At 36.7% G+C, this 72,089-nt stretch overlaps 8 non-coding genes across 8 annotated transcripts; all 8 read left to right on the top strand.

The window, feature by feature from the left end:
* The first annotated feature begins 5,258 nt into the window (after positions 1–5,258).
* Positions 5,259–5,362, top strand: LOC122295236. Its single transcript, XR_006237899.1, has one exon. It is a non-coding gene; the product is annotated as a small nucleolar RNA R71 (small nucleolar RNA).
* An 8,798-nt stretch (positions 5,363–14,160) lies between these two features.
* On the top strand, positions 14,161–14,264 carry LOC122295235. The gene has a single exon (XR_006237898.1). It is a non-coding gene; the product is annotated as a small nucleolar RNA R71 (small nucleolar RNA).
* An 8,808-nt stretch (positions 14,265–23,072) lies between these two features.
* LOC122295234 lies at positions 23,073–23,176 on the top strand. Its single transcript, XR_006237897.1, has one exon. It is a non-coding gene; the product is annotated as a small nucleolar RNA R71 (small nucleolar RNA).
* Positions 23,177–31,974: 8,798 nt separating this feature from the next.
* On the top strand, positions 31,975–32,078 carry LOC122295233. Its single transcript, XR_006237896.1, has one exon. It is a non-coding gene; the product is annotated as a small nucleolar RNA R71 (small nucleolar RNA).
* Positions 32,079–40,877: 8,799 nt separating this feature from the next.
* On the top strand, positions 40,878–40,981 carry LOC122295232. The gene has a single exon (XR_006237895.1). It is a non-coding gene; the product is annotated as a small nucleolar RNA R71 (small nucleolar RNA).
* Positions 40,982–49,782: 8,801 nt separating this feature from the next.
* LOC122295230 lies at positions 49,783–49,886 on the top strand. Its single transcript, XR_006237893.1, has one exon. It is a non-coding gene; the product is annotated as a small nucleolar RNA R71 (small nucleolar RNA).
* An 8,801-nt stretch (positions 49,887–58,687) lies between these two features.
* Positions 58,688–58,791, top strand: LOC122295257. The gene has a single exon (XR_006237919.1). It is a non-coding gene; the product is annotated as a small nucleolar RNA R71 (small nucleolar RNA).
* An 8,799-nt stretch (positions 58,792–67,590) lies between these two features.
* On the top strand, positions 67,591–67,694 carry LOC122295229. The gene has a single exon (XR_006237892.1). It is a non-coding gene; the product is annotated as a small nucleolar RNA R71 (small nucleolar RNA).
* Positions 67,695–72,089: the final 4,395 nt, after the last annotated feature.

The following is a 72,089-nucleotide window of genomic DNA, read 5'->3' as shown; positions in this document are numbered from 1 at the left end:
AGGCCTTCCTGGTAAGTGTTGTGTGTGTTTTAGCAAAACTTTTAACATCTTTCCCTTGGTTTAACAACTAAATAAAATGGATAAGTCCCTCTTTTGACATATACTCATATTTGCACTACATTCCACATCTTTCATGACCTCAACAAATCTTTTTTTTTTATTTATTATTTTTTTTAACACATTTTTAAGAGAATTTTAACACAATTTTAACCGAAAACCCTCCCCCAACTAAATGTGACATTGTCCTCAATGTTCAGCAATTGAATATTCGATGATGTATGCTATACAGACATGAATTGGAGCAAGATAAACACTGCAGAACATATATTGAGACGAAAATGATTAAATAGAGAGAAAAGAATTCACCTGAGATACTCGAGTGCACACAAGGAGTAGATTTCTGTCAAAGTTAAAAACACAAAAGAAAACAAAAAAAGGAAAAACAAAACAAACACATACGGTATATACAATGAGGAATCAGAAATTAATTCTGATACGCAGGATCCTCCAGAGTAGTGGACTCAACCTCTGGAGTAAAATCATCCAAAAATGGTTTCAACCTTTGTCTATTAACCTTAAAAACATTACCATTCTCTGAATTTTCTATCTCAATGGCCCCAAAAGGATAAACAGTTTTTTACAACAAAGGGACTAATCCATCGGGATCGAAGTTTGCCAGGAAACAAATGGAGCCTTGAATTATACAACAAAACTTTTTGTGAAGGCTCAAAAGATTTTCGAAAAATATTTTTGTCATGAAAAATTTTCATTCTCTCCTAGGCAATACGAGAATTTTCGCAAGCTTCATTCCTGATTTCCTCTAACTCATTAAGCTGAAACTTACGAAGAGAGCAAGCTTTATCCAAATCAAAATTAAATTTCTTGATTGCCCAATAAGCTTTGTGTTCCAATTCCACAGGTAAGTGACATGCCTTTCCAAAAATGAGTCGATATGGGGACATACCAATCAGGATTTTAAAAGCAGTACGGTATGCCCAAAGTGCGTCGGTTAGTCGTAAAGACCAATCTTTGCAGCTTGGGTTAACCGTCTTTCCAAAAAATTTTTGATCTCCCGATTAGATACCTCAACTTGGCCACTTGTCTGTGGATGATAAGGGGTAGCAACCTTATGGATAATACCATATTTTCGCATTAAGGCCTCGAAAGGCTTATTATAAAAATGCTTACCCCCATCACTGATAATGGCTCGAGGTGTTCCAAACCTTGATAAAATATTTTCTTTCAGAAATTTCAGTACCACTTTGTGGTCATTGTTTTTGCATGGAATAGCCTCAATCCATTTGGACACATAATCCACAGCTACCAAAATGTAGAGATTGCGCAAAAAGAAACTGGGAAGGGTCCCATGAAATCAATGCCCCAACAATCAAATATTTCAACAACCAACATTGGATTTAATGGCATCATATTCCGGCTGGTAATCCCTCCCAATTTTGACAGCGCTCACTAGTTTTACAAAATTCATGGGTGTCTTTGAAAATGGTAGGCCAATAGAAGCCACATTGCAAAATTTTAAAAGCAGTTTTCTTTCCAGAAAAGTGGCCACCACATGCTCCAGAGTGACAAAAAGATATCACACTTTGAAATTCGTTATTGGGAACACATCGTCTAATTATCTGATCTGGGCAATATTTAAATAGATATGATCATCCCAAAAGAATTTTCTTACCTCCACAAAAAATTTCCTCTTATCTTGTTGAGTCCAAATGTGAGGAATTTCACCTGTAGCAAGAAAATTAGCAATGTCAGCATACCATGGCACTTGAGATATACCAAAGAGTTGCTCATCTGGAAATGTGTCTTTAATAGGAACTGTCTCTACGGAATCTGAAAGAACAAGTCTAGACAGATGATCAGCAACAACATTCTCAACTCTTTTTTTATCTTTGATTATCAAATCAAATTCTTGCAACAAAAGGATCCATCTAAGTAACCTGGGCTTTGCATCTTTTTTCACTAAAAGGTACTTTAACGCAGCATGATCAGTAAAGATAACAATTTGAGATCCAATCAAATAAGAGCGAAATTTGTCAAGTGCAAAAATTACTGCAAGTAACTCTTTTTCAGTTGTTGAATAATTCATTTGAGCACTGTTTAAAGTTCTACTTGCATAATAAATAACACAAGGCTTTTTGTCCCTACGTTGGCCCAACACAGCTCTAACAGCATAATCACTAGCATCACACATAATCTCAAATGGTAAATTCCAATCAGGTAATTGCATAATTGGGGCTGAAATCAACATACCTTTTAGCTTTGTAAAAGCTAACTCACAATCATCAGTCCACACAAAAGAATTTTCCTTTGACAATAAATTGCACAAAGGTCTAGAAATTGTGCTGAAGCCTTTAATGAACCTCCTGTAAAAACCTGCATGACCTAGAAAAGATCTGATATCCCTGATGTTCTTTGGGATGGGCAATTTAGAAATTAATTCAATTTTGGCCTTGTCCACTTCAAAACCTTGAGAAGAAACAATGTGACCAAGAACAATCCCTTGAGTGACCATAAAATGACACTTCTCCCAGTTTAAAATCAAATTCTTTTCTTTGCATCTAATCAGCACTTTTTCCAAATGAGTCAAACATTCATCAAATGAATCACCAAAAATAGAAAAATCATCCATGAATATTTCAACGAAACGCTCTACCATGTCACTGAATATGCTCATCATGCATCGTTGAAATGTAGCAGGAGCATTACAAAGTCCGAATGGCATCCTTCGATATGCAAAGGTACCAAATGGACATGTAAAAGTGGTCTTTTCTTGGTCTTCAGGAGCAATCTCAATTTGGTTATATCCAGAATAACCATCAAGGAAGCAATAGAACTTATGGCCCGCTACACGTTCAATGATTTGATCCATGAATGGTAGGGGAAAATGATCCTTTCTGGTGACAGAATTCAGTTTTCTGTAATCAATGCACATACGCCAACCAGTAGTAACTCTAGTTGGGATCAATTCATTGTTAGCATTCTTAACTACAGTCACACCAAATTTCTTGGGTACCACCTGCGTGGGACTAACCCATTTATTGTCAGAAATAGGGTAAATGATCCCTACATCCAGAAGTTTTAACACCTCTGCTTTGACAACTTCTTTCATGTTGGGGTTTAGTCTACGCTGTATTTCTCTAGAGGGTTTAGAATTGTCCTCTAGATAAATCCTGTGGGTACAAATCAAAGGACTGATACCTTTGAAATCAGCTATGGTCCATCCTATTGCCTCTTTGTGTTCAATGAGAACACCAATTAATTTTTTCTCCTGAATTTCATCCAGTCTTGATGAAATGACCACTGGTAATGTCTCTGCTTGGCCTAAAAATGCATATTTGAGATCAGCAGGTAGAGGTTTCAAGTCGAGTTTTGGTGTTTGCACACTTGAGGAGAGAGACACGACATCATGAGGTGGTAATTCCTCAAAACGTGTTCTCCATTTATCAATGTCCATTATAGGAGTAGATTCTAGCAAAAAATTCATAGATGCAAGCACAGAATCATCATCAAAGTTTATACCATGAACCAAACAAGCCTCAAGAGGGTCAGAGAAACTTGACAAATCAAATTTATTTTGAACAAGAGTTTGGATCAGATTCACTTCCTGCACATCATCATCATCACCAGGTTGTTTGCAAATATTGAAAATATTCAACTCCAAAGTCATGTTGCCAAAAGAAATTACCATCACACCACTCCTACAATTTATTAAAGCATTTGAGGTCGCAAGAAATGGCCTTCCCAAAATTATAGGAATTTGAGTGCAAACATCAAATACAGGTTCCGTGTCCAAAACAATGAAATCCACTGGAAAATAAAATTTTCCTACTTGAACTAGCACATCCTCAACTATCCCTCTCGGTATTTTAATTGAACGGTCAGCAAGTTGGAGTGCTACCTTGGTGGGTTTAAGCTCACCAAGACCCAACTGCTCATATACCGAGTAGGGTAGGAGGTTAACACTAGCTCTGAGGTCAAGTAAAGCTTTTTCAATTTTAAAATTTCCAATCACGCAGGAAATTGTTGGACAACCCGGGTCTTTGTACTTTGGTGGAGAATTGTTCTGGAGGATGGCGCTTACCTGCTCAGTGAGAAAAGCCTTCTTCTGCACCTTCATCGTACGCTTTACTGTGCACAAATCTTTTAAAAATTTAGCATACGAAGGAATCTGTTTGATTGCATCTAACAAAGGAATGTTGATTTTTACTTGTTTAAAAATTTCAAGAATATCCGCATTTTGAACCAACTTGTGAGAATGTTGCAATCTTTGGGGAAATGGTGTAGGTATTGGGGCTTTCACAGGCACATCTAATTCAACCTTCTCAAGTTCACCATCACTCTTGGAATTTAAAGAGTTGTTGGTCTCATCAACTTTCGTTGTTGAAATACTCTTATCAATTATTTTTCCACTGCGTAGAGTGGTGATGGACTTGGCATGTTCAAATTTTGAATCAGAGGGATTTGAATTTCTTACCTCAAATTTACCTTTTGGATTTGGTTGAGGTTGAGCAGGAAACTTATCCTTTTCTTGAGCATGTCATGCAGAGGTCAAGTAGCTGATAGAACTTCTCATCTCAGTAATGGCCTGCATTGTCTGAGTGTTGATATTGGCTTGCCCCTGCATAAAAGTCTGTAATGTCTCCTCAAGGGTTTTCTTATGTGGAGGCACATAAGGAGTAGAAGAAGATGGCCCTTGAGGATTTTGATTTATATTTGACTCATTCCTCCAACTAAAATTGGGATGATTTCTCCATCCAGGATTATATGTTTCCGAATATGGGGAAGAAAATGGTCTCCGATAAGAATTCATGACATTTGCTTGTTCGTGCAACACCTCTTTAAAAGCAGGGATTGTTGGACAATCCTGAGTTAGGTGTCCACTAATCTCACAAATGCCACAATTTTCTTCTTCTTTTTCACTGGCCTTAACCGGATTTACCTTCCTAAGTTCCATGGCTTCAACTTTTCTTGTCAGACTTGCTATCCTAGCATTCACATCATCATTTCCTTTAAGAACATACATACCTTCTTGAGACATGGCACTGAGTTTCGGCTTATTTGACCGATCAGAACAATCTGTGTTATCCCAAGATTGGGCATTTTCAGCTAACTGGTCAAAATAGTCCCAAGCGTCATCAGGATCTTTATTTAGAAAATCACCATTACACATCATTTCTACAAACTGACGCATTTGAGATGTTAAACCTTCATAGAAGAAACTAATGGTGCGCCAAGTTTCATAGCCATGATGTGGGCAAGTTAGCAACAATTCTTTAAAACGTTCCCAACACTGAAAAAATGTTTCATTTTCCTTTTGAGAAAAATTCATAATATTTCTGCGAAGAGTGTTGGTCCTATGAGTAGGAAAAAACTTTTTTAGAAATTCTCTTTGCATTTCTTGCCATGTGCCAATAGATCTTGGTCTCAAGGAGTTCAACCAATTCTTAGCTTTTTCTTTCAAAGAGAATGGAAACAACTTTAATCTAACAACATCATCATTGATAGTTTGGTTTTGTAAAGTTGCACAAACTTCTTCAAATTCTTTTAGATGCAAATAAGGACTTTCTGAATCCAAGCCATGAAACTTGGGAAGTAATTGGATTACTCCCGGTTTTAAATCAAAATTTCCCATATTCGTAGGAAAAATCATACAAGATGGAGTACTTGTCCTTGTAGGCTGCAAATATTCACGCAAAGTTCTCATTTGCAGATTATTTTGTGCCTTTTCATTTTCTAGTTCGTCATGAACACTACCATTGTCAGCCATGGTATTAGATTGAGAATTTTTAGAATCACCTGACAAAGTATCAACCAATTCACTTAAAATGATTTCCTCTCTTCTCAATCTACCCGTTTGATCACGTTGCCACGAGATCATTCATCATAGAGGATTGATCATAGAAAAAATAAAATGCAAAACAAGCAATAAAGTAAAAAAAATTATCACAAAAAAAATTATCACACGTTGCAATCCCCGGCAACGGCGCCAAAAACTTGTTGCGACTAAACTTTGACTCGAATTAATGAATCAAGAATCTCGTGCAGTTTTACCTGCAAGTATACAGGTGTTGTAGTATCTTACAGGATCGAATCCACAGGGATTGACTTTTGTGATAAAGAAAATAAATTCAGACAATGAAACAAAATTACGAAAAGAAACGTGCAATCAAATGAAGATTGATAAAATGAATCAAACTAAAATGATAAAATGAATGGAAAAAGACTAAGGTTTCGAGGATCTGTCTAATAATTTATGATATTGTTTCCTATCAATTTACCTCAATTAAACTAGAATAATGATTCTGTTTAATTGGTAGATTTAGCATTTAAGATCGAGAAAAACAGACGCTTATGATTGAGCGTGAACGATTGATGATTAAAACATTTACAAATCTATTTGAATACCATAGGGATTCCTCAAGCATTCACTGTATTCGGAAATCACAATGAATCAAGACGAGTATATAGATAATCAAATTATCCAAATAAAATCTTTCAATCAATCAAGCTCGCAAAATAGATTTTACGTGGATTCGGAAACAATATGTAAATCATTAAACTTCACCTCTAACCTTAGTATGAAAATTTAGCCAACCATACTCATGAAATGAGCCACGGAAATCAAATGAATATTTTCATAATAAAACTAAAATAATCCAGCTGCCAACCAATCAAGAAGTAAAAATTGAATACCGTAAAAACGTAAAACGTGAAATAAGATAGAGTAAAATCCAAACCAGCCGACCCAAGTTCTCCAGGTCTGGAAACAAAGAGAACGAAGAAGCCACTAAGAAAAATAAAAGAATGAAAACTTAGAGGGAGATTCAGTCCTGTCCGTCCTAAAGAAACTAAACAAAAAAAAAACAAGTAAAAATGAAAACCAGCCAACTAAGTTCTGGAAAAAAAAAATGCTAAGAACGAAAAGCAACCAAAAAAAAATAAAATGAGAGAAGTCCAAACGAGAGAGCTGGAAAGAGAGCTTCCGCCCGTCTACTCCCCTGGAAAAGCAACCGACTGCTTTCTTTCCTTTCACAACTCTTAAACCAATCGGCACTTTCCTTCTCTACTCAAACCGACCCCACACATCTCTTCTCACCCTCACTATAATCATGCACTGACCGACTGCTTTCTTTCACTTTCAGCACAACATCTCCTCTCTACTTCAGACCGACCCCACACATCTCTTCTTCCACTCACACGTTGCACATACAAGAATAGAGCTAGAAAACAAATAAAATTCTGGCCGACACTTCTGCACCGATCTCTTCAATTTCCCTCACATCCTCACACCTACTTCCACCTCAATGTCTCTCTATCTCTCTTCCACCGATTCCCCCTCCCTCTACACGTCCAGCATCATATATATATATATAGCTGCTGATAGTCGTCCACTCCTCCAATCACAATAATTTATTCCATCAATCACCACCGAATTCCCACTCTTCACTCCCCTTTAATCACAGCACCTCACTTTCTTCACACATCAAACTCTCCAGCTCTTGCTGCCAAACCGAAAGCAAGCAGAAAAATGAAAGATAAAAGTCAAGAAAAACAGCTGCTTGCCCCCTTGCTTTTCTTCCAAACTGCTGTCCGGCTTTTCTGCATTGGTGTGCTGTCTGTTTTTTTCTGTTCTGCATGTGCATGTGCTGGTTTGTAGGTCCACGTTTTCTGCATCTGTTTTCTGCATCTGTTTTTCTGCATCTTGGTCCGAATAGTATGTTGTTGGCATGTGATTCTTTTCCAGCGTGATTGTCTGCTGCTTTGAAGGATTTTTCTGCTGCTGTACATGTGCTGCTGCAAGTGTGAGTTGTTGTCCATGTGATGTGCTGCATGGTTGAATTTTCTGCTTTCTGTTCTGCATGTGTACCGATTTGTTTGAGTGCTGTTGTGGGTCCAGCTGTGTGCATGTGATGTCCGAGTGAGTTTGTTTGCTTTTAGCATGTGTGAGTTTGTGTTGCATGCATGTGAGGTGCTTGTCTTGTTTCATGTGAAACAATTGCATTATAAATCTTTTTAAGCACCAAAATACTAGAATTTATCAATTGAATCAAGTAATGTGATCTATTGCATAATTAAGTACTTAAATCATTTTTATTAAACAATTTGTTCGCTTAAGTAACTTAATCATGCAATTTTAGCGTTTCATCACACCCCCCAACTAGCTTATTGCTAGACTCTAGCAAACAAAGCGAATGAATTCATGCAAAGGTGAGATTACCAACTACAATTTCAGAAAATCCAAAAAAAAAATCACATGCTATGAAATAGACTTGTTGAGTTTAAGAACACTGGAGATAGATTAATATGAATTTTGTATCAACTAAGAGATTTATACACAACTTAGATAATCAACCAAGGGAATTACATGTAACAAAGCTTGCTTTCTTTCAAGTGCATGGGAATGGGGTTAGAATTCCAAGATCGACAACCAAGAGACATTAACAATTTCAATCACAACAACCAATCTGAGAAAACCACATGGTCTTACTCTAATTCAAAACCATTGTAGTGGCGGCTTTCACGCTATTACACTTTGAAAGGCACCTTTTTTTTTTTTGTAAGGACCCCGGTAATAGGCAGCCTTTTCCACTACACAAACATAATTTTTGTTTTTTTTTTTATGTTTTTAGATTTCCTAGTGGGGGAATCGGACCTATGAATGTGCGCCTACCCACACTTTCACAAGTCAGCCCTTACCACTAGTCTACCTAAAGGATTTTTTTTTTATTTTTTTATTTTTATTTTTTATTTTTTTGGATCCCTGGCTTGTCCCTTTTTCTCATTTAATTCATTTCAGATTTCTTCCTAAGCCATTAGGATATGGTTCATTAGAGTCTCAAACAATTGAAGTGTAAATCAACCAACAATGACTCAATGTAGTCTTTCTAGGCCTTCCTGGTAAGTGTTGTGTGTGTTTTAGCAAAACTTTTAACATCTTTCCCTTGGTTTAACAACTAAATAAAATGGATAAGTCCCTCTTTTGACATATACTCATATTTGCACTACATTCCACATGTTTCATGACCTCAACAAGTCTTTTTTTTTATTTATTATTTTTTTAACACATTTTTAAGAGAATTTTAACACAATTTTAACCGAAAACCCTCCCCCAACTAAATGTGACATTGTCCTCAATGTTCAGCAATTGAATATTCGATGATGTATGCTATACAGACATGAATTGGAGCAAGATAAACACTGCAGAACATATATTGAGACGAAAATGATTAAACAGAGAGAAAAGAATTCACCTGAGATACTCGAGTGCACACAAGGAGTAGATTTCTGTCAAAGTTAAAAACACAAAAGAAAACAAAAAAAGGAAAAACAAAACAAACACATACGGTATATACAATGAGGAATCAGAAATTAATTCTGATACGCAGGATCCTCCAGAGTAGTGGACTCAACCTCTGGAGTAAAATCATCCAAAAATGGTTTCAACCTTTGTCTATTAACCTTAAAAACATTACCATTCTCTGAATTTTCTATCTCAATGGCCCCAAAAGGATAAACAGTTTTTACAACAAAGGGACTAATCCATCGGGATCGAAGTTTGCCAGGAAACAAATGGAGCCTTGAATTATACAACAAAACTTTTTGTGAAGGCTCAAAAGATTTTCGAAAAATATTTTTGTCATGAAAAATTTTCATTCTCTCCTTGGCAATACGAGAATTTTCGCAAGCTTCATTCCTGATTTCCTCTAACTCATTAAGCTGAAACTTACGAAGAGAGCAAGCTTTATCCAAATCAAAATTAAATTTCTTGATTGCCCAATAAGCTTTGTGTTCCAATTCCACAGGTAAGTGACATGCCTTTCCAAAAATGAGTCGATATGGGGACATACCAATCAGGGTTTTAAAAGCAGTACGGTATGCCCAAAGTGCGTCGGTTAGTCGTAAAGACCAATCTTTGCAGCTTGGGTTAACCGTCTTTTCCAAAAAATTTTTGATCTCCCGATTAGATACCTCAACTTGGCCACTTGTCTGTGGATGATAAGGGGTAGCAACCTTATGGATAATACCATATTTTCGCATTAAGGCCTCGAAAGGCTTATTACAAAAATGCTTACCCCCATCACTGATAATGGCTCGAGGTGTTCCAAACCTTGATAAAATATTTTCTTTCAGAAATTTCAGTACCACTTTGTGGTCATTGTTTTTGCATGGAATAGCCTCAATCCATTTGGACACATAATCCACAGCTACCAAAATGTAGAGATTGCCAAAAGAAACTGGGAAGGGTCCCATGAAATCAATGCCCCAACAATCAAATATTTCAACAACCAACATTGGATTTAATGGCATCATATTCCGGCTGGTAATCCCTCCCAATTTTTGACAGCGCTCACTAGTTTTACAAAATTCATGGGTGTCTTTGAAAATGGTAGGCCAATAGAAGCCACATTGCAAAATTTTAAAAGCAGTTTTCTTTCCAGAAAAGTGGCCACCACATGCTCCAGAGTGACAAAAAGATATCACACTTTGAAATTCGTTATTGGGAACACATCGTCTAATTATCTGATCTGGGCAATATTTAAATAGATATGATCATCCCAAAAGAATTTTCTTACCTCCACAAAAAATTTCCTCTTATCTTGTTGAGTCCAAATGTGAGGAATTTCACCTGTAGCAAGAAAATTAGCAATGTCAGCATACCATGGCACTTGAGATATACCAAAGAGTTGCTCATCTGGAAATGTGTCTTTAATAGGAACTGTCTCTACGGAATCTGAAAGAACAAGTCTAGACAGATGATCAGCAACAACATTCTCAACTCTTTTTTTATCTTTGATTATCAAATCAAATTCTTGCAACAAAAGGATCCATCTAAGTAACCTGGGCTTTGCATCTTTTTTCACTAAAAGGTACTTTAACGCAGCATGATCAGTAAAGATAACAATTTGAGATCCAATCAAATAAGAGCGAAATTTGTCAAGTGCAAAAATTACTGCAAGTAACTCTTTTTCAGTTGTTGAATAATTCATTTGAGCACTGTTTAAAGTTCTACTTGCATAATAAATAACACAAGGCTTTTTGTCCCTACGTTGGCCCAACACAGCTCTAACAGCATAATCACTAGCATCACACATAATCTCAAATGGTAAATTCCAATCAGGTAATTGCATAATTGGGGCTGAAATCAACATACCTTTTAGCTTTGTAAAAGCTAACTCACAATCATCAGTCCACACAAAAGAATTTTCCTTTGACAATAAATTGCACAAAGGTCTAGAAATTGTGCTGAAGCCTTTAATGAACCTCCTGTAAAAACCTGCATGACCTAGAAAAGATCTGATATCCCTGATGTTCTTTGGGATGGGCAATTTAGAAATTAATTCAATTTTGGCCTTGTCCACTTCAAAACCTTGAGAAGAAACAATGTGACCAAGAACAATCCCTTGAGTGACCATAAAATGACACTTCTCCCAGTTTAAAATCAAATTCTTTTCTTTGCATCTAATCAGCACTTTTTCCAAATGAGTCAAACATTCATCAAATGAATCACCAAAAATAGAAAAATCATCCATGAATATTTCAACGAAACGCTCTACCATGTCACTGAATATGCTCATCATGCATCGTTGAAATGTAGCAGGAGCATTACAAAGTCCGAATGGCATCCTTCGATATGCAAAGGTACCAAATGGACATGTAAAAGTGGTCTTTTCTTGGTCTTCAGGAGCAATCTCAATTTGGTTATATCCAGAATAACCATCAAGGAAGCAATAGAACTTATGGCCCGCTACACGTTCAATGATTTGATCCATGAATGGTAGGGGAAAATGATCCTTTCTGGTGACAGAATTCAGTTTTCTGTAATCAATGCACATACGCCAACCAGTAGTAACTCTAGTTGGGATCAATTCATTGTTAGCATTCTTAACTACAGTCACACCAAATTTCTTGGGTACCACCTGCGTGGGACTAACCCATTTATTGTCAGAAATAGGGTAAATGATCCCTACATCCAGAAGTTTTAACACCTCTGCTTTGACAACTTCTTTCATGTTGGGGTTTAGTCTACGCTGTATTTCTCTAGAGGGTTTAGAATTGTCCTCTAGATAAATCCTGTGGGTACAAATCAAAGGACTGATACCTTTGAAATCAGCTATGGTCCATCCTATTGCCTCTTTGTGTTCAATGAGAACACCAATTAATTTTTTCTCCTGAATTTCATCCAGTCTTGATGAAATGACCACTGGTAATGTCTCTGCTTGGCCTAAAAATGCATATTTGAGATCAGCAGGTAGAGGTTTCAAGTCGAGTTTTGGTGTTTGCACACTTGAGGAGAGAGACACGACATCATGAGGTGGTAATTCCTCAAAACGTGTTCTCCATTTATCAATGTCCATTATAGGAGTAGATTCTAGCAAAAAATTCATAGATGCAAGCACAGAATCATCATCAAAGTTTATACCATGAACCAAACAAGCCTCAAGAGGGTCAGAGAAACTTGACAAATCAAATTTATTTTGAACAAGAGTTTGGATCAGATTCACTTCCTGCACATCATCATCATCACCAGGTTGTTTGCAAATATTGAAAATATTCAACTCCAAAGTCATGTTGCCAAAAGAAATTACCATCACACCACTCCTACAATTTATTAAAGCATTTGAGGTCGCAAGAAATGGCCTTCCCAAAATTATAGGAATTTGAGTGCAAACATCAAATACAGGTTCCGTGTCCAAAACAATGAAATCCACTGGAAAATAAAATTTTCCTACTTGAACTAGCACATCCTCAACTATCCCTCTCGGTATTTTAATTGAACGGTCAGCAAGTTGGAGTGCTACCTTGGTGGGTTTAAGCTCACCAAGACCCAACTGCTCATATACCGAGTAGGGTAGGAGGTTAACACTAGCTCTGAGGTCAAGTAAAGCTTTTTCAATTTTAAAATTTCCAATCACGCAGGAAATTGTTGGACAACCCGGGTCTTTGTACTTTGGTGGAGAATTGTTCTGGAGGATGGCGCTTACCTGCTCAGTGAGAAAAGCCTTCTTCTGCACCTTCATCGTACGCTTTACTGTGCACAAATCTTTTAAAAATTTAGCATACGAAGGAATCTGTTTGATTGCATCTAACAAAGGAATGTTGATTTTTACTTGTTTAAAAATTTCAAGAATATCCGCATTTTGAACCAACTTGTGAGAATGTTGCAATCTTTGGGGAAATGGTGTAGGTATTGGGGCTTTCACAGGCACATCTAATTCAACCTTCTCAAGTTCACCATCACTCTTGGAATTTAAAGAGTTGTTGGTCTCATCAACTTTCGTTGTTGAAATACTCTTATCAATTATTTTTCCACTGCGTAGAGTGGTGATGGACTTGGCATGTTCAAATTTTGAATCAGAGGGATTTGAATTTCTTACCTCAAATTTACCTTTTGGATTTGGTTGAGGTTGAGCAGGAAACTTATCCTTTTCTTGAGCATGTCATGCAGAGGTCAAGTAGCTGATAGAACTTCTCATCTCAGTAATGGCCTGCATTGTCTGAGTGTTGATATTGGCTTGCCCCTGCATAAAAGTCTGTAATGTCTCCTCAAGGGTTTTCTTATGTGGAGGCACATAAGGAGTAGAAGAAGATGGCCCTTGAGGATTTTGATTTATATTTGACTCATTCCTCCAACTAAAATTGGGATGATTTCTCCATCCAGGATTATATGTTTCCGAATATGGGGAAGAAAATGGTCTCCGATAAGAATTCATGACATTTGCTTGTTCGTGCAACACCTCTTTAAAAGCAGGGATTGTTGGACAATCCTGAGTTAGGTGTCCACTAATCTCACAAATGCCACAATTTTCTTCTTCTTTTTCACTGGCCTTAACCGGATTTACCTTCCTAAGTTCCATGGCTTCAACTTTTCTTGTCAGACTTGCTATCCTAGCATTCACATCATCATTTCCTTTAAGAACATACATACCTTCTTGAGACATGGCACTGAGTTTCGGCTTATTTGACCGATCAGAACAATCTGTGTTATCCCAAGATTGGGCATTTTCAGCTAACTGGTCAAAATAGTCCCAAGCGTCATCAGGATCTTTATTTAGAAAATCACCATTACACATCATTTCTACAAACTGACGCATTTGAGATGTTAAACCTTCATAGAAGAAACTAATGGTGCGCCAAGTTTCATAGCCATGATGTGGGCAAGTTAGCAACAATTCTTTAAAACGTTCCCAACACTGAAAAAATGTTTCATTTTCCTTTTGAGAAAAATTCATAATATTTCTGCGAAGAGTGTTGGTCCTATGAGTAGGAAAAAACTTTTTTAGAAATTCTCTTTGCATTTCTTGCCATGTGCCAATAGATCTTGGTCTCAAGGAGTTCAACCAATTCTTAGCTTTTTCTTTCAAAGAGAATGGAAACAACTTTAATCTAACAACATCATCATTGATAGTTTGGTTTCGTAAAGGTGCACAAACTTCTTCAAATTCTTTTAGATGCAAATAAGGACTTTCTGAATCCAAGCCATGAAACTTGGGAAGTAATTGGATTACTCCCGGTTTTAAATCAAAATTTCCCATATTCGTAGGAAAAATCATACAAGATGGAGTACTTGTCCTTGTAGGCTGCAAATATTCACGCAAAGTTCTCATTTGCAGATTATTTTGTGCCTTTTCATTTTCTAGTTCGTCATGAACACTACCATTGTCAGCCATGGTATTAGATTGAGAATTTTTAGAATCACCTGACAAAGTATCAACCAATTCACTTAAAATGATTTCCTCTCTTCTCAATCTACCCGTTTGATCACGTTGCCACGAGATCATTCATCATAGAGGATTGATCATAGAAAAAATAAAATGCAAAACAAGCAATAAAGTAAAAAAAATTATCACAAAAAAAATTATCACACGTTGCAATCCCCGGCAACGGCGCCAAAAACTTGTTGCGACTAAACTTTGACTCGAATTAATGAATCAACAATCTCGTGCAGTTTTACCTGCAAGTATACAGGTGTTGTAGTATCTTACAGGATCGAATCCACAGGGATTGACTTTTGTGATAAAGAAAATAAATTCAGACAATGAAACAAAATTACGAAAAGAAACGTGCAATCAAATGAAGATTGATAAAATGAATCAAACTAAAATGATAAAATGAATGGAAAAAGACTAAGGTTTCGAGGATCTGTCTAATAATTTATGATATTGTTTCCTATCAATTTACCTCAATTAAACTAGAATAATGATTCTGTTTAATTGGTAGATTTAGCATTTAAGATCGAGAAAAACAGACGCTTATGATTGAGCGTGAACGATTGATGATTAAAACATTTACAAATCTATTTGAATACCATAGGGATTCCTCAAGCATTCACTGTATTCGGAAATCACAATGAATCAAGACGAGTATATAGATAATCAAATTATCCAAATAAAATCTTTCAATCAATCAAGCTCGCAAAATAGATTTTACGTGGATTCGGAAACAATATGTAAATCATTAAACTTCACCTCTAACCTTAGTATGAAAATTTAGCCAACCATACTCATGAAATGAGCCACGGAAATCAAATGAATATTTTCATAATAAAACTAAAATAATCCAGCTGCCAACCAATCAAGAAGTAAAAATTGAATACCGTAAAAACGTAAAACGTGAAATAAGATAGAGTAAAATCCAAACCAGCCGACCCAAGTTCTCCAGGTCTGGAAACAAAGAGAACGAAGAAGCCACTAAGAAAAATAAAAGAATGAAAACTTAGAGGGAGATTCAGTCCTGTCCGTCCTAAAGAAACTAAACAAAAAAAAACAAGTAAAAATGAAAACCAGCCAACTAAGTTCTGGAAAAAAAAAATGCTAAGAACGAAAAGCAACCAAAAAAAAATAAAATGAGAGGAGTCCAAACGAGAGAGCTGGAAAGAGAGCTTCCGCCCGTCTACTCCCCTGGAAAAGCAACCGACTGCTTTCTTTCCTTTCACAACTCTTAAACCAATCGGCACTTTCCTTCTCTACTCAAACCGACCCCACACATCTCTTCTCACCCTCACTATAATCATGCACTGACCGACTGCTTTCTTTCACTTTCAGCACAACATCTCCTCTCTACTTCAGACCGACCCCACACATCTCTTCTTCCACTCACACGTTGCACATACAAGAATAGAGCTAGAAAACAAATAAAATTCTGGCCGACACTTCTGCACCGATCTCTTCAATTTCCCTCACATCCTCACACCTACTTCCACCTCAATGTCTCTCTATCTCTCTTCCACCGATTCCCCCTCCCTCTACACGTCCAGCATCATATATATATATATATATATATATAGCTGCTGATAGTCGTCCACTCCTCCAATCACAATAATTTATTCCATCAATCACCACCGAATTCCCACTCTTCACTCCCCTTTAATCACGGCACCTCACTTTCTTCACACATCAAACTCTCCAGCTCTTGCTGCCAAACCGAAAGCAAGCAGAAAAATGAAAGATAAAAGTCAAGAAAAACAGCTGCTTGCCCCCTTGCTTTTCTTCCAAACTGCTGTCCGGCTTTTCTGCATTGGTGTGCTGTCTGTTTTTTTCTGTTCTGCATGTGCATGTGCTGGTTTGTAGGTCCACGTTTTCTGCATCTGTTTTCTGCATCTGTTTTTCTGCATCTTGGTCCGAATAGTCTGTTGTTGGCATGTGATTCTTTTCCAGCGTGATTGTCTGCTGCTTTGAAGGATTTTTCTGCTGCTGTACATGTGCTGCTGCAAGTGTGAGTTGTTGTCCATGTGATGTGCTGCATGGTTGAATTTTCTGCTTTCTGTTCTGCATGTGTACCGATTTGTTTGAGTGCTGTTGTGGGTCCAGCTGTGTGCATGTGATGTCCGAGTGAGTTTGTTTGCTTTTAGCATGTGTGAGTTTGTGTTGCATGCATGTGAGGTGCTTGTCTTGTTTCATGTGAAACAATTGCATTATAAATCTTTTTAAGCACCAAAATACTAGAATTTATCAATTGAATCAAGTAATGTGATCTATTGCATAATTAAGTACTTAAATCATTTTTATTAAACAATTTGTTCGCTTAAGTAACTTAATCATGCAATTTTAGCGTTTCATCACACCCCCCAACTAGCTTATTGCTAGACTCTAGCAAACAAAGCGAATGAATTCATGCAAAGGTGAGATTACCAACTACAATTTCAGAAAATCCAAAAAAAAAATCACATGCTATGAAATAGACTTGTTGAGTTTAAGAACACTGGAGATAGATTAATATGAATTTTGTATCAACTAAGAGATTTATACACAACTTAGATAATCAACCAAGGGAATTACATGTAACAAAGCTTGCTTTCTTTCAAGTGCATGGGAATGGGGTTAGAATTCCAAGATCGACAACCAAGAGACATTAACAATTTCAATCACAACAACCAATCTGAGAAAACCACATGGTCTTACTCTAATTCAAAACCATTGTAGTGGCGGCTTTCACGCTATTACACTTTGAAAGGCACCTATTTTTTTTTTGTAAGGACCCCGGTAATAGGCAGCCTTTTCCACTACACAAACATAATTTTTGTTTTTTTTTTATGTTTTTAGATTTCCTAGTGGGGGAATCGGACCTATGAATGTGCGCCTACCCACACTTTCACAAGTCAGCCCTTACCACTAGTCTACCTAAAGGATTTTTTTTTTTATTTTTTTATTTTATTTTTTATTTTTTTGGATCCCTGGCTTGTCCCTTTTTCTCATTTAATTCATTTCAGATTTCTTCATAAGCCATTAGGATATGGTTCATTAGAGTCTCAAACAATTGAAGTGTAAATCAACCAACAATGACTCAATGTAGTCTTTCTAGGCCTTCCTGGTAAGTGTTGTGTGTGTTTTAGCAAAACTTTTAACATCTTTCCCTTGGTTTAACAACTAAATAAAATGGATAAGTCCCTCTTTTGACATATACTCATATTTGCACTACATTCCACATCTTTCATGACCTCAACAAATCTTTTTTTTTTATTTATTATTTTTTTTAACACATTTTTAAGAGAATTTTAACACAATTTTAACCGAAAACCCTCCCCCAACTAAATGTGACATTGTCCTCAATGTTCAGCAATTGAATATTCGATGATGTATGCTATACAGACATGAATTGGAGCAAGATAAACACTGCAGAACATATATTGAGACGAAAATGATTAAATAGAGAGAAAAGAATTCACCTGAGATACTCGAGTGCACACAAGGAGTAGATTTCTGTCAAAGTTAAAAACACAAAAGAAAACAAAAAAAGGAAAAACAAAACAAACACATACGGTATATACAATGAGGAATCAGAAATTAATTCTGATACGCAGGATCCTCCAGAGTAGTGGACTCAACCTCTGGAGTAAAATCATCCAAAAATGGTTTCAACCTTTGTCTATTAACCTTAAAAACATTACCATTCTCTGAATTTTCTATCTCAATGGCCCCAAAAGGATAAACAGTTTTTACAACAAAGGGACTAATCCATCGGGATCGAAGTTTGCCAGGAAACAAATGGAGCCTTGAATTATACAACAAAACTTTTTGTGAAGGCTCAAAAGATTTTCGAAAAATATTTTTGTCATGAAAAATTTTCATTCTCTCCTAGGCAATAAAAGAATTTTCGCAAGCTTCATTCCTGATTTCCTCTAACTCATTAAGCTGAAACTTACGAAGAGAGCAAGCTTTATCCAAATCAAAATTAAATTTCTTGATTGCCCAATAAGCTTTGTGTTCCAATTCCACAGGTAAGTGACATGCCTTTCCAAAAATGAGTCGATATGGGGACATACCAATCAGGATTTTAAAAGCAGTACGGTATGCCCAAAGTGCGTCGGTTAGTCGTAAAGACCAATCTTTGCAGCTTGGGTTAACCGTCTTTTCCAAAAAATTTTTGATCTCCCGATTAGATACCTCAACTTGGCCACTTGTCTGTGGATGATAAGGGGTAGCAACCTTATGGATAATACCATATTTTCGCATTAAGGCCTCGAAAGGCTTATTATAAAAATGCTTACCCCCATCACTGATAATGGCTCGAGGTGTTCCAAACCTTGATAAAATATTTTCTTTCAGAAATTTCAGTACCACTTTGTGGTCATTGTTTTTGCATGGAATAGCCTCAATCCATTTGGACACATAATCCACAGCTACCAAAATGTAGAGATTGCCAAAAGAAACTGGGAAGGGTCCCATGAAATCAATGCCCCAACAATCAAATATTTCAACAACCAACATTGGATTTAATGGCATCATATTCCGGCTGGTAATCCCTCCCAATTTTTGACAGCGCTCACTAGTTTTACAAAATTCATGGGTGTCTTTGAAAATGGTAGGCCAATAGAAGCCACATTGCAAAATTTTAAAAGCAGTTTTCTTTCCAGAAAAGTGGCCACCACATGCTCCAGAGTGACAAAAAGATATCACACTTTGAAATTCGTTATTGGGAACACATCGTCTAATTATCTGATCTGGGCAATATTTAAATAGATATGATCATCCCAAAAGAATTTTCTTACCTCCACAAAAAATTTCCTCTTATCTTGTTGAGTCCAAATGTGAGGAATTTCACCTGTAGCAAGAAAATTAGCAATGTCAGCATACCATGGCACTTGAGATATACCAAAGAGTTGCTCATCTGGAAATGTGTCTTTAATAGGAACTGTCTCTACGGAATCTGAAAGAACAAGTCTAGACAGATGATCAGCAACAACATTCTCAACTCTTTTTTTATCTTTGATTATCAAATCAAATTCTTGCAACAAAAGGATCCATCTAAGTAACCTGGGCTTTGCATCTTTTTTCACTAAAAGGTACTTTAACGCAGCATGATCAGTAAAGATAACAATTTGAGATCCAATCAAATAAGAGCGAAATTTGTCAAGTGCAAAAATTACTGCAAGTAACTCTTTTTCAGTTGTTGAATAATTCATTTGAGCACTGTTTAAAGTTCTACTTGCATAATAAATAACACAAGGCTTTTTGTCCCTACGTTGGCCCAACACAGCTCTAACAGCATAATCACTAGCATCACACATAATCTCAAATGGTAAATTCCAATCAGGTAATTGCATAATTGGGGCTGAAATCAACATACCTTTTAGCTTTGTAAAAGCTAACTCACAATCATCAGTCCACACAAAAGAATTTTCCTTTGACAATAAATTGCACAAAGGTCTAGAAATTGTGCTGAAGCCTTTAATGAACCTCCTGTAAAAACCTGCATGACCTAGAAAAGATCTGATATCCCTGATGTTCTTTGGGATGGGCAATTTAGAAATTAATTCAATTTTGGCCTTGTCCACTTCAAAACCTTGAGAAGAAACAATGTGACCAAGAACAATCCCTTGAGTGACCATAAAATGACACTTCTCCCAGTTTAAAATCAAATTCTTTTCTTTGCATCTAATCAGCACTTTTTCCAAATGAGTCAAACATTCATCAAATGAATCACCAAAAATAGAAAAATCATCCATGAATATTTCAACGAAACGCTCTACCATGTCACTGAATATGCTCATCATGCATCGTTGAAATGTAGCAGGAGCATTACAAAGTCCGAATGGCATCCTTCGATATGCAAAGGTACCAAATGGACATGTAAAAGTGGTCTTTTCTTGGTCTTCAGGAGCAATCTCAATTTGGTTATATCCAGAATAACCATCAAGGAAGCAATAGAACTTATGGCCCGCTACACGTTCAATGATTTGATCCATGAATGGTAGGGGAAAATGATCCTTTCTGGTGACAGAATTCAGTTTTCTGTAATCAATGCACATACGCCAACCAGTAGTAACTCTAGTTGGGATCAATTCATTGTTAGCATTCTTAACTACAGTCACACCAAATTTCTTGGGTACCACCTGCGTGGGACTAACCCATTTATTGTCAGAAATAGGGTAAATGATCCCTACATCCAGAAGTTTTAACACCTCTGCTTTGACAACTTCTTTCATGTTGGGGTTTAGTCTACGCTGTATTTCTCTAGAGGGTTTAGAATTGTCCTCTAGATAAATCCTGTGGGTACAAATCAAAGGACTGATACCTTTGAAATCAGCTATGGTCCATCCTATTGCCTCTTTGTGTTCAATGAGAACACCAATTAATTTTTTCTCCTGAATTTCATCCAGTCTTGATGAAATGACCACTGGTAATGTCTCTGCTTGGCCTAAAAATGCATATTTGAGATCAGCAGGTAGAGGTTTCAAGTCGAGTTTTGGTGTTTGCACACTTGAGGAGAGAGACACGACATCATGAGGTGGTAATTCCTCAAAACGTGTTCTCCATTTATCAATGTCCATTATAGGAGTAGATTCTAGCAAAAAATTCATAGATGCAAGCACAGAATCATCATCAAAGTTTATACCATGAACCAAACAAGCCTCAAGAGGGTCAGAGAAACTTGACAAATCAAATTTATTTTGAACAAGAGTTTGGATCAGATTCACTTCCTGCACATCATCATCATCACCAGGTTGTTTGCAAATATTGAAAATATTCAACTCCAAAGTCATGTTGCCAAAAGAAATTACCATCACACCACTCCTACAATTTATTAAAGCATTTGAGGTCGCAAGAAATGGCCTTCCCAAAATTATAGGAATTTGAGTGCAAACATCAAATACAGGTTCCGTGTCCAAAACAATGAAATCCACTGGAAAATAAAATTTTCCTACTTGAACTAGCACATCCTCAACTATCCCTCTCGGTATTTTAATTGAACGGTCAGCAAGTTGGAGTGCTACCTTGGTGGGTTTAAGCTCACCAAGACCCAACTGCTCATATACCGAGTAGGGTAGGAGGTTAACACTAGCTCTGAGGTCAAGTAAAGCTTTTTCAATTTTAAAATTTCCAATCACGCAGGAAATTGTTGGACAACCCGGGTCTTTGTACTTTGGTGGAGAATTGTTCTGGAGGATGGCGCTTACCTGCTCAGTGAGAAAAGCCTTCTTCTGCACCTTCATCGTACGCTTTACTGTGCACAAATCTTTTAAAAATTTAGCATACGAAGGAATCTGTTTGATTGCATCTAACAAAGGAATGTTGATTTTTACTTGTTTAAAAATTTCAAGAATATCCGCATTTTGAACCAACTTGTGAGAATGTTGCAATCTTTGGGGAAATGGTGTAGGTATTGGGGCTTTCACAGGCACATCTAATTCAACCTTCTCAAGTTCACCATCACTCTTGGAATTTAAAGAGTTGTTGGTCTCATCAACTTTCGTTGTTGAAATACTCTTATCAATTATTTTTCCACTGCGTAGAGTGGTGATGGACTTGGCATGTTCAAATTTTGAATCAGAGGGATTTGAATTTCTTACCTCAAATTTACCTTTTGGATTTGGTTGAGGTTGAGCAGGAAACTTATCCTTTTCTTGAGCATGTCATGCAGAGGTCAAGTAGCTGATAGAACTTCTCATCTCAGTAATGGCCTGCATTGTCTGAGTGTTGATATTGGCTTGCCCCTGCATAAAAGTCTGTAATGTCTCCTCAAGGGTTTTCTTATGTGGAGGCACATAAGGAGTAGAAGAAGATGGCCCTTGAGGATTTTGATTTATATTTGACTCATTCCTCCAACTAAAATTGGGATGATTTCTCCATCCAGGATTATATGTTTCCGAATATGGGGAAGAAAATGGTCTCCGATAAGAATTCATGACATTTGCTTGTTCGTGCAACACCTCTTTAAAAGCAGGGATTGTTGGACAATCCTGAGTTAGGTGTCCACTAATCTCACAAATGCCACAATTTTCTTCTTCTTTTTCACTGGCCTTAACCGGATTTACCTTCCTAAGTTCCATGGCTTCAACTTTTCTTGTCAGACTTGCTATCCTAGCATTCACATCATCATTTCCTTTAAGAACATACATACCTTCTTGAGACATGGCACTGAGTTTCGGCTTATTTGACCGATCAGAACAATCTGTGTTATCCCAAGATTGGGCATTTTCAGCTAACTGGTCAAAATAGTCCCAAGCGTCATCAGGATCTTTATTTAGAAAATCACCATTACACATCATTTCTACAAACTGACGCATTTGAGATGTTAAACCTTCATAGAAGAAACTAATGGTGCGCCAAGTTTCATAGCCATGATGTGGGCAAGTTAGCAACAATTCTTTAAAACGTTCCCAACACTGAAAAAATGTTTCATTTTCCTTTTGAGAAAAATTCATAATATTTCTGCGAAGAGTGTTGGTCCTATGAGTAGGAAAAAACTTTTTTAGAAATTCTCTTTGCATTTCTTGCCATGTGCCAATAGATCTTGGTCTCAAGGAGTTCAACCAATTCTTAGCTTTTTCTTTCAAAGAGAATGGAAACAACTTTAATCTAACAACATCATCATTGATAGTTTGGTTTTGTAAAGTTGCACAAACTTCTTCAAATTCTTTTAGATGCAAATAAGGACTTTCTGAATCCAAGCCATGAAACTTGGGAAGTAATTGGATTACTCCCGGTTTTAAATCAAAATTTCCCATATTCGTAGGAAAAATCATACAAGATGGAGTACTTGTCCTTGTAGGCTGCAAATATTCACGCAAAGTTCTCATTTGCAGATTATTTTGTGCCTTTTCATTTTCTAGTTCGTCATGAACACTACCATTGTCAGCCATGGTATTAGATTGAGAATTTTTAGAATCACCTGACAAAGTATCAACCAATTCACTTAAAATGATTTCCTCTCTTCTCAATCTACCCGTTTGATCACGTTGCCACGAGATCATTCATCATAGAGGATTGATCATAGAAAAAATAAAATGCAAAACAAGCAATAAAGTAAAAAAAATTATCACAAAAAAAATTATCACACGTTGCAATCCCCGGCAACGGCGCCAAAAACTTGTTGCGACTAAACTTTGACTCGAATTAATGAATCAAGAATCTCGTGCAGTTTTACCTGCAAGTATACAGGTGTTGTAGTATCTTACAGGATCGAATCCACAGGGATTGACTTTTGTGATAAAGAAAATAAATTCAGACAATGAAACAAAATTACGAAAAGAAACGTGCAATCAAATGAAGATTGATAAAATGAATCAAACTAAAATGATAAAATGAATGGAAAAAGACTAAGGTTTCGAGGATCTGTCTAATAATTTATGATATTGTTTCCTATCAATTTACCTCAATTAAACTAGAATAATGATTCTGTTTAATTGGTAGATTTAGCATTTAAGATCGAGAAAAACAGACGCTTATGATTGAGCGTGAACGATTGATGATTAAAACATTTACAAATCTATTTGAATACCATAGGGATTCCTCAAGCATTCACTGTATTCGGAAATCACAATGAATCAAGACGAGTATATAGATAATCAAATTATCCAAATAAAATCTTTCAATCAATCAAGCTCGCAAAATAGATTTTACGTGGATTCGGAAACAATATGTAAATCATTAAACTTCACCTCTAACCTTAGTATGAAAATTTAGCCAACCATACTCATGAAATGAGCCACGGAAATCAAATGAATATTTTCATAATAAAACTAAAATAATCCAGCTGCCAACCAATCAAGAAGTAAAAATTGAATACCGTAAAAACGTAAAACGTGAAATAAGATAGAGTAAAATCCAAACCAGCCGACCCAAGTTCTCCAGGTCTGGAAACAAAGAGAACGAAGAAGCCACTAAGAAAAATAAAAGAATGAAAACTTAGAGGGAGATTCAGTCCTGTCCGTCCTAAAGAAACTAAACAAAAAAAAAACAAGTAAAAATGAAAACCAGCCAACTAAGTTCTGGAAAAAAAAAATGCTAAGAACGAAAAGCAACCAAAAAAAAATAAAATGAGAGAAGTCCAAACGAGAGAGCTGGAAAGAGAGCTTCCGCCCGTCTACTCCCCTGGAAAAGCAACCGACTGCTTTCTTTCCTTTCACAACTCTTAAACCAATCGGCACTTTCCTTCTCTACTCAAACCGACCCCACACATCTCTTCTCACCCTCACTATAATCATGCACTGACCGACTGCTTTCTTTCACTTTCAGCACAACATCTCCTCTCTACTTCAGACCGACCCCACACATCTCTTCTTCCACTCACACGTTGCACATACAAGAATAGAGCTAGAAAACAAATAAAATTCTGGCCGACACTTCTGCACCGATCTCTTCAATTTCCCTCACATCCTCACACCTACTTCCACCTCAATGTCTCTCTATCTCTCTTCCACCGATTCCCCCTCCCTCTACACGTCCAGCATCATATATATATATATAGCTGCTGATAGTCGTCCACTCCTCCAATCACAATAATTTATTCCATCAATCACCACCGAATTCCCACTCTTCACTCCCCTTTAATCACGGCACCTCACTTTCTTCACACATCAAACTCTCCAGCTCTTGCTGCCAAACCGAAAGCAAGCAGAAAAATGAAAGATAAAAGTCAAGAAAAACAGCTGCTTGCCCCCTTGCTTTTCTTCCAAACTGCTGTCCGGCTTTTCTGCATTGGTGTGCTGTCTGTTTTTTTCTGTTCTGCATGTGCATGTGCTGGTTTGTAGGTCCACGTTTTCTGCATCTGTTTTCTGCATCTGTTTTTCTGCATCTTGGTCCGAATAGTATGTTGTTGGCATGTGATTCTTTTCCAGCGTGATTGTCTGCTGCTTTGAAGGATTTTTCTGCTGCTGTACATGTGCTGCTGCAAGTGTGAGTTGTTGTCCATGTGATGTGCTGCATGGTTGAATTTTCTGCTTTCTGTTCTGCATGTGTACCGATTTGTTTGAGTGCTGTTGTGGGTCCAGCTGTGTGCATGTGATGTCCGAGTGAGTTTGTTTGCTTTTAGCATGTGTGAGTTTGTGTTGCATGCATGTGAGGTGCTTGTCTTGTTTCATGTGAAACAATTGCATTATAAATCTTTTTAAGCACCAAAATACTAGAATTTATCAATTGAATCAAGTAATGTGATCTATTGCATAATTAAGTACTTAAATCATTTTTATTAAACAATTTGTTCGCTTAAGTAACTTAATCATGCAATTTTAGCGTTTCATCACACCCCCCAACTAGCTTATTGCTAGACTCTAGCAAACAAAGCGAATGAATTCATGCAAAGGTGAGATTACCAACTACAATTTCAGAAAATCCAAAAAAAAAATCACATGCTATGAAATAGACTTGTTGAGTTTAAGAACACTGGAGATAGATTAATATGAATTTTGTATCAACTAAGAGATTTATACACAACTTAGATAATCAACCAAGGGAATTACATGTAACAAAGCTTGCTTTCTTTCAAGTGCATGGGAATGGGGTTAGAATTCCAAGATCGACAACCAAGAGACATTAACAATTTCAATCACAACAACCAATCTGAGAAAACCACATGGTCTTACTCTAATTCAAAACCATTGTAGTGGCGGCTTTCACGCTATTACACTTTGAAAGGCACCTTTTTTTTTTTTGTAAGGACCCCGGTAATAGGCAGCCTTTTCCACTACACAAACATAATTTTTGTTTTTTTTTTTATGTTTTTAGATTTCCTAGTGGGGGAATCGGACCTATGAATGTGCGCCTACCCACACTTTCACAAGTCAGCCCTTACCACTAGTCTACCTAAAGGATTTTTTTTTTATTTTTTTATTTTTATTTTTTATTTTTTTGGATCCCTGGCTTGTCCCTTTTTCTCATTTAATTCATTTCAGATTTCTTCCTAAGCCATTAGGATATGGTTCATTAGAGTCTCAAACAATTGAAGTGTAAATCAACCAACAATGACTCAATGTAGTCTTTCTAGGCCTTCCTGGTAAGTGTTGTGTGTGTTTTAGCAAAACTTTTAACATCTTTCCCTTGGTTTAACAACTAAATAAAATGGATAAGTCCCTCTTTTGACATATACTCATATTTGCACTACATTCCACATGTTTCATGACCTCAACAAGTCTTTTTTTTTATTTATTATTTTTTTAACACATTTTTAAGAGAATTTTAACACAATTTTAACCGAAAACCCTCCCCCAACTAAATGTGACATTGTCCTCAATGTTCAGCAATTGAATATTCGATGATGTATGCTATACAGACATGAATTGGAGCAAGATAAACACTGCAGAACATATATTGAGACGAAAATGATTAAACAGAGAGAAAAGAATTCACCTGAGATACTCGAGTGCACACAAGGAGTAGATTTCTGTCAAAGTTAAAAACACAAAAGAAAACAAAAAAAGGAAAAACAAAACAAACACATACGGTATATACAATGAGGAATCAGAAATTAATTCTGATACGCAGGATCCTCCAGAGTAGTGGACTCAACCTCTGGAGTAAAATCATCCAAAAATGGTTTCAACCTTTGTCTATTAACCTTAAAAACATTACCATTCTCTGAATTTTCTATCTCAATGGCCCCAAAAGGATAAACAGTTTTTACAACAAAGGGACTAATCCATCGGGATCGAAGTTTGCCAGGAAACAAATGGAGCCTTGAATTATACAACAAAACTTTTTGTGAAGGCTCAAAAGATTTTCGAAAAATATTTTTGTCATGAAAAATTTTCATTCTCTCCTTGGCAATACGAGAATTTTCGCAAGCTTCATTCCTGATTTCCTCTAACTCATTAAGCTGAAACTTACGAAGAGAGCAAGCTTTATCCAAATCAAAATTAAATTTCTTGATTGCCCAATAAGCTTTGTGTTCCAATTCCACAGGTAAGTGACATGCCTTTCCAAAAATGAGTCGATATGGGGACATACCAATCAGGGTTTTAAAAGCAGTACGGTATGCCCAAAGTGCGTCGGTTAGTCGTAAAGACCAATCTTTGCAGCTTGGGTTAACCGTCTTTTCCAAAAAATTTTTGATCTCCCGATTAGATACCTCAACTTGGCCACTTGTCTGTGGATGATAAGGGGTAGCAACCTTATGGATAATACCATATTTTCGCATTAAGGCCTCGAAAGGCTTATTACAAAAATGCTTACCCCCATCACTGATAATGGCTCGAGGTGTTCCAAACCTTGATAAAATATTTTCTTTCAGAAATTTCAGTACCACTTTGTGGTCATTGTTTTTGCATGGAATAGCCTCAATCCATTTGGACACATAATCCACAGCTACCAAAATGTAGAGATTGCCAAAAGAAACTGGGAAGGGTCCCATGAAATCAATGCCCCAACAATCAAATATTTCAACAACCAACATTGGATTTAATGGCATCATATTCCGGCTGGTAATCCCTCCCAATTTTTGACAGCGCTCACTAGTTTTACAAAATTCATGGGTGTCTTTGAAAATGGTAGGCCAATAGAAGCCACATTGCAAAATTTTAAAAGCAGTTTTCTTTCCAGAAAAGTGGCCACCACATGCTCCAGAGTGACAAAAAGATATCACACTTTGAAATTCGTTATTGGGAACACATCGTCTAATTATCTGATCTGGGCAATATTTAAATAGATATGATCATCCCAAAAGAATTTTCTTACCTCCACAAAAAATTTCCTCTTATCTTGTTGAGTCCAAATGTGAGGAATTTCACCTGTAGCAAGAAAATTAGCAATGTCAGCATACCATGGCACTTGAGATATACCAAAGAGTTGCTCATCTGGAAATGTGTCTTTAATAGGAACTGTCTCTACGGAATCTGAAAGAACAAGTCTAGACAGATGATCAGCAACAACATTCTCAACTCTTTTTTTATCTTTGATTATCAAATCAAATTCTTGCAACAAAAGGATCCATCTAAGTAACCTGGGCTTTGCATCTTTTTTCACTAAAAGGTACTTTAACGCAGCATGATCAGTAAAGATAACAATTTGAGATCCAATCAAATAAGAGCGAAATTTGTCAAGTGCAAAAATTACTGCAAGTAACTCTTTTTCAGTTGTTGAATAATTCATTTGAGCACTGTTTAAAGTTCTACTTGCATAATAAATAACACAAGGCTTTTTGTCCCTACGTTGGCCCAACACAGCTCTAACAGCATAATCACTAGCATCACACATAATCTCAAATGGTAAATTCCAATCAGGTAATTGCATAATTGGGGCTGAAATCAACATACCTTTTAGCTTTGTAAAAGCTAACTCACAATCATCAGTCCACACAAAAGAATTTTCCTTTGACAATAAATTGCACAAAGGTCTAGAAATTGTGCTGAAGCCTTTAATGAACCTCCTGTAAAAACCTGCATGACCTAGAAAAGATCTGATATCCCTGATGTTCTTTGGGATGGGCAATTTAGAAATTAATTCAATTTTGGCCTTGTCCACTTCAAAACCTTGAGAAGAAACAATGTGACCAAGAACAATCCCTTGAGTGACCATAAAATGACACTTCTCCCAGTTTAAAATCAAATTCTTTTCTTTGCATCTAATCAGCACTTTTTCCAAATGAGTCAAACATTCATCAAATGAATCACCAAAAATAGAAAAATCATCCATGAATATTTCAACGAAACGCTCTACCATGTCACTGAATATGCTCATCATGCATCGTTGAAATGTAGCAGGAGCATTACAAAGTCCGAATGGCATCCTTCGATATGCAAAGGTACCAAATGGACATGTAAAAGTGGTCTTTTCTTGGTCTTCAGGAGCAATCTCAATTTGGTTATATCCAGAATAACCATCAAGGAAGCAATAGAACTTATGGCCCGCTACACGTTCAATGATTTGATCCATGAATGGTAGGGGAAAATGATCCTTTCTGGTGACAGAATTCAGTTTTCTGTAATCAATGCACATACGCCAACCAGTAGTAACTCTAGTTGGGATCAATTCATTGTTAGCATTCTTAACTACAGTCACACCAAATTTCTTGGGTACCACCTGCGTGGGACTAACCCATTTATTGTCAGAAATAGGGTAAATGATCCCTACATCCAGAAGTTTTAACACCTCTGCTTTGACAACTTCTTTCATGTTGGGGTTTAGTCTACGCTGTATTTCTCTAGAGGGTTTAGAATTGTCCTCTAGATAAATCCTGTGGGTACAAATCAAAGGACTGATACCTTTGAAATCAGCTATGGTCCATCCTATTGCCTCTTTGTGTTCAATGAGAACACCAATTAATTTTTTCTCCTGAATTTCATCCAGTCTTGATGAAATGACCACTGGTAATGTCTCTGCTTGGCCTAAAAATGCATATTTGAGATCAGCAGGTAGAGGTTTCAAGTCGAGTTTTGGTGTTTGCACACTTGAGGAGAGAGACACGACATCATGAGGTGGTAATTCCTCAAAACGTGTTCTCCATTTATCAATGTCCATTATAGGAGTAGATTCTAGCAAAAAATTCATAGATGCAAGCACAGAATCATCATCAAAGTTTATACCATGAACCAAACAAGCCTCAAGAGGGTCAGAGAAACTTGACAAATCAAATTTATTTTGAACAAGAGTTTGGATCAGATTCACTTCCTGCACATCATCATCATCACCAGGTTGTTTGCAAATATTGAAAATATTCAACTCCAAAGTCATGTTGCCAAAAGAAATTACCATCACACCACTCCTACAATTTATTAAAGCATTTGAGGTCGCAAGAAATGGCCTTCCCAAAATTATAGGAATTTGAGTGCAAACATCAAATACAGGTTCCGTGTCCAAAACAATGAAATCCACTGGAAAATAAAATTTTCCTACTTGAACTAGCACATCCTCAACTATCCCTCTCGGTATTTTAATTGAACGGTCAGCAAGTTGGAGTGCTACCTTGGTGGGTTTAAGCTCACCAAGACCCAACTGCTCATATACCGAGTAGGGTAGGAGGTTAACACTAGCTCTGAGGTCAAGTAAAGCTTTTTCAATTTTAAAATTTCCAATCACGCAGGAAATTGTTGGACAACCCGGGTCTTTGTACTTTGGTGGAGAATTGTTCTGGAGGATGGCGCTTACCTGCTCAGTGAGAAAAGCCTTCTTCTGCACCTTCATCGTACGCTTTACTGTGCACAAATCTTTTAAAAATTTAGCATACGAAGGAATCTGTTTGATTGCATCTAACAAAGGAATGTTGATTTTTACTTGTTTAAAAATTTCAAGAATATCCGCATTTTGAACCAACTTGTGAGAATGTTGCAATCTTTGGGGAAATGGTGTAGGTATTGGGGCTTTCACAGGCACATCTAATTCAACCTTCTCAAGTTCACCATCACTCTTGGAATTTAAAGAGTTGTTGGTCTCATCAACTTTCGTTGTTGAAATACTCTTATCAATTATTTTTCCACTGCGTAGAGTGGTGATGGACTTGGCATGTTCAAATTTTGAATCAGAGGGATTTGAATTTCTTACCTCAAATTTACCTTTTGGATTTGGTTGAGGTTGAGCAGGAAACTTATCCTTTTCTTGAGCATGTCATGCAGAGGTCAAGTAGCTGATAGAACTTCTCATCTCAGTAATGGCCTGCATTGTCTGAGTGTTGATATTGGCTTGCCCCTGCATAAAAGTCTGTAATGTCTCCTCAAGGGTTTTCTTATGTGGAGGCACATAAGGAGTAGAAGAAGATGGCCCTTGAGGATTTTGATTTATATTTGACTCATTCCTCCAACTAAAATTGGGATGATTTCTCCATCCAGGATTATATGTTTCCGAATATGGGGAAGAAAATGGTCTCCGATAAGAATTCATGACATTTGCTTGTTCGTGCAACACCTCTTTAAAAGCAGGGATTGTTGGACAATCCTGAGTTAGGTGTCCACTAATCTCACAAATGCCACAATTTTCTTCTTCTTTTTCACTGGCCTTAACCGGATTTACCTTCCTAAGTTCCATGGCTTCAACTTTTCTTGTCAGACTTGCTATCCTAGCATTCACATCATCATTTCCTTTAAGAACATACATACCTTCTTGAGACATGGCACTGAGTTTCGGCTTATTTGACCGATCAGAACAATCTGTGTTATCCCAAGATTGGGCATTTTCAGCTAACTGGTCAAAATAGTCCCAAGCGTCATCAGGATCTTTATTTAGAAAATCACCATTACACATCATTTCTACAAACTGACGCATTTGAGATGTTAAACCTTCATAGAAGAAACTAATGGTGCGCCAAGTTTCATAGCCATGATGTGGGCAAGTTAGCAACAATTCTTTAAAACGTTCCCAACACTGAAAAAATGTTTCATTTTCCTTTTGAGAAAAATTCATAATATTTCTGCGAAGAGTGTTGGTCCTATGAGTAGGAAAAAACTTTTTTAGAAATTCTCTTTGCATTTCTTGCCATGTGCCAATAGATCTTGGTCTCAAGGAGTTCAACCAATTCTTAGCTTTTTCTTTCAAAGAGAATGGAAACAACTTTAATCTAACAACATCATCATTGATAGTTTGGTTTTGTAAAGTTGCACAAACTTCTTCAAATTCTTTTAGATGCAAATAAGGACTTTCTGAATCCAAGCCATGAAACTTGGGAAGTAATTGGATTACTCCCGGTTTTAAATCAAAATTTCCCATATTCGTAGGAAAAATCATACAAGATGGAGTACTTGTCCTTGTAGGCTGCAAATATTCACGCAAAGTTCTCATTTGCAGATTATTTTGTGCCTTTTCATTTTCTAGTTCGTCATGAACACTACCATTGTCAGCCATGGTATTAGATTGAGAATTTTTAGAATCACCTGACAAAGTATCAACCAATTCACTTAAAATGATTTCCTCTCTTCTCAATCTACCCGTTTGATCACGTTGCCACGAGATCATTCATCATAGAGGATTGATCATAGAAAAAATAAAATGCAAAACAAGCAATAAAGTAAAAAAAATTATCACAAAAAAAATTATCACACGTTGCAATCCCCGGCAACGGCGCCAAAAACTTGTTGCGACTAAACTTTGACTCGAATTAATGAATCAAGAATCTCGTGCAGTTTTACCTGCAAGTATACAGGTGTTGTAGTATCTTACAGGATCGAATCCACAGGGATTGACTTTTGTGATAAAGAAAATAAATTCAGACAATGAAACAAAATTACGAAAAGAAACGTGCAATCAAATGAAGATTGATAAAATGAATCAAACTAAAATGATAAAATGAATGGAAAAAGACTAAGGTTTCGAGGATCTGTCTAATAATTTATGATATTGTTTCCTATCAATTTACCTCAATTAAACTAGAATAATGATTCTGTTTAATTGGTAGATTTAGCATTTAAGATCGAGAAAAACAGACGCTTATGATTGAGCGTGAACGATTGATGATTAAAACATTTACAAATCTATTTGAATACCATAGGGATTCCTCAAGCATTCACTGTATTCGGAAATCACAATGAATCAAGACGAGTATATAGATAATCAAATTATCCAAATAAAATCTTTCAATCAATCAAGCTCGCAAAATAGATTTTACGTGGATTCGGAAACAATATGTAAATCATTAAACTTCACCTCTAACCTTAGTATGAAAATTTAGCCAACCATACTCATGAAATGAGCCACGGAAATCAAATGAATATTTTCATAATAAAACTAAAATAATCCAGCTGCCAACCAATCAAGAAGTAAAAATTGAATACCGTAAAAACGTAAAACGTGAAATAAGATAGAGTAAAATCCAAACCAGCCGACCCAAGTTCTCCAGGTCTGGAAACAAAGAGAACGAAGAAGCCACTAAGAAAAATAAAAGAATGAAAACTTAGAGGGAGATTCAGTCCTGTCCGTCCTAAAGAAACTAAACAAAAAAAAACAAGTAAAAATGAAAACCAGCCAACTAAGTTCTGGAAAAAAAAAATGCTAAGAACGAAAAGCAACCAAAATAAAATAAAATGAGAGAAGTCCAAACGAGAGAGCTGGAAAGAGAGCTTCCGCCCGTCTACTCCCCTGGAAAAGCAACCGACTGCTTTCTTTCCTTTCACAACTCTTAAACCAATCGGCACTTTCCTTCTCTACTCAAACCGACCCCACACATCTCTTCTCACCCTCACTATAATCATGCACTGACCGACTGCTTTCTTTCACTTTCAGCACAACATCTCCTCTCTACTTCAGACCGACCCCACACATCTCTTCTTCCACTCACACGTTGCACATACAAGAATAGAGCTAGAAAACAAATAAAATTCTGGCCGACACTTCTGCACCGATCTCTTCAATTTCCCTCACATCCTCACACCTACTTCCACCTCAATGTCTCTCTATCTCTCTTCCACCGATTCCCCCTCCCTCTACACGTCCAGCATCATATATATATATATAGCTGCTGATAGTCGTCCACTCCTCCAATCACAATAATTTATTCCATCAATCACCACCGAATTCCCACTCTTCACTCCCCTTTAATCACGGCACCTCACTTTCTTCACACATCAAACTCTCCAGCTCTTGCTGCCAAACCGAAAGCAAGCAGAAAAATGAAAGATAAAAGTCAAGAAAAACAGCTGCTTGCCCCCTTGCTTTTCTTCCAAACTGCTGTCCGGCTTTTCTGCATTGGTGTGCTGTCTGTTTTTTTCTGTTCTGCATGTGCATGTGCTGGTTTGTAGGTCCACGTTTTCTGCATCTGTTTTCTGCATCTGTTTTTCTGCATCTTGGTCCGAATAGTATGTTGTTGGCATGTGATTCTTTTCCAGCGTGATTGTCTGCTGCTTTGAAGGATTTTTCTGCTGCTGTACATGTGCTGCTGCAAGTGTGAGTTGTTGTCCATGTGATGTGCTGCATGGTTGAATTTTCTGCTTTCTGTTCTGCATGTGTACCGATTTGTTTGAGTGCTGTTGTGGGTCCAGCTGTGTGCATGTGATGTCCGAGTGAGTTTGTTTGCTTTTAGCATGTGTGAGTTTGTGTTGCATGCATGTGAGGTGCTTGTCTTGTTTCATGTGAAACAATTGCATTATAAATCTTTTTAAGCACCAAAATACTAGAATTTATCAATTGAATCAAGTAATGTGATCTATTGCATAATTAAGTACTTAAATCATTTTTATTAAACAATTTGTTCGCTTAAGTAACTTAATCATGCAATTTTAGCGTTTCATCACACCCCCCAACTAGCTTATTGCTAGACTCTAGCAAACAAAGCGAATGAATTCATGCAAAGGTGAGATTACCAACTACAATTTCAGAAAATCCAAAAAAAAAATCACATGCTATGAAATAGACTTGTTGAGTTTAAGAACACTGGAGATAGATTAATATGAATTTTGTATCAACTAAGAGATTTATACACAACTTAGATAATCAACCAAGGGAATTACATGTAACAAAGCTTGCTTTCTTTCAAGTGCATGGGAATGGGGTTAGAATTCCAAGATCGACAACCAAGAGACATTAACAATTTCAATCACAACAACCAATCTGAGAAAACCACATGGTCTTACTCTAATTCAAAACCATTGTAGTGGCGGCTTTCACGCTATTACACTTTGAAAGGCACCTTTTTTTTTTTTGTAAGGACCCCGGTAATAGGCAGCCTTTTCCACTACACAAACATAATTTTTGTTTTTTTTTTATGTTTTTAGATTTCCTAGTGGGGGAATCGGACCTATGAATGTGCGCCTACCCACACTTTCACAAGTCAGCCCTTACCACTAGTCTACCTAAAGGATTTTTTTTTTATTTTTTTATTTTTATTTTTTATTTTTTTGGATCCCTGGCTTGTCCCTTTTTCTCATTTAATTCATTTTAGATTTCTTCCTAAGCCATTAGGATATGGTTCATTAGAGTCTCAAACAATTGAAGTGTAAATCAACCAACAATGACTCAATGTAGTCTTTCTAGGCCTTCCTGGTAAGTGTTGTGTGTGTTTTAGCAAAACTTTTAACATCTTTCCCTTGGTTTAACAACTAAATAAAATGGATAAGTCCCTCTTTTGACATATACTCATATTTGCACTACATTCCACATGTTTCATGACCTCAACAAATCTTTTTTTTTTTATTTATTATTTTTTTTAACACATTTTTAAGAGAATTTTAACACAATTTTAACCGAAAACCCTCCCCCAACTAAATGTGACATTGTCCTCAATGTTCAGCAATTGAATATTCGATGATGTATGCTATACAGACATGAATTGGAGCAAGATAAACACTGCAGAACATATATTGAGACGAAAATGATTAAACAGAGAGAAAAGAATTCACCTGAGATACTCGAGTGCACACAAGGAGTAGATTTCTGTCAAAGTTAAAAACACAAAAGAAAACAAAAAAAGGAAAAACAAAACAAACACATACGGTATATACAATGAGGAATCAGAAATTAATTCTGATACGCAGGATCCTCCAGAGTAGTGGACTCAACCTCTGGAGTAAAATCATCCAAAAATGGTTTCAACCTTTGTCTATTAACCTTAAAAACATTACCATTCTCTGAATTTTCTATCTCAATGGCCCCAAAAGGATAAACAGTTTTTACAACAAAGGGACTAATCCATCGGGATCGAAGTTTGCCAGGAAACAAATGGAGCCTTGAATTATACAACAAAACTTTTTGTGAAGGCTCAAAAGATTTTCGAAAAATATTTTTGTCATGAAAAATTTTCATTCTCTCCTTGGCAATACGAGAATTTTCGCAAGCTTCATTCCTGATTTCCTCTAACTCATTAAGCTGAAACTTACGAAGAGAGCAAGCTTTATCCAAATCAAAATTAAATTTCTTGATTGCCCAATAAGCTTTGTGTTCCAATTCCACAGGTAAGTGACATGCCTTTCCAAAAATGAGTCGATATGGGGACATACCAATCAGGGTTTTAAAAGCAGTACGGTATGCCCAAAGTGCGTCGGTTAGTCGTAAAGACCAATCTTTGCAGCTTGGGTTAACCGTCTTTTCCAAAAAATTTTTGATCTCCCGATTAGATACCTCAACTTGGCCACTTGTCTGTGGATGATAAGGGGTAGCAACCTTATGGATAATACCATATTTTCGCATTAAGGCCTCGAAAGGCTTATTACAAAAATGCTTACCCCCATCACTGATAATGGCTCGAGGTGTTCCAAACCTTGATAAAATATTTTCTTTCAGAAATTTCAGTACCACTTTGTGGTCATTGTTTTTGCATGGAATAGCCTCAATCCATTTGGACACATAATCCACAGCTACCAAAATGTAGAGATTGCCAAAAGAAACTGGGAAGGGTCCCATGAAATCAATGCCCCAACAATCAAATATTTCAACAACCAACATTGGATTTAATGGCATCATATTCCGGCTGGTAATCCCTCCCAATTTTTGACAGCGCTCACTAGTTTTACAAAATTCATGGGTGTCTTTGAAAATGGTAGGCCAATAGAAGCCACATTGCAAAATTTTAAAAGCAGTTTTCTTTCCAGAAAAGTGGCCACCACATGCTCCAGAGTGACAAAAAGATATCACACTTTGAAATTCGTTATTGGGAACACATCGTCTAATTATCTGATCTGGGCAATATTTAAATAGATATGATCATCCCAAAAGAATTTTCTTACCTCCACAAAAAATTTCCTCTTATCTTGTTGAGTCCAAATGTGAGGAATTTCACCTGTAGCAAGAAAATTAGCAATGTCAGCATACCATGGCACTTGAGATATACCAAAGAGTTGCTCATCTGGAAATGTGTCTTTAATAGGAACTGTCTCTACGGAATCTGAAAGAACAAGTCTAGACAGATGATCAGCAACAACATTCTCAACTCTTTTTTTATCTTTGATTATCAAATCAAATTCTTGCAACAAAAGGATCCATCTAAGTAACCTGGGCTTTGCATCTTTTTTCACTAAAAGGTACTTTAACGCAGCATGATCAGTAAAGATAACAATTTGAGATCCAATCAAATAAGAGCGAAATTTGTCAAGTGCAAAAATTACTGCAAGTAACTCTTTTTCAGTTGTTGAATAATTCATTTGAGCACTGTTTAAAGTTCTACTTGCATAATAAATAACACAAGGCTTTTTGTCCCTACGTTGGCCCAACACAGCTCTAACAGCATAATCACTAGCATCACACATAATCTCAAATGGTAAATTCCAATCAGGTAATTGCATAATTGGGGCTGAAATCAACATACCTTTTAGCTTTGTAAAAGCTAACTCACAATCATCAGTCCACACAAAAGAATTTTCCTTTGACAATAAATTGCACAAAGGTCTAGAAATTGTGCTGAAGCCTTTAATGAACCTCCTGTAAAAACCTGCATGACCTAGAAAAGATCTGATATCCCTGATGTTCTTTGGGATGGGCAATTTAGAAATTAATTCAATTTTGGCCTTGTCCACTTCAAAACCTTGAGAAGAAACAATGTGACCAAGAACAATCCCTTGAGTGACCATAAAATGACACTTCTCCCAGTTTAAAATCAAATTCTTTTCTTTGCATCTAATCAGCACTTTTTCCAAATGAGTCAAACATTCATCAAATGAATCACCAAAAATAGAAAAATCATCCATGAATATTTCAACGAAACGCTCTACCATGTCACTGAATATGCTCATCATGCATCGTTGAAATGTAGCAGGAGCATTACAAAGTCCGAATGGCATCCTTCGATATGCAAAGGTACCAAATGGACATGTAAAAGTGGTCTTTTCTTGGTCTTCAGGAGCAATCTCAATTTGGTTATATCCAGAATAACCATCAAGGAAGCAATAGAACTTATGGCCCGCTACACGTTCAATGATTTGATCCATGAATGGTAGGGGAAAATGATCCTTTCTGGTGACAGAATTCAGTTTTCTGTAATCAATGCACATACGCCAACCAGTAGTAACTCTAGTTGGGATCAATTCATTGTTAGCATTCTTAACTACAGTCACACCAAATTTCTTGGGTACCACCTGCGTGGGACTAACCCATTTATTGTCAGAAATAGGGTAAATGATCCCTACATCCAGAAGTTTTAACACCTCTGCTTTGACAACTTCTTTCATGTTGGGGTTTAGTCTACGCTGTATTTCTCTAGAGGGTTTAGAATTGTCCTCTAGATAAATCCTGTGGGTACAAATCAAAGGACTGATACCTTTGAAATCAGCTATGGTCCATCCTATTGCCTCTTTGTGTTCAATGAGAACACCAATTAATTTTTTCTCCTGAATTTCATCCAGTCTTGATGAAATGACCACTGGTAATGTCTCTGCTTGGCCTAAAAATGCATATTTGAGATCAGCAGGTAGAGGTTTCAAGTCGAGTTTTGGTGTTTGCACACTTGAGGAGAGAGACACGACATCATGAGGTGGTAATTCCTCAAAACGTGTTCTCCATTTATCAATGTCCATTATAGGAGTAGATTCTAGCAAAAAATTCATAGATGCAAGCACAGAATCATCATCAAAGTTTATACCATGAACCAAACAAGCCTCAAGAGGGTCAGAGAAACTTGACAAATCAAATTTATTTTGAACAAGAGTTTGGATCAGATTCACTTCCTGCACATCATCATCATCACCAGGTTGTTTGCAAATATTGAAAATATTCAACTCCAAAGTCATGTTGCCAAAAGAAATTACCATCACACCACTCCTACAATTTATTAAAGCATTTGAGGTCGCAAGAAATGGCCTTCCCAAAATTATAGGAATTTGAGTGCAAACATCAAATACAGGTTCCGTGTCCAAAACAATGAAATCCACTGGAAAATAAAATTTTCCTACTTGAACTAGCACATCCTCAACTATCCCTCTCGGTATTTTAATTGAACGGTCAGCAAGTTGGAGTGCTACCTTGGTGGGTTTAAGCTCACCAAGACCCAACTGCTCATATACCGAGTAGGGTAGGAGGTTAACACTAGCTCTGAGGTCAAGTAAAGCTTTTTCAATTTTAAAATTTCCAATCACGCAGGAAATTGTTGGACAACCCGGGTCTTTGTACTTTGGTGGAGAATTGTTCTGGAGGATGGCGCTTACCTGCTCAGTGAGAAAAGCCTTCTTCTGCACCTTCATCGTACGCTTTACTGTGCACAAATCTTTTAAAAATTTAGCATACGAAGGAATCTGTTTGATTGCATCTAACAAAGGAATGTTGATTTTTACTTGTTTAAAAATTTCAAGAATATCCGCATTTTGAACCAACTTGTGAGAATGTTGCAATCTTTGGGGAAATGGTGTAGGTATTGGGGCTTTCACAGGCACATCTAATTCAACCTTCTCAAGTTCACCATCACTCTTGGAATTTAAAGAGTTGTTGGTCTCATCAACTTTCGTTGTTGAAATACTCTTATCAATTATTTTTCCACTGCGTAGAGTGGTGATGGACTTGGCATGTTCAAATTTTGAATCAGAGGGATTTGAATTTCTTACCTCAAATTTACCTTTTGGATTTGGTTGAGGTTGAGCAGGAAACTTATCCTTTTCTTGAGCATGTCATGCAGAGGTCAAGTAGCTGATAGAACTTCTCATCTCAGTAATGGCCTGCATTGTCTGAGTGTTGATATTGGCTTGCCCCTGCATAAAAGTCTGTAATGTCTCCTCAAGGGTTTTCTTATGTGGAGGCACATAAGGAGTAGAAGAAGATGGCCCTTGAGGATTTTGATTTATATTTGACTCATTCCTCCAACTAAAATTGGGATGATTTCTCCATCCAGGATTATATGTTTCCGAATATGGGGAAGAAAATGGTCTCCGATAAGAATTCATGACATTTGCTTGTTCGTGCAACACCTCTTTAAAAGCAGGGATTGTTGGACAATCCTGAGTTAGGTGTCCACTAATCTCACAAATGCCACAATTTTCTTCTTCTTTTTCACTGGCCTTAACCGGATTTACCTTCCTAAGTTCCATGGCTTCAACTTTTCTTGTCAGACTTGCTATCCTAGCATTCACATCATCATTTCCTTTAAGAACATACATACCTTCTTGAGACATGGCACTGAGTTTCGGCTTATTTGACCGATCAGAACAATCTGTGTTATCCCAAGATTGGGCATTTTCAGCTAACTGGTCAAAATAGTCCCAAGCGTCATCAGGATCTTTATTTAGAAAATCACCATTACACATCATTTCTACAAACTGACGCATTTGAGATGTTAAACCTTCATAGAAGAAACTAATGGTGCGCCAAGTTTCATAGCCATGATGTGGGCAAGTTAGCAACAATTCTTTAAAACGTTCCCAACACTGAAAAAATGTTTCATTTTCCTTTTGAGAAAAATTCATAATATTTCTGCGAAGAGTGTTGGTCCTATGAGTAGGAAAAAACTTTTTTAGAAATTCTCTTTGCATTTCTTGCCATGTGCCAATAGATCTTGGTCTCAAGGAGTTCAACCAATTCTTAGCTTTTTCTTTCAAAGAGAATGGAAACAACTTTAATCTAACAACATCATCATTGATAGTTTGGTTTTGTAAAGTTGCACAAACTTCTTCAAATTCTTTTAGATGCAAATAAGGACTTTCTGAATCCAAGCCATGAAACTTGGGAAGTAATTGGATTACTCCCGGTTTTAAATCAAAATTTCCCATATTCGTAGGAAAAATCATACAAGATGGAGTACTTGTCCTTGTAGGCTGCAAATATTCACGCAAAGTTCTCATTTGCAGATTATTTTGTGCCTTTTCATTTTCTAGTTCGTCATGAACACTACCATTGTCAGCCATGGTATTAGATTGAGAATTTTTAGAATCACCTGACAAAGTATCAACCAATTCACTTAAAATGATTTCCTCTCTTCTCAATCTACCCGTTTGATCACGTTGCCACGAGATCATTCATCATAGAGGATTGATCATAGAAAAAATAAAATGCAAAACAAGCAATAAAGTAAAAAAAATTATCACAAAAAAAATTATCACACGTTGCAATCCCCGGCAACGGCGCCAAAAACTTGTTGCGACTAAACTTTGACTCGAATTAATGAATCAAGAATCTCGTGCAGTTTTACCTGCAAGTATACAGGTGTTGTAGTATCTTACAGGATCGAATCCACAGGGATTGACTTTTGTGATAAAGAAAATAAATTCAGACAATGAAACAAAATTACGAAAAGAAACGTGCAATCAAATGAAGATTGATAAAATGAATCAAACTAAAATGATAAAATGAATGGAAAAAGACTAAGGTTTCGAGGATCTGTCTAATAATTTATGATATTGTTTCCTATCAATTTACCTCAATTAAACTAGAATAATGATTCTGTTTAATTGGTAGATTTAGCATTTAAGATCGAGAAAAACAGACGCTTATGATTGAGCGTGAACGATTGATGATTAAAACATTTACAAATCTATTTGAATACCATAGGGATTCCTCAAGCATTCACTGTATTCGGAAATCACAATGAATCAAGACGAGTATATAGATAATCAAATTATCCAAATAAAATCTTTCAATCAATCAAGCTCGCAAAATAGATTTTACGTGGATTCGGAAACAATATGTAAATCATTAAACTTCACCTCTAACCTTAGTATGAAAATTTAGCCAACCATACTCATGAAATGAGCCACGGAAATCAAATGAATATTTTCATAATAAAACTAAAATAATCCAGCTGCCAACCAATCAAGAAGTAAAAATTGAATACCGTAAAAACGTAAAACGTGAAATAAGATAGAGTAAAATCCAAACCAGCCGACCCAAGTTCTCCAGGTCTGGAAACAAAGAGAACGAAGAAGCCACTAAGAAAAATAAAAGAATGAAAACTTAGAGGGAGATTCAGTCCTGTCCGTCCTAAAGAAACTAAACAAAAAAAAACAAGTAAAAATGAAAACCAGCCAACTAAGTTCTGGAAAAAAAAAATGCTAAGAACGAAAAGCAACCAAAAAAAAATAAAATGAGAGAAGTCCAAACGAGAGAGCTGGAAAGAGAGCTTCCGCCCGTCTACTCCCCTGGAAAAGCAACCGACTGCTTTCTTTCCTTTCACAACTCTTAAACCAATCGGCACTTTCCTTCTCTACTCAAACCGACCCCACACATCTCTTCTCACCCTCACTATAATCATGCACTGACCGACTGCTTTCTTTCACTTTCAGCACAACATCTCCTCTCTACTTCAGACCGACCCCACACATCTCTTCTTCCACTCACACGTTGCACATACAAGAATAGAGCTAGAAAACAAATAAAATTCTGGCCGACACTTCTGCACCGATCTCTTCAATTTCCCTCACATCCTCACACCTACTTCCACCTCAATGTCTCTCTATCTCTCTTCCACCGATTCCCCCTCCCTCTACACGTCCAGCATCATATATATATATATATAGCTGCTGATAGTCGTCCACTCCTCCAATCACAATAATTTATTCCATCAATCACCACCGAATTCCCACTCTTCACTCCCCTTTAATCACGGCACCTCACTTTCTTCACACATCAAACTCTCCAGCTCTTGCTGCCAAACCGAAAGCAAGCAGAAAAATGAAAGATAAAAGTCAAGAAAAACAGCTGCTTGCCCCCTTGCTTTTCTTCCAAACTGCTGTCCGGCTTTTCTGCATTGGTGTGCTGTCTGTTTTTTTCTGTTCTGCATGTGCATGTGCTGGTTTGTAGGTCCACGTTTTCTGCATCTGTTTTCTGCATCTGTTTTTCTGCATCTTGGTCCGAATAGTATGTTGTTGGCATGTGATTCTTTTCCAGCGTGATTGTCTGCTGCTTTGAAGGATTTTTCTGCTGCTGTACATGTGCTGCTGCAAGTGTGAGTTGTTGTCCATGTGATGTGCTGCATGGTTGAATTTTCTGCTTTCTGTTCTGCATGTGTACCGATTTGTTTGAGTGCTGTTGTGGGTCCAGCTGTGTGCATGTGATGTCCGAGTGAGTTTGTTTGCTTTTAGCATGTGTGAGTTTGTGTTGCATGCATGTGAGGTGCTTGTCTTGTTTCATGTGAAACAATTGCATTATAAATCTTTTTAAGCACCAAAATACTAGAATTTATCAATTGAATCAAGTAATGTGATCTATTGCATAATTAAGTACTTAAATCATTTTTATTAAACAATTTGTTCGCTTAAGTAACTTAATCATGCAATTTTAGCGTTTCATCACACCCCCCAACTAGCTTATTGCTAGACTCTAGCAAACAAAGCGAATGAATTCATGCAAAGGTGAGATTACCAACTACAATTTCAAAAAATCCAAAAAAAAAATCACATGCTATGAAATAGACTTGTTGAGTTTAAGAACACTGGAGATAGATTAATATGAATTTTGTATCAACTAAGAGATTTATACACAACTTAGATAATCAACCAAGGGAATTACATGTAACAAAGCTTGCTTTCTTTCAAGTGCATGGGAATGGGGTTAGAATTCCAAGATCGACAACCAAGAGACATTAACAATTTCAATCACAACAACCAATCTGAGAAAACCACATGGTCTTACTCTAATTCAAAACCATTGTAGTGGCGGCTTTCACGCTATTACACTTTGAAAGGCACCTTTTTTTTTTTTGTAAGGACCCCGGTAATAGGCAGCCTTTTCCACTACACAAACATAATTTTTGTTTTTTTTTTATGTTTTTAGATTTCCTAGTGGGGGAATCGGACCTATGAATGTGCGCCTACCCACACTTTCACAAGTCAGCCCTTACCACTAGTCTACCTAAAGGATTTTTTTTTTATTTTTTTATTTTTATTTTTTATTTTTTTGGATCCCTGGCTTGTCCCTTTTTCTCATTTAATTCATTTCAGATTTCTTCCTAAGCCATTAGGATATGGTTCATTAGAGTCTCAAACAATTGAAGTGTAAATCAACCAACAATGACTCAATGTAGTCTTTCTAGGCCTTCCTGGTAAGTGTTGTGTGTGTTTTAGCAAAACTTTTAACATCTTTCCCTTGGTTTAACAACTAAATAAAATGGATAAGTCCCTCTTTTGACATATACTCATATTTGCACTACATTCCACATGTTTCATGACCTCAACAAATCTTTTTTTTTTTATTTATTATTTTTTTTAACACATTTTTAAGAGAATTTTAACACAATTTTAACCGAAAACCCTCCCCCAACTAAATGTGACATTGTCCTCAATGTTCAGCAATTGAATATTCGATGATGTATGCTATACAGACATGAATTGGAGCAAGATAAACACTGCAGAACATATATTGAGACGAAAATGATTAAACAGAGAGAAAAGAATTCACCTGAGATACTCGAGTGCACACAAGGAGTAGATTTCTGTCAAAGTTAAAAACACAAAAGAAAACAAAAAAAGGAAAAACAAAACAAACACATACGGTATATACAATGAGGAATCAGAAATTAATTCTGATACGCAGGATCCTCCAGAGTAGTGGACTCAACCTCTGGAGTAAAATCATCCAAAAATGGTTTCAACCTTTGTCTATTAACCTTAAAAACATTACCATTCTCTGAATTTTCTATCTCAATGGCCCCAAAAGGATAAACAGTTTTTACAACAAAGGGACTAATCCATCGGGATCGAAGTTTGCCAGGAAACAAATGGAGCCTTGAATTATACAACAAAACTTTTTGTGAAGGCTCAAAAGATTTTCGAAAAATATTTTTGTCATGAAAAATTTTCATTCTCTCCTTGGCAATACGAGAATTTTCGCAAGCTTCATTCCTGATTTCCTCTAACTCATTAAGCTGAAACTTACGAAGAGAGCAAGCTTTATCCAAATCAAAATTAAATTTCTTGATTGCCCAATAAGCTTTGTGTTCCAATTCCACAGGTAAGTGACATGCCTTTCCAAAAATGAGTCGATATGGGGACATACCAATCAGGGTTTTAAAAGCAGTACGGTATGCCCAAAGTGCGTCGGTTAGTCGTAAAGACCAATCTTTGCAGCTTGGGTTAACCGTCTTTTCCAAAAAATTTTTGATCTCCCGATTAGATACCTCAACTTGGCCACTTGTCTGTGGATGATAAGGGGTAGCAACCTTATGGATAATACCATATTTTCGCATTAAGGCCTCGAAAGGCTTATTACAAAAATGCTTACCCCCATCACTGATAATGGCTCGAGGTGTTCCAAACCTTGATAAAATATTTTCTTTCAGAAATTTCAGTACCACTTTGTGGTCATTGTTTTTGCATGGAATAGCCTCAATCCATTTGGACACATAATCCACAGCTACCAAAATGTAGAGATTGCCAAAAGAAACTGGGAAGGGTCCCATGAAATCAATGCCCCAACAATCAAATATTTCAACAACCAACATTGGATTTAATGGCATCATATTCCGGCTGGTAATCCCTCCCAATTTTTGACAGCGCTCACTAGTTTTACAAAATTCATGGGTGTCTTTGAAAATGGTAGGCCAATAGAAGCCACATTGCAAAATTTTAAAAGCAGTTTTCTTTCCAGAAAAGTGGCCACCACATGCTCCAGAGTGACAAAAAGATATCACACTTTGAAATTCGTTATTGGGAACACATCGTCTAATTATCTGATCTGGGCAATATTTAAATAGATATGATCATCCCAAAAGAATTTTCTTACCTCCACAAAAAATTTCCTCTTATCTTGTTGAGTCCAAATGTGAGGAATTTCACCTGTAGCAAGAAAATTAGCAATGTCAGCATACCATGGCACTTGAGATATACCAAAGAGTTGCTCATCTGGAAATGTGTCTTTAATAGGAACTGTCTCTACGGAATCTGAAAGAACAAGTCTAGACAGATGATCAGCAACAACATTCTCAACTCTTTTTTTATCTTTGATTATCAAATCAAATTCTTGCAACAAAAGGATCCATCTAAGTAACCTGGGCTTTGCATCTTTTTTCACTAAAAGGTACTTTAACGCAGCATGATCAGTAAAGATAACAATTTGAGATCCAATCAAATAAGAGCGAAATTTGTCAAGTGCAAAAATTACTGCAAGTAACTCTTTTTCAGTTGTTGAATAATTCATTTGAGCACTGTTTAAAGTTCTACTTGCATAATAAATAACACAAGGCTTTTTGTCCCTACGTTGGCCCAACACAGCTCTAACAGCATAATCACTAGCATCACACATAATCTCAAATGGTAAATTCCAATCAGGTAATTGCATAATTGGGGCTGAAATCAACATACCTTTTAGCTTTGTAAAAGCTAACTCACAATCATCAGTCCACACAAAAGAATTTTCCTTTGACAATAAATTGCACAAAGGTCTAGAAATTGTGCTGAAGCCTTTAATGAACCTCCTGTAAAAACCTGCATGACCTAGAAAAGATCTGATATCCCTGATGTTCTTTGGGATGGGCAATTTAGAAATTAATTCAATTTTGGCCTTGTCCACTTCAAAACCTTGAGAAGAAACAATGTGACCAAGAACAATCCCTTGAGTGACCATAAAATGACACTTCTCCCAGTTTAAAATCAAATTCTTTTCTTTGCATCTAATCAGCACTTTTTCCAAATGAGTCAAACATTCATCAAATGAATCACCAAAAATAGAAAAATCATCCATGAATATTTCAACGAAACGCTCTACCATGTCACTGAATATGCTCATCATGCATCGTTGAAATGTAGCAGGAGCATTACAAAGTCCGAATGGCATCCTTCGATATGCAAAGGTACCAAATGGACATGTAAAAGTGGTCTTTTCTTGGTCTTCAGGAGCAATCTCAATTTGGTTATATCCAGAATAACCATCAAGGAAGCAATAGAACTTATGGCCCGCTACACGTTCAATGATTTGATCCATGAATGGTAGGGGAAAATGATCCTTTCTGGTGACAGAATTCAGTTTTCTGTAATCAATGCACATACGCCAACCAGTAGTAACTCTAGTTGGGATCAATTCATTGTTAGCATTCTTAACTACAGTCACACCAAATTTCTTGGGTACCACCTGCGTGGGACTAACCCATTTATTGTCAGAAATAGGGTAAATGATCCCTACATCCAGAAGTTTTAACACCTCTGCTTTGACAACTTCTTTCATGTTGGGGTTTAGTCTACGCTGTATTTCTCTAGAGGGTTTAGAATTGTCCTCTAGATAAATCCTGTGGGTACAAATCAAAGGACTGATACCTTTGAAATCAGCTATGGTCCATCCTATTGCCTCTTTGTGTTCAATGAGAACACCAATTAATTTTTTCTCCTGAATTTCATCCAGTCTTGATGAAATGACCACTGGTAATGTCTCTGCTTGGCCTAAAAATGCATATTTGAGATCAGCAGGTAGAGGTTTCAAGTCGAGTTTTGGTGTTTGCACACTTGAGGAGAGAGACACGACATCATGAGGTGGTAATTCCTCAAAACGTGTTCTCCATTTATCAATGTCCATTATAGGAGTAGATTCTAGCAAAAAATTCATAGATGCAAGCACAGAATCATCATCAAAGTTTATACCATGAACCAAACAAGCCTCAAGAGGGTCAGAGAAACTTGACAAATCAAATTTATTTTGAACAAGAGTTTGGATCAGATTCACTTCCTGCACATCATCATCATCACCAGGTTGTTTGCAAATATTGAAAATATTCAACTCCAAAGTCATGTTGCCAAAAGAAATTACCATCACACCACTCCTACAATTTATTAAAGCATTTGAGGTCGCAAGAAATGGCCTTCCCAAAATTATAGGAATTTGAGTGCAAACATCAAATACAGGTTCCGTGTCCAAAACAATGAAATCCACTGGAAAATAAAATTTTCCTACTTGAACTAGCACATCCTCAACTATCCCTCTCGGTATTTTAATTGAACGGTCAGCAAGTTGGAGTGCTACCTTGGTGGGTTTAAGCTCACCAAGACCCAACTGCTCATATACCGAGTAGGGTAGGAGGTTAACACTAGCTCTGAGGTCAAGTAAAGCTTTTTCAATTTTAAAATTTCCAATCACGCAGGAAATTGTTGGACAACCCGGGTCTTTGTACTTTGGTGGAGAATTGTTCTGGAGGATGGCGCTTACCTGCTCAGTGAGAAAAGCCTTCTTCTGCACCTTCATCGTACGCTTTACTGTGCACAAATCTTTTAAAAATTTAGCATACGAAGGAATCTGTTTGATTGCATCTAACAAAGGAATGTTGATTTTTACTTGTTTAAAAATTTCAAGAATATCCGCATTTTGAACCAACTTGTGAGAATGTTGCAATCTTTGGGGAAATGGTGTAGGTATTGGGGCTTTCACAGGCACATCTAATTCAACCTTCTCAAGTTCACCATCACTCTTGGAATTTAAAGAGTTGTTGGTCTCATCAACTTTCGTTGTTGAAATACTCTTATCAATTATTTTTCCACTGCGTAGAGTGGTGATGGACTTGGCATGTTCAAATTTTGAATCAGAGGGATTTGAATTTCTTACCTCAAATTTACCTTTTGGATTTGGTTGAGGTTGAGCAGGAAACTTATCCTTTTCTTGAGCATGTCATGCAGAGGTCAAGTAGCTGATAGAACTTCTCATCTCAGTAATGGCCTGCATTGTCTGAGTGTTGATATTGGCTTGCCCCTGCATAAAAGTCTGTAATGTCTCCTCAAGGGTTTTCTTATGTGGAGGCACATAAGGAGTAGAAGAAGATGGCCCTTGAGGATTTTGATTTATATTTGACTCATTCCTCCAACTAAAATTGGGATGATTTCTCCATCCAGGATTATATGTTTCCGAATATGGGGAAGAAAATGGTCTCCGATAAGAATTCATGACATTTGCTTGTTCGTGCAACACCTCTTTAAAAGCAGGGATTGTTGGACAATCCTGAGTTAGGTGTCCACTAATCTCACAAATGCCACAATTTTCTTCTTCTTTTTCACTGGCCTTAACCGGATTTACCTTCCTAAGTTCCATGGCTTCAACTTTTCTTGTCAGACTTGCTATCCTAGCATTCACATCATCATTTCCTTTAAGAACATACATACCTTCTTGAGACATGGCACTGAGTTTCGGCTTATTTGACCGATCAGAACAATCTGTGTTATCCCAAGATTGGGCATTTTCAGCTAACTGGTCAAAATAGTCCCAAGCGTCATCAGGATCTTTATTTAGAAAATCACCATTACACATCATTTCTACAAACTGACGCATTTGAGATGTTAAACCTTCATAGAAGAAACTAATGGTGCGCCAAGTTTCATAGCCATGATGTGGGCAAGTTAGCAACAATTCTTTAAAACGTTCCCAACACTGAAAAAATGTTTCATTTTCCTTTTGAGAAAAATTCATAATATTTCTGCGAAGAGTGTTGGTCCTATGAGTAGGAAAAAACTTTTTTAGAAATTCTCTTTGCATTTCTTGCCATGTGCCAATAGATCTTGGTCTCAAGGAGTTCAACCAATTCTTAGCTTTTTCTTTCAAAGAGAATGGAAACAACTTTAATCTAACAACATCATCATTGATAGTTTGGTTTTGTAAAGTTGCACAAACTTCTTCAAATTCTTTTAGATGCAAATAAGGACTTTCTGAATCCAAGCCATGAAACTTGGGAAGTAATTGGATTACTCCCGGTTTTAAATCAAAATTTCCCATATTCGTAGGAAAAATCATACAAGATGGAGTACTTGTCCTTGTAGGCTGCAAATATTCACGCAAAGTTCTCATTTGCAGATTATTTTGTGCCTTTTCATTTTCTAGTTCGTCATGAACACTACCATTGTCAGCCATGGTATTAGATTGAGAATTTTTAGAATCACCTGACAAAGTATCAACCAATTCACTTAAAATGATTTCCTCTCTTCTCAATCTACCCGTTTGATCACGTTGCCACGAGATCATTCATCATAGAGGATTGATCATAGAAAAAATAAAATGCAAAACAAGCAATAAAGTAAAAAAAATTATCACAAAAAAAATTATCACACGTTGCAATCCCCGGCAACGGCGCCAAAAACTTGTTGCGACTAAACTTTGACTCGAATTAATGAATCAAGAATCTCGTGCAGTTTTACCTGCAAGTATACAGGTGTTGTAGTATCTTACAGGATCGAATCCACAGGGATTGACTTTTGTGATAAAGAAAATAAATTCAGACAATGAAACAAAATTACGAAAAGAAACGTGCAATCAAATGAAGATTGATAAAATGAATCAAACTAAAATGATAAAATGAATGGAAAAAGACTAAGGTTTCGAGGATCTGTCTAATAATTTATGATATTGTTTCCTATCAATTTACCTCAATTAAACTAGAATAATGATTCTGTTTAATTGGTAGATTTAGCATTTAAGATCGAGAAAAACAGACGCTTATGATTGAGCGTGAACGATTGATGATTAAAACATTTACAAATCTATTTGAATACCATAGGGATTCCTCAAGCATTCACTGTATTCGGAAATCACAATGAATCAAGACGAGTATATAGATAATCAAATTATCCAAATAAAATCTTTCAATCAATCAAGCTCGCAAAATAGATTTTACGTGGATTCGGAAACAATATGTAAATCATTAAACTTCACCTCTAACCTTAGTATGAAAATTTAGCCAACCATACTCATGAAATGAGCCACGGAAATCAAATGAATATTTTCATAATAAAACTAAAATAATCCAGCTGCCAACCAATCAAGAAGTAAAAATTGAATACCGTAAAAACGTAAAACGTGAAATAAGATAGAGTAAAATCCAAACCAGCCGACCCAAGTTCTCCAGGTCTGGAAACAAAGAGAACGAAGAAGCCACTAAGAAAAATAAAAGAATGAAAACTTAGAGGGAGATTCAGTCCTGTCCGTCCTAAAGAAACTAAACAAAAAAAAACAAGTAAAAATGAAAACCAGCCAACTAAGTTCTGGAAAAAAAAAATGCTAAGAACGAAAAGCAACCAAAAAAAAATAAAATGAGAGAAGTCCAAACGAGAGAGCTGGAAAGAGAGCTTCCGCCCGTCTACTCCCCTGGAAAAGCAACCGACTGCTTTCTTTCCTTTCACAACTCTTAAACCAATCGGCACTTTCCTTCTCTACTCAAACCGACCCCACACATCTCTTCTCACCCTCACTATAATCATGCACTGACCGACTGCTTTCTTTCACTTTCAGCACAACATCTCCTCTCTACTTCAGACCGACCCCACACATCTCTTCTTCCACTCACACGTTGCACATACAAGAATAGAGCTAGAAAACAAATAAAATTCTGGCCGACACTTCTGCACCGATCTCTTCAATTTCCCTCACATCCTCACACCTACTTCCACCTCAATGTCTCTCTATCTCTCTTCCACCGATTCCCCCTCCCTCTACACGTCCAGCATCATATATATATATATATAGCTGCTGATAGTCGTCCACTCCTCCAATCACAATAATTTATTCCATCAATCACCACCGAATTCCCACTCTTCACTCCCCTTTAATCACGGCACCTCACTTTCTTCACACATCAAACTCTCCAGCTCTTGCTGCCAAACCGAAAGCAAGCAGAAAAATGAAAGATAAAAGTCAAGAAAAACAGCTGCTTGCCCCCTTGCTTTTCTTCCAAACTGCTGTCCGGCTTTTCTGCATTGGTGTGCTGTCTGTTTTTTTCTGTTCTGCATGTGCATGTGCTGGTTTGTAGGTCCACGTTTTCTGCATCTGTTTTCTGCATCTGTTTTTCTGCATCTTGGTCCGAATAGTCTGTTGTTGGCATGTGATTCTTTTCCAGCGTGATTGTCTGCTGCTTTGAAGGATTTTTCTGCTGCTGTACATGTGCTGCTGCAAGTGTGAGTTGTTGTCCATGTGATGTGCTGCATGGTTGAATTTTCTGCTTTCTGTTCTGCATGTGTACCGATTTGTTTGAGTGCTGTTGTGGGTCCAGCTGTGTGCATGTGATGTCCGAGTGAGTTTGTTTGCTTTTAGCATGTGTGAGTTTGTGTTGCATGCATGTGAGGTGCTTGTCTTGTTTCATGTGAAACAATTGCATTATAAATCTTTTTAAGCACCAAAATACTAGAATTTATCAATTGAATCAAGTAATGTGATCTATTGCATAATTAAGTACTTAAATCATTTTTATTAAACAATTTGTTCGCTTAAGTAACTTAATCATGCAATTTTAGCGTTTCATCACACCCCCCAACTAGCTTATTGCTAGACTCTAGCAAACAAAGCGAATGAATTCATGCAAAGGTGAGATTACCAACTACAATTTCAAAAAATCCAAAAAAAAAATCACATGCTATGAAATAGACTTGTTGAGTTTAAGAACACTGGAGATAGATTAATATGAATTTTGTATCAACTAAGAGATTTATACACAACTTAGATAATCAACCAAGGGAATTACATGTAACAAAGCTTGCTTTCTTTCAAGTGCATGGGAATGGGGTTAGAATTCCAAGATCGACAACCAAGAGACATTAACAATTTCAATCACAACAACCAATCTGAGAAAACCACATGGTCTTACTCTAATTCAAAACCATTGTAGTGGCGGCTTTCACGCTATTACACTTTGAAAGGCACCTTTTTTTTTTTTGTAAGGACCCCGGTAATAGGCAGCCTTTTCCACTACACAAACATAATTTTTGTTTTTTTTTTATGTTTTTAGATTTCCTAGTGGGGGAATCGGACCTATGAATGTGCGCCTACCCACACTTTCACAAGTCAGCCCTTACCACTAGTCTACCTAAAGGATTTTTTTTTTATTTTTTTATTTTTATTTTTTATTTTTTTGGATCCCTGGCTTGTCCCTTTTTCTCATTTAATTCATTTCAGATTTCTTCCTAAGCCATTAGGATATGGTTCATTAGAGTCTCAAACAATTGAAGTGTAAATCAACCAACAATGACTCAATGTAGTCTTTCTAGGCCTTCCTGGTAAGTGTTGTGTGTGTTTTAGCAAAACTTTTAACATCTTTCCCTTGGTTTAACAACTAAATAAAATGGATAAGTCCCTCTTTTGACATATACTCATATTTGCACTACATTCCACATGTTTCATGACCTCAACAAATCTTTTTTTTTTTATTTATTATTTTTTTTAACACATTTTTAAGAGAATTTTAACACAATTTTAACCGAAAACCCTCCCCCAACTAAATGTGACATTGTCCTCAATGTTCAGCAATTGAATATTCGATGATGTATGCTATACAGACATGAATTGGAGCAAGATAAACACTGCAGAACATATATTGAGACGAAAATGATTAAACAGAGAGAAAAGAATTCACCTGAGATACTCGAGTGCACACAAGGAGTAGATTTCTGTCAAAGTTAAAAACACAAAAGAAAACAAAAAAAGGAAAAACAAAACAAACACATACGGTATATACAATGAGGAATCAGAAATTAATTCTGATACGCAGGATCCTCCAGAGTAGTGGACTCAACCTCTGGAGTAAAATCATCCAAAAATGGTTTCAACCTTTGTCTATTAACCTTAAAAACATTACCATTCTCTGAATTTTCTATCTCAATGGCCCCAAAAGGATAAACAGTTTTTACAACAAAGGGACTAATCCATCGGGATCGAAGTTTGCCAGGAAACAAATGGAGCCTTGAATTATACAACAAAACTTTTTGTGAAGGCTCAAAAGATTTTCGAAAAATATTTTTGTCATGAAAAATTTTCATTCTCTCCTTGGCAATACGAGAATTTTCGCAAGCTTCATTCCTGATTTCCTCTAACTCATTAAGCTGAAACTTACGAAGAGAGCAAGCTTTATCCAAATCAAAATTAAATTTCTTGATTGCCCAATAAGCTTTGTGTTCCAATTCCACAGGTAAGTGACATGCCTTTCCAAAAATGAGTCGATATGGGGACATACCAATCAGGGTTTTAAAAGCAGTACGGTATGCCCAAAGTGCGTCGGTTAGTCGTAAAGACCAATCTTTGCAGCTTGGGTTAACCGTCTTTTCCAAAAAATTTTTGATCTCCCGATTAGATACCTCAACTTGGCCACTTGTCTGTGGATGATAAGGGGTAGCAACCTTATGGATAATACCATATTTTCGCATTAAGGCCTCGAAAGGCTTATTACAAAAATGCTTACCCCCATCACTGATAATGGCTCGAGGTGTTCCAAACCTTGATAAAATATTTTCTTTCAGAAATTTCAGTACCACTTTGTGGTCATTGTTTTTGCATGGAATAGCCTCAATCCATTTGGACACATAATCCACAGCTACCAAAATGTAGAGATTGCCAAAAGAAACTGGGAAGGGTCCCATGAAATCAATGCCCCAACAATCAAATATTTCAACAACCAACATTGGATTTAATGGCATCATATTCCGGCTGGTAATCCCTCCCAATTTTTGACAGCGCTCACTAGTTTTACAAAATTCATGGGTGTCTTTGAAAATGGTAGGCCAATAGAAGCCACATTGCAAAATTTTAAAAGCAGTTTTCTTTCCAGAAAAGTGGCCACCACATGCTCCAGAGTGACAAAAAGATATCACACTTTGAAATTCGTTATTGGGAACACATCGTCTAATTATCTGATCTGGGCAATATTTAAATAGATATGATCATCCCAAAAGAATTTTCTTACCTCCACAAAAAATTTCCTCTTATCTTGTTGAGTCCAAATGTGAGGAATTTCACCTGTAGCAAGAAAATTAGCAATGTCAGCATACCATGGCACTTGAGATATACCAAAGAGTTGCTCATCTGGAAATGTGTCTTTAATAGGAACTGTCTCTACGGAATCTGAAAGAACAAGTCTAGACAGATGATCAGCAACAACATTCTCAACTCTTTTTTTATCTTTGATTATCAAATCAAATTCTTGCAACAAAAGGATCCATCTAAGTAACCTGGGCTTTGCATCTTTTTTCACTAAAAGGTACTTTAACGCAGCATGATCAGTAAAGATAACAATTTGAGATCCAATCAAATAAGAGCGAAATTTGTCAAGTGCAAAAATTACTGCAAGTAACTCTTTTTCAGTTGTTGAATAATTCATTTGAGCACTGTTTAAAGTTCTACTTGCATAATAAATAACACAAGGCTTTTTGTCCCTACGTTGGCCCAACACAGCTCTAACAGCATAATCACTAGCATCACACATAATCTCAAATGGTAAATTCCAATCAGGTAATTGCATAATTGGGGCTGAAATCAACATACCTTTTAGCTTTGTAAAAGCTAACTCACAATCATCAGTCCACACAAAAGAATTTTCCTTTGACAATAAATTGCACAAAGGTCTAGAAATTGTGCTGAAGCCTTTAATGAACCTCCTGTAAAAACCTGCATGACCTAGAAAAGATCTGATATCCCTGATGTTCTTTGGGATGGGCAATTTAGAAATTAATTCAATTTTGGCCTTGTCCACTTCAAAACCTTGAGAAGAAACAATGTGACCAAGAACAATCCCTTGAGTGACCATAAAATGACACTTCTCCCAGTTTAAAATCAAATTCTTTTCTTTGCATCTAATCAGCACTTTTTCCAAATGAGTCAAACATTCATCAAATGAATCACCAAAAATAGAAAAATCATCCATGAATATTTCAACGAAACGCTCTACCATGTCACTGAATATGCTCATCATGCATCGTTGAAATGTAGCAGGAGCATTACAAAGTCCGAATGGCATCCTTCGATATGCAAAGGTACCAAATGGACATGTAAAAGTGGTCTTTTCTTGGTCTTCAGGAGCAATCTCAATTTGGTTATATCCAGAATAACCATCAAGGAAGCAATAGAACTTATGGCCCGCTACACGTTCAATGATTTGATCCATGAATGGTAGGGGAAAATGATCCTTTCTGGTGACAGAATTCAGTTTTCTGTAATCAATGCACATACGCCAACCAGTAGTAACTCTAGTTGGGATCAATTCATTGTTAGCATTCTTAACTACAGTCACACCAAATTTCTTGGGTACCACCTGCGTGGGACTAACCCATTTATTGTCAGAAATAGGGTAAATGATCCCTACATCCAGAAGTTTTAACACCTCTGCTTTGACAACTTCTTTCATGTTGGGGTTTAGTCTACGCTGTATTTCTCTAGAGGGTTTAGAATTGTCCTCTAGATAAATCCTGTGGGTACAAATCAAAGGACTGATACCTTTGAAATCAGCTATGGTCCATCCTATTGCCTCTTTGTGTTCAATGAGAACACCAATTAATTTTTTCTCCTGAATTTCATCCAGTCTTGATGAAATGACCACTGGTAATGTCTCTGCTTGGCCTAAAAATGCATATTTGAGATCAGCAGGTAGAGGTTTCAAGTCGAGTTTTGGTGTTTGCACACTTGAGGAGAGAGACACGACATCATGAGGTGGTAATTCCTCAAAACGTGTTCTCCATTTATCAATGTCCATTATAGGAGTAGATTCTAGCAAAAAATTCATAGATGCAAGCACAGAATCATCATCAAAGTTTATACCATGAACCAAACAAGCCTCAAGAGGGTCAGAGAAACTTGACAAATCAAATTTATTTTGAACAAGAGTTTGGATCAGATTCACTTCCTGCACATCATCATCATCACCAGGTTGTTTGCAAATATTGAAAATATTCAACTCCAAAGTCATGTTGCCAAAAGAAATTACCATCACACCACTCCTACAATTTATTAAAGCATTTGAGGTCGCAAGAAATGGCCTTCCCAAAATTATAGGAATTTGAGTGCAAACATCAAATACAGGTTCCGTGTCCAAAACAATGAAATCCACTGGAAAATAAAATTTTCCTACTTGAACTAGCACATCCTCAACTATCCCTCTCGGTATTTTAATTGAACGGTCAGCAAGTTGGAGTGCTACCTTGGTGGGTTTAAGCTCACCAAGACCCAACTGCTCATATACCGAGTAGGGTAGGAGGTTAACACTAGCTCTGAGGTCAAGTAAAGCTTTTTCAATTTTAAAATTTCCAATCACGCAGGAAATTGTTGGACAACCCGGGTCTTTGTACTTTGGTGGAGAATTGTTCTGGAGGATGGCGCTTACCTGCTCAGTGAGAAAAGCCTTCTTCTGCACCTTCATCGTACGCTTTACTGTGCACAAATCTTTTAAAAATTTAGCATACGAAGGAATCTGTTTGATTGCATCTAACAAAGGAATGTTGATTTTTACTTGTTTAAAAATTTCAAGAATATCCGCATTTTGAACCAACTTGTGAGAATGTTGCAATCTTTGGGGAAATGGTGTAGGTATTGGGGCTTTCACAGGCACATCTAATTCAACCTTCTCAAGTTCACCATCACTCTTGGAATTTAAAGAGTTGTTGGTCTCATCAACTTTCGTTGTTGAAATACTCTTATCAATTATTTTTCCACTGCGTAGAGTGGTGATGGACTTGGCATGTTCAAATTTTGAATCAGAGGGATTTGAATTTCTTACCTCAAATTTACCTTTTGGATTTGGTTGAGGTTGAGCAGGAAACTTATCCTTTTCTTGAGCATGTCATGCAGAGGTCAAGTAGCTGATAGAACTTCTCATCTCAGTAATGGCCTGCATTGTCTGAGTGTTGATATTGGCTTGCCCCTGCATAAAAGTCTGTAATGTCTCCTCAAGGGTTTTCTTATGTGGAGGCACATAAGGAGTAGAAGAAGATGGCCCTTGAGGATTTTGATTTATATTTGACTCATTCCTCCAACTAAAATTGGGATGATTTCTCCATCCAGGATTATATGTTTCCGAATATGGGGAAGAAAATGGTCTCCGATAAGAATTCATGACATTTGCTTGTTCGTGCAACACCTCTTTAAAAGCAGGGATTGTTGGACAATCCTGAGTTAGGTGTCCACTAATCTCACAAATGCCACAATTTTCTTCTTCTTTTTCACTGGCCTTAACCGGATTTACCTTCCTAAGTTCCATGGCTTCAACTTTTCTTGTCAGACTTGCTATCCTAGCATTCACATCATCATTTCCTTTAAGAACATACATACCTTCTTGAGACATGGCACTGAGTTTCGGCTTATTTGACCGATCAGAACAATCTGTGTTATCCCAAGATTGGGCATTTTCAGCTAACTGGTCAAAATAGTCCCAAGCGTCATCAGGATCTTTATTTAGAAAATCACCATTACACATCATTTCTACAAACTGACGCATTTGAGATGTTAAACCTTCATAGAAGAAACTAATGGTGCGCCAAGTTTCATAGCCATGATGTGGGCAAGTTAGCAACAATTCTTTAAAACGTTCCCAACACTGAAAAAATGTTTCATTTTCCTTTTGAGAAAAATTCATAATATTTCTGCGAACAGTGTTGGTCCTATGAGTAGGAAAAAACTTTTTTAGAAATTCTCTTTGCATTTCTTGCCATGTGCCAATAGATCTTGGTCTCAAGGAGTTCAACCAATTCTTAGCTTTTTCTTTCAAAGAGAATGGAAACAACTTTAATCTAACAACATCATCATTGATAGTTTGGTTTTGTAAAGTTGCACAAACTTCTTCAAATTCTTTTAGATGCAAATAAGGACTTTCTGAATCCAAGCCATGAAACTTGGGAAGTAATTGGATTACTCCCGGTTTTAAATCAAAATTTCCCATATTCGTAGGAAAAATCATACAAGATGGAGTACTTGTCCTTGTAGGCTGCAAATATTCACGCAAAGTTCTCATTTGCAGATTATTTTGTGCCTTTTCATTTTCTAGTTCGTCATGAACACTACCATTGTCAGCCATGGTATTAGATTGAGAATTTTTAGAATCACCTGACAAAGTATCAACCAATTCACTTAAAATGATTTCCTCTCTTCTCAATCTACCCGTTTGATCACGTTACCACGAGATCATTCATCATAGAGGATTGATCATAGAAAAAATAAAATGCAAAACAAGCAATAAAGTAAAAAAAATTATCACAAAAAAAATTATCACACGTTGCAATCCCCGGCAACGGCGCCAAAAACTTGTTGCGACTAAACTTTGACTCGAATTAATGAATCAAGAATCTCGTGCAGTTTTACCTGCAAGTATACAGGTGTTGTAGTATCTTACAGGATCGAATCCACAGGGATTGACTTTTGTGATAAAGAAAATAAATTCAGACAATGAAACAAAATTACGAAAAGAAACGTGCAATCAAATGAAGATTGATAAAATGAATCAAACTAAAATGATAAAATGAATGGAAAAAGACTAAGGTTTCGAGGATCTGTCTAATAATTTATGATATTGTTTCCTATCAATTTACCTCAATTAAACTAGAATAATGATTCTGTTTAATTGGTAGATTTAGCATTTAAGATCGAGAAAAACAGACGCTTATGATTGAGCGTGAACAATTGATGATTAAAACATTTACAAATCTATTTGAATACCATAGGGATTCCTCAAGCATTCACTGTATTCGGAAATCACAATGAATCAAGACGAGTATATAGATAATCAAATTATCCAAATAAAATCTTTCAATCAATCAAGCTCGCAAAATAGATTTTACGTGGATTCGGAAACAATATGTAAATCATTAAACTTCACCTCTAACCTTAGTATGAAAATTTAGCCAACCATACTCATGAAATGAGCCACGGAAATCAAATGAATATTTTCATAATAAAACTAAAATAATCCAGCTGCCAACCAATCAAGAAGTAAAAATTGAATACCGTAAAAACGTAAAACGTGAAATAAGATAGAGTAAAATCCAAACCAGCCGACCCAAGTTCTCCAGGTCTGGAAACAAAGAGAACGAAGAAGCCACTAAGAAAAATAAAAGAATGAAAACTTAGAGGGAGATTCAGTCCTGTCCGTCCTAAAGAAACTAAACAAAAAAAAACAAGTAAAAATGAAAACCAGCCAACTAAGTTCTGGAAAAAAAAAATGCTAAGAACGAAAAGCAACCAAAAAAAAATAAAATGAGAGAAGTCCAAACGAGAGAGCTGGAAAGAGAGCTTCCGCCCGTCTACTCCCCTGGAAAAGCAACCGACTGCTTTCTTTCCTTTCACAACTCTTAAACCAATCGGCACTTTCCTTCTCTACTCAAACCGACCCCACACATCTCTTCTCACCCTCACTATAATCATGCACTGACCGACTGCTTTCTTTCACTTTCAGCACAACATCTCCTCTCTACTTCAGACCGACCCCACACATCTCTTCTTCCACTCACACGTTGCACATACAAGAATAGAGCTAGAAAACAAATAAAATTCTGGCCGACACTTCTGCACCGATCTCTTCAATTTCCCTCACATCCTCACACCTACTTCCACCTCAATGTCTCTCTATCTCTCTTCCACCGATTCCCCCTCCCTCTACACGTCCAGCATCATATATATATATATATAGCTGCTGATAGTCGTCCACTCCTCCAATCACAATAATTTATTCCATCAATCACCACCGAATTCCCACTCTTCACTCCCCTTTAATCACGGCACCTCACTTTCTTCACACATCAAACTCTCCAGCTCTTGCTGCCAAACCGAAAGCAAGCAGAAAAATGAAAGATAAAAGTCAAGAAAAACAGCTGCTTGCCCCCTTGCTTTTCTTCCAAACTGCTGTCCGGCTTTTCTGCATTGGTGTGCTGTCTGTTTTTTTCTGTTCTGCATGTGCATGTGCTGGTTTGTAGGTCCACGTTTTCTGCATCTGTTTTCTGCATCTGTTTTTCTGCATCTTGGTCCGAATAGTCTGTTGTTGGCATGTGATTCTTTTCCAGCGTGATTGTCTGCTGCTTTGAAGGATTTTTCTGCTGCTGTACATGTGCTGCTGCAAGTGTGAGTTGTTGTCCATGTGATGTGCTGCATGGTTGAATTTTCTGCTTTCTGTTCTGCATGTGTACCGATTTGTTTGAGTGCTGTTGTGGGTCCAGCTGTGTGCATGTGATGTCCGAGTGAGTTTGTTTGCTTTTAGCATGTGTGAGTTTGTGTTGCATGCATGTGAGGTGCTTGTCTTGTTTCATGTGAAACAATTGCATTATAAATCTTTTTAAGCACCAAAATACTAGAATTTATCAATTGAATCAAGTAATGTGATCTATTGCATAATTAAGTACTTAAATCATTTTTATTAAACAATTTGTTCGCTTAAGTAACTTAATCATGCAATTTTAGCGTTTCATCACACCCCCCAACTAGCTTATTGCTAGACTCTAGCAAACAAAGCGAATGAATTCATGCAAAGGTGAGATTACCAACTACAATTTCAGAAAATCCAAAAAAAAAATCACATGCTATGAAATAGACTTGTTGAGTTTAAGAACACTGGAGATAGATTAATATGAATTTTGTATCAACTAAGAGATTTATACACAACTTAGATAATCAACCAAGGGAATTACATGTAACAAAGCTTGCTTTCTTTCAAGTGCATGGGAATGGGGTTAGAATTCCAAGATCGACAACCAAGAGACATTAACAATTTCAATCACAACAACCAATCTGAGAAAACCACATGGTCTTACTCTAATTCAAAACCATTGTAGTGGCGGCTTTCACGCTATTACACTTTGAAAGGCACCTATTTTTTTTTTGTAAGGACCCCGGTAATAGGCAGCCTTTTCCACTACACAAACATAATTTTTGTTTTTTTTTTATGTTTTTAGATTTCCTAGTGGGGGAATCGGACCTATGAATGTGCGCCTACCCACACTTTCACAAGTCAGCCCTTACCACTAGTCTACCTAAAGGATTTTTTTTTTATTTTTTTTTTTTATTTTTTATTTTTTTGGATCCCTGGCTTGTCCCTTTTTCTCATTTAATTCATTTCAGATTTCTTCCTAAGCCATTAGGATATGGTTCATTAGAGTCTCAAACAATTGAAGTGTAAATCAACCAACAATGACTCAATGTAGTCTTTCTAGGCCTTCCTGGTAAGTGTTGTGTGTGTTTTAGCAAAACTTTTAACATCTTTCCCTTGGTTTAACAACTAAATAAAATGGATAAGTCCCTCTTTTGACATATACTCATATTTGCACTACATTCCACATGTTTCATGACCTCAACAAATCTTTTTTTTTTATTTATTATTTTTTTTAACACATTTTTAAGAGAATTTTAACACAATTTTAACCGAAAACCCTCCCCCAACTAAATGTGACATTGTCCTCAATGTTCAGCAATTGAATATTCGATGATGTATGCTATACAGACATGAATTGGAGCAAGATAAACACTGCAGAACATATATTGAGACGAAAATGATTAAACAGAGAGAAAAGAATTCACCTGAGATACTCGAGTGCACACAAGGAGTAGATTTCTGTCAAAGTTAAAAACACAAAAGAAAACAAAAAAAGGAAAAACAAAACAAACACATACGGTATATACAATGAGGAATCAGAAATTAATTCTGATACGCAGGATCCTCCAGAGTAGTGGACTCAACCTCTGGAGTAAAATCATCCAAAAATGGTTTCAACCTTTGTCTATTAACCTTAAAAACATTACCATTCTCTGAATTTTCTATCTCAATGGCCCCAAAAGGATAAACAGTTTTTACAACAAAGGGACTAATCCATCGGGATCGAAGTTTGCCAGGAAACAAATGGAGCCTTGCATTATACAACAAAACTTTTTGTGAAGGCTCAAAAGATTTTCGAAAAATATTTTTGTCATGAAAAATTTTCATTCTCTCCTTGGCAATACGAGAATTTTCGCAAGCTTCATTCCTGATTTCCTCTAACTCATTAAGCTGAAACTTACGAAGAGAGCAAGCTTTATCCAAATCAAAATTAAATTTCTTGATTGCCCAATAAGCTTTGTGTTCCAATTCCACAGGTAAGTGACATGCCTTTCCAAAAATGAGTCGATATGGGGACATACCAATCAGGGTTTTAAAAGCAGTACGGTATGCCCAAAGTGCGTCGGTTAGTCGTAAAGACCAATCTTTGCAGCTTGGGTTAACCGTCTTTTCCAAAAAATTTTTGATCTCCCGATTAGATACCTCAACTTGGCCACTTGTCTGTGGATGATAAGGGGTAGCAACCTTATGGATAATACCATATTTTCGCATTAAGGCCTCGAAAGGCTTATTACAAAAATGCTTACCCCCATCACTGATAATGGCTCGAGGTGTTCCAAACCTTGATAAAATATTTTCTTTCAGAAATTTCAGTACCACTTTGTGGTCATTGTTTTTGCATGGAATAGCCTCAATCCATTTGGACACATAATCCACAGCTACCAAAATGTAGAGATTGCCAAAAGAAACTGGGAAGGGTCCCATGAAATCAATGCCCCAACAATCAAATATTTCAACAACCAACATTGGATTTAATGGCATCATATTCCGGCTGGTAATCCCTCCCAATTTTTGACAGCGCTCACTAGTTTTACAAAATTCATGGGTGTCTTTGAAAATGGTAGGCCAATAGAAGCCACATTGCAAAATTTTAAAAGCAGTTTTCTTTCCAGAAAAGTGGCCACCACATGCTCCAGAGTGACAAAAAGATATCACACTTTGAAATTCGTTATTGGGAACACATCGTCTAATTATCTGATCTGGGCAATATTTAAATAGATATGATCATCCCAAAAGAATTTTCTTACCTCCACAAAAAATTTCCTCTTATCTTGTTGAGTCCAAATGTGAGGAATTTCACCTGTAGCAAGAAAATTAGCAATGTCAGCATACCATGGCACTTGAGATATACCAAAGAGTTGCTCATCTGGAAATGTGTCTTTAATAGGAACTGTCTCTACGGAATCTGAAAGAACAAGTCTAGACAGATGATCAGCAACAACATTCTCAACTCTTTTTTTATCTTTGATTATCAAATCAAATTCTTGCAACAAAAGGATCCATCTAAGTAACCTGGGCTTTGCATCTTTTTTCACTAAAAGGTACTTTAACGCAGCATGATCAGTAAAGATAACAATTTGAGATCCAATCAAATAAGAGCGAAATTTGTCAAGTGCAAAAATTACTGCAAGTAACTCTTTTTCAGTTGTTGAATAATTCATTTGAGCACTGTTTAAAGTTCTACTTGCATAATAAATAACACAAGGCTTTTTGTCCCTACGTTGGCCCAACACAGCTCTAACAGCATAATCACTAGCATCACACATAATCTCAAATGGTAAATTCCAATCAGGTAATTGCATAATTGGGGCTGAAATCAACATACCTTTTAGCTTTGTAAAAGCTAACTCACAATCATCAGTCCACACAAAAGAATTTTCCTTTGACAATAAATTGCACAAAGGTCTAGAAATTGTGCTGAAGCCTTTAATGAACCTCCTGTAAAAACCTGCATGACCTAGAAAAGATCTGATATCCCTGATGTTCTTTGGGATGGGCAATTTAGAAATTAATTCAATTTTGGCCTTGTCCACTTCAAAACCTTGAGAAGAAACAATGTGACCAAGAACAATCCCTTGAGTGACCATAAAATGACACTTCTCCCAGTTTAAAATCAAATTCTTTTCTTTGCATCTAATCAGCACTTTTTCCAAATGAGTCAAACATTCATCAAATGAATCACCAAAAATAGAAAAATCATCCATGAATATTTCAACGAAACGCTCTACCATGTCACTGAATATGCTCATCATGCATCGTTGAAATGTAGCAGGAGCATTACAAAGTCCGAATGGCATCCTTCGATATGCAAAGGTACCAAATGGACATGTAAAAGTGGTCTTTTCTTGGTCTTCAGGAGCAATCTCAATTTGGTTATATCCAGAATAACCATCAAGGAAGCAATAGAACTTATGGCCCGCTACACGTTCAATGATTTGATCCATGAATGGTAGGGGAAAATGATCCTTTCTGGTGACAGAATTCAGTTTTCTGTAATCAATGCACATACGCCAACCAGTAGTAACTCTAGTTGGGATCAATTCATTGTTAGCATTCTTAACTACAGTCACACCAAATTTCTTGGGTACCACCTGCGTGGGACTAACCCATTTATTGTCAGAAATAGGGTAAATGATCCCTACATCCAGAAGTTTTAACACCTCTGCTTTGACAACTTCTTTCATGTTGGGGTTTAGTCTACGCTGTATTTCTCTAGAGGGTTTAGAATTGTCCTCTAGATAAATCCTGTGGGTACAAATCAAAGGACTGATACCTTTGAAATCAGCTATGGTCCATCCTATTGCCTCTTTGTGTTCAATGAGAACACCAATTAATTTTTTCTCCTGAATTTCATCCAGTCTTGATGAAATGACCACTGGTAATGTCTCTGCTTGGCCTAAAAATGCATATTTGAGATCAGCAGGTAGAGGTTTCAAGTCGAGTTTTGGTGTTTGCACACTTGAGGAGAGAGACACGACATCATGAGGTGGTAATTCCTCAAAACGTGTTCTCCATTTATCAATGTCCATTATAGGAGTAGATTCTAGCAAAAAATTCATAGATGCAAGCACAGAATCATCATCAAAGTTTATACCATGAACCAAACAAGCCTCAAGAGGGTCAGAGAAACTTGACAAATCAAATTTATTTTGAACAAGAGTTTGGATCAGATTCACTTCCTGCACATCATCATCATCACCAGGTTGTTTGCAAATATTGAAAATATTCAACTCCAAAGTCATGTTGCCAAAAGAAATTACCATCACACCACTCCTACAATTTATTAAAGCATTTGAGGTCGCAAGAAATGGCCTTCCCAAAATTATAGGAATTTGAGTGCAAACATCAAATACAGGTTCCGTGTCCAAAACAATGAAATCCACTGGAAAATAAAATTTTCCTACTTGAACTAGCACATCCTCAACTATCCCTCTCGGTATTTTAATTGAACGGTCAGCAAGTTGGAGTGCTACCTTGGTGGGTTTAAGCTCACCAAGACCCAACTGCTCATATACCGAGTAGGGTAGGAGGTTAACACTAGCTCTGAGGTCAAGTAAAGCTTTTTCAATTTTAAAATTTCCAATCACGCAGGAAATTGTTGGACAACCCGGGTCTTTGTACTTTGGTGGAGAATTGTTCTGGAGGATGGCGCTTACCTGCTCAGTGAGAAAAGCCTTCTTCTGCACCTTCATCGTACGCTTTACTGTGCACAAATCTTTTAAAAATTTAGCATACGAAGGAATCTGTTTGATTGCATCTAACAAAGGAATGTTGATTTTTACTTGTTTAAAAATTTCAAGAATATCCGCATTTTGAACCAACTTGTGAGAATGTTGCAATCTTTGGGGAAATGGTGTAGGTATTGGGGCTTTCACAGGCACATCTAATTCAACCTTCTCAAGTTCACCATCACTCTTGGAATTTAAAGAGTTGTTGGTCTCATCAACTTTCGTTGTTGAAATACTCTTATCAATTATTTTTCCACTGCGTAGAGTGGTGATGGACTTGGCATGTTCAAATTTTGAATCAGAGGGATTTGAATTTCTTACCTCAAATTTACCTTTTGGATTTGGTTGAGGTTGAGCAGGAAACTTATCCTTTTCTTGAGCATGTCATGCAGAGGTCAAGTAGCTGATAGAACTTCTCATCTCAGTAATGGCCTGCATTGTCTGAGTGTTGATATTGGCTTGCCCCTGCATAAAAGTCTGTAATGTCTCCTCAAGGGTTTTCTTATGTGGAGGCACATAAGGAGTAGAAGAAGATGGCCCTTGAGGATTTTGATTTATATTTGACTCATTCCTCCAACTAAAATTGGGATGATTTCTCCATCCAGGATTATATGTTTCCGAATATGGGGAAGAAAATGGTCTCCGATAAGAATTCATGACATTTGCTTGTTCGTGCAACACCTCTTTAAAAGCAGGGATTGTTGGACAATCCTGAGTTAGGTGTCCACTAATCTCACAAATGCCACAATTTTCTTCTTCTTTTTCACTGGCCTTAACCGGATTTACCTTCCTAAGTTCCATGGCTTCAACTTTTCTTGTCAGACTTGCTATCCTAGCATTCACATCATCATTTCCTTTAAGAACATACATACCTTCTTGAGACATGGCACTGAGTTTCGGCTTATTTGACCGATCAGAACAATCTGTGTTATCCCAAGATTGGGCATTTTCAGCTAACTGGTCAAAATAGTCCCAAGCGTCATCAGGATCTTTATTTAGAAAATCACCATTACACATCATTTCTACAAACTGACGCATTTGAGATGTTAAACCTTCATAGAAGAAACTAATGGTGCGCCAAGTTTCATAGCCATGATGTGGGCAAGTTAGCAACAATTCTTTAAAACGTTCCCAACACTGAAAAAATGTTTCATTTTCCTTTTGAGAAAAATTCATAATATTTCTGCGAAGAGTGTTGGTCCTATGAGTAGGAAAAAACTTTTTTAGAAATTCTCTTTGCATTTCTTGCCATGTGCCAATAGATCTTGGTCTCAAGGAGTTCAACCAATTCTTAGCTTTTTCTTTCAAAGAGAATGGAAACAACTTTAATCTAACAACATCATCATTGATAGTTTGGTTTTGTAAAGTTGCACAAACTTCTTCAAATTCTTTTAGATGCAAATAAGGACTTTCTGAATCCAAGCCATGAAACTTGGGAAGTAATTGGATTACTCCCGGTTTTAAATCAAAATTTCCCATATTCGTAGGAAAAATCATACAAGATGGAGTACTTGTCCTTGTAGGCTGCAAATATTCACGCAAAGTTCTCATTTGCAGATTATTTTGTGCCTTTTCATTTTCTAGTTCGTCATGAACACTACCATTGTCAGCCATGGTATTAGATTGAGAATTTTTAGAATCACCTGACAAAGTATCAACCAATTCACTTAAAATGATTTCCTCTCTTCTCAATCTACCCGTTTGATCACGTTACCACGAGATCATTCATCATAGAGGATTGATCATAGAAAAAATAAAATGCAAAACAAGCAATAAAGTAAAAAAAATTATCACAAAAAAAATTATCACACGTTGCAATCCCCGGCAACGGCGCCAAAAACTTGTTGCGACTAAACTTTGACTCGAATTAATGAATCAAGAATCTCGTGCAGTTTTACCTGCAAGTATACAGGTGTTGTAGTATCTTACAGGATCGAATCCACAGGGATTGACTTTTGTGATAAAGAAAATAAATTCAGACAATGAAACAGAATTACGAAAAGAAACGTGCAATCAAATGAAGATTGATAAAATGAATCAAACTAAAATGATAAAATGAATGGAAAAAGACTAAGGTTTCGAGGATCTGTCTAATAATTTATGATATTGTTTCCTATCAATTTACCTCAATTAAACTAGAATAATGATTCTGTTTAATTGGTAGATTTAGCATTTAAGATCGAGAAAAACAGACGCTTATGATTGAGCGTGAACGATTGATGATTAAAACATTTACAAATCTATTTGAATACCATAGGGATTCCTCAAGCATTCACTGTATTCGGAAATCACAATGAATCAAGACGAGTATATAGATAATCAAATTATCCAAATAAAATCTTTCAATCAATCAAGCTCGCAAAATAGATTTTACGTGGATTCGGAAACAATATGTAAATCATTAAACTTCACCTCTAACCTTAGTATGAAAATTTAGCCAACCATACTCATGAAATGAGCCACGGAAATCAAATGAATATTTTCATAATAAAACTAAAATAATCCAGCTGCCAACCAATCAAGAAGTAAAAATTGAATACCGTAAAAACGTAAAACGTGAAATAAGATAGAGTAAAATCCAAACCAGCCGACCCAAGTTCTCCAGGTCTGGAAACAAAGAGAACGAAGAAGCCACTAAGAAAAATAAAAGAATGAAAACTTAGAGGGAGATTCAGTCCTGTCCGTCCTAAAGAAACTAAACAAAAAAAAACAAGTAAAAATGAAAACCAGCCAACTAAGTTCTGGAAAAAAAAAATGCTAAGAACGAAAAGCAACCAAAAAAAAATAAAATGAGAGAAGTCCAAACGAGAGAGCTGGAAAGAGAGCTTCCGCCCGTCTACTCCCCTGGAAAAGCAACCGACTGCTTTCTTTCCTTTCACAACTCTTAAACCAATCGGCACTTTCCTTCTCTACTCAAACCGACCCCACACATCTCTTCTCACCCTCACTATAATCATGCACTGACCGACTGCTTTCTTTCACTTTCAGCACAACATCTCCTCTCTACTTCAGACCGACCCCACACATCTCTTCTTCCACTCACACGTTGCACATACAAGAATAGAGCTAGAAAACAAATAAAATTCTGGCCGACACTTCTGCACCGATCTCTTCAATTTCCCTCACATCCTCACACCTACTTCCACCTCAATGTCTCTCTATCTCTCTTCCACCGATTCCCCCTCCCTCTACACGTCCAGCATCATATATATATATATATAGCTGCTGATAGTCGTCCACTCCTCCAATCACAATAATTTATTCCATCAATCACCACCGAATTCCCACTCTTCACTCCCCTTTAATCACGGCACCTCACTTTCTTCACACATCAAACTCTCCAGCTCTTGCTGCCAAACCGAAAGCAAGCAGAAAAATGAAAGATAAAAGTCAAGAAAAACAGCTGCTTGCCCCCTTGCTTTTCTTCCAAACTGCTGTCCGGCTTTTCTGCATTGGTGTGCTGTCTGTTTTTTTCTGTTCTGCATGTGCATGTGCTGGTTTGTAGGTCCACGTTTTCTGCATCTGTTTTCTGCATCTGTTTTTCTGCATCTTGGTCCGAATAGTCTGTTGTTGGCATGTGATTCTTTTCCAGCGTGATTGTCTGCTGCTTTGAAGGATTTTTCTGCTGCTGTACATGTGCTGCTGCAAGTGTGAGTTGTTGTCCATGTGATGTGCTGCATGGTTGAATTTTCTGCTTTCTGTTCTGCATGTGTACCGATTTGTTTGAGTGCTGTTGTGGGTCCAGCTGTGTGCATGTGATGTCCGAGTGAGTTTGTTTGCTTTTAGCATGTGTGAGTTTGTGTTGCATGCATGTGAGGTGCTTGTCTTGTTTCATGTGAAACAATTGCATTATAAATCTTTTTAAGCACCAAAATACTAGAATTTATCAATTGAATCAAGTAATGTGATCTATTGCATAATTAAGTACTTAAATCATTTTTATTAAACAATTTGTTCGCTTAAGTAACTTAATCATGCAATTTTAGCGTTTCATCACACCCCCCAACTAGCTTATTGCTAGACTCTAGCAAACAAAGCGAATGAATTCATGCAAAGGTGAGATTACCAACTACAATTTCAGAAAATCCAAAAAAAAAATCACATGCTATGAAATAGACTTGTTGAGTTTAAGAACACTGGAGATAGATTAATATGAATTTTGTATCAACTAAGAGATTTATACACAACTTAGATAATCAACCAAGGGAATTACATGTAACAAAGCTTGCTTTCTTTCAAGTGCATGGGAATGGGGTTAGAATTCCAAGATCGACAACCAAGAGACATTAACAATTTCAATCACAACAACCAATCTGAGAAAACCACATGGTCTTACTCTAATTCAAAACCATTGTAGTGGCGGCTTTCACGCTATTACACTTTGAAAGGCACCTATTTTTTTTTTGTAAGGACCCCGGTAATAGGCAGCCTTTTCCACTACACAAACATAATTTTTGTTTTTTTTTTATGTTTTTAGATTTCCTAGTGGGGGAATCGGACCTATGAATGTGCGCCTACCCACACTTTCACAAGTCAGCCCTTACCACTAGTCTACCTAAAGGATTTTTTTTTTATTTTTTTTTTTTATTTTTTATTTTTTTGGATCCCTGGCTTGTCCCTTTTTCTCATTTAATTCATTTCAGATTTCTTCCTAAGCCATTAGGATATGGTTCATTAGAGTCTCAAACAATTGAAGTGTAAATCAACCAACAATGACTCAATGTAGTCTTTCTAGGCCTTTCTGGTAAGTGTTGTGTGTGTTTTAGCAAAACTTTTAACATCTTTCCCTTGGTTTAACAACTAAATAAAATGGATAAGTCCCTCTTTTGACATATACTCATATTTGCACTACATTCCACATGTTTCATGACCTCAACAAATCTTTTTTTTTTATTTATTATTTTTTTTAACACATTTTTAAGAGAATTTTAACACAATTTTAACCGAAAACCCTCCCCCAACTAAATGTGACATTGTCCTCAATGTTCAGCAATTGAATATTCGATGATGTATGCTATACAGACATGAATTGGAGCAAGATAAACACTGCAGAACATATATTGAGACGAAAATGATTAAACAGAGAGAAAAGAATTCACCTGAGATACTCGAGTGCACACAAGGAGTAGATTTCTGTCAAAGTTAAAAACACAAAAGAAAACAAAAAAAGGAAAAACAAAACAAACACATACGGTATATACAATGAGGAATCAGAAATTAATTCTGATACGCAGGATCCTCCAGAGTAGTGGACTCAACCTCTGGAGTAAAATCATCCAAAAATGGTTTCAACCTTTGTCTATTAACCTTAAAAACATTACCATTCTCTGAATTTTCTATCTCAATGGCCCCAAAAGGATAAACAGTTTTTACAACAAAGGGACTAATCCATCGGGATCGAAGTTTGCCAGGAAACAAATGGAGCCTTGCATTATACAACAAAACTTTTTGTGAAGGCTCAAAAGATTTTCGAAAAATATTTTTGTCATGAAAAATTTTCATTCTCTCCTTGGCAATACGAGAATTTTCGCAAGCTTCATTCCTGATTTCCTCTAACTCATTAAGCTGAAACTTACGAAGAGAGCA

Source organism: Carya illinoinensis, chromosome 14, assembly GCF_018687715.1.
Source record: "Carya illinoinensis cultivar Pawnee chromosome 14, C.illinoinensisPawnee_v1, whole genome shotgun sequence".
Taxonomy (NCBI): Eukaryota; Viridiplantae; Streptophyta; class Magnoliopsida; order Fagales; family Juglandaceae; genus Carya; species Carya illinoinensis.
This window is presented reverse-complemented; position numbering and strand designations above follow the sequence as displayed.